This window comes from Lates calcarifer, linkage group LG17 (genome assembly GCF_001640805.2).
Source record: "Lates calcarifer isolate ASB-BC8 linkage group LG17, TLL_Latcal_v3, whole genome shotgun sequence".
Taxonomy (NCBI): domain Eukaryota; kingdom Metazoa; phylum Chordata; class Actinopteri; family Centropomidae; genus Lates; species Lates calcarifer.
In genome coordinates, this window is record NC_066849.1 from 15,106,047 (window position 1) to 15,166,388 (window position 60,342).

Genomic DNA, 60,342 nt, shown 5'->3' on the forward strand with positions numbered 1-60,342 from the left:
CCGAGGCTGCAGCATCCCATGATACAAAAGAAATGTTTTATAGTGAGGGCCAGGAAAATTTGCCTTCAGCACACATTTTTAAAAAGTGCCAATGGGATGTAACAAACTTTTTGGCATGCATAGATACAGTGTGCTAGGTGTGAAGAAAACATTCCTCATCATTCCTTTCCAACACAGTCTTGCAGGAACAATGTTGGACCCTGATTAATCATACTATCTACTATCTTTATTAAATGTACTAATATCCTGTGTTTGTTGAATTGCTTTCACAACATTATCCATTAACAGCCTTTCGTTTTTTTCTTGCTGTGGAGAAATCATTATCCCCCTCAGTGTGAGACTAAGAAAGCATGAAAGGGTGGGAAAGTGCAAAGTGTGTTTTACATATTGGCCTCTAATCCCAACACTCCAATAATTGGACTCCATCACATGCATCCTTTGAAGTATTTCTGTCTCGGTAACCACAAAGCTGTGTCTACTGCGTGGACCGTGCAGAGACGACAAGCTTTCAGATGGAAACACGACTCGGGTTTTTTGTTACCTCCCTCCAAACCCAGCGTGTACCACTCTCACAACAATGATCCCCTCACGTCACACTCCCAGGTAAGCCTTGAGTATGGGGAGTGCATTTGCTAAGGGGGTAAATATCATCTATACTTGTGATCCTATCACTTTCTGATTAAAAATGTCAGTGAGGCCCCGGAGGTGACAGATTGCAGGGTTGCTGGCATCCCTGGGTATTTTTGGTGCAGGGACAGGTGCAGCATGCCTAGGAGACTTGGAGGGAGGAGTGAGCAGGAGAGAGGGAGGGAAGGGAAAAAATGGAAAGCACAGAAGGAGACGAACCGGGAGCGACGAGCTGCTCATCGATGGCCTGTGGCTAGCCTACATCATGCACTACCTGGGCTGGGCTCCAGAGCTCATCTGTGTCAGGCAGCGAGGCCTGATTCCTCTCTGCGTGACTGTAAAAGGTCCATCGCAAATGGGTTCATGGCAGACAGCAGACAACACCAATCACTCTGACAGAACCAATACAGGTCAGACATTTAGTATTGTAGGAAATCGGGTGGACTTGGATCCACACTGACACCCCCCTTCCACCCACGTGGAAAAGATGACGCACATTGATCGAACGCCACAGGACCGCCAGGACAATATAACACGGCGAGGGACAGAAACACTGTTAGAGTTCATCAGGGCCCCCTCTAAACCCGATCCATCTGTTCCCACTGGTCACTTGACTCTGACTTGTCATTCAATGGGCAGTACAAACAGTCAGCCCGTCTGTTTGTTCTTATCATGCCACATGAAAAGGCTGAGGCTTTCTGTTTTGGTATTTAAAGACACAATTGCATAGATAGATAGATAGATAGATAGATAGATAGACAATGGTTTTATTCCTCTTTTAAGAATTTACTCATAGAAAATTGCAAACATTTCCAAGGCGTATTCAAACCATGGAGTGTAACTATATATATACACTGGACTGAATGTGATTTTCACACAGCTCAGAGTCATAACAATTTTTCTTTTCTTGTAAATGGCAGACTGTGTGAGGTACAGGAATCCCTCAAGCAGCAGTAGCTTCACACTTAACACCCCACTGCACTGTGCTTGATAAAATTTGCAGATTCTTTTATTCTGTAGGTATTCATCTCTAACTACTCAACTTTGATTCAATGTTATTGCTCCTCTGTAATTCTCTGCTGATACATACCGTCATGCACACAAACGTGTACTGTGTTACACAGACATACACAATCAGGTGTATTGGAGAAGTTCAGTAAATCAAAAAACAAACTTGACACTGTTTTATCACCATGATGCTGCTATGATTGATGACACTGCTCCTCCCAGATCCACATGGCTGTATTTGGATTTCTGTTATTGTGTTTTTTGAACTGTTTGTTCATAAGAGAAGTTGAAGAAGGAGTGTTTGGGTTCTTACTGACTACAAACATGAGTAACATAGGACAACATACCATGCATTGCTTTGTTTCTGAATGACATTTGGAAGATAGTCATGCATTGCCCCTACTTTATGAATGAACTGTAAACCTCTGGAACCTTAAGATTAATTGACTCTTGAATAGTAAACTCTTGGTCGATATGAAATGTAAACCTTTTGCATTTAGAGATGTACAATTTTTAGCTTATCCTTTACATTTATAGTATTTTGCCCACATGTTCTGATGGTTCTGTTGTGTTGAACGTCGTCCTGTGTGTCTTGTTGCACTAGGGAACTAGGCAAGTCAAATACCTACCAACGTTTGAACTAACCGCAATACTTAGACAACATAAAATATTTCCCCCTTTGGTGTAAATGCTTTTTGCTCATTCATGCATTTTGTTAACTTCACCGGATGTGTAAGCCCAGTTTATGGCGAAGCAGAAGGTTTAAACTCCAGCACTTTTAAATATACTGTGTTTTAATATGACTAAAAAGAAAGAAATAAATTGGTGGATTTTACAAATATGATTATATTTTACACATACACCAGTAGGGTCTGTGGAGCCTCAAACAATGAAGAAGTAAAGTCAATGCCAACAGAACACAAGGGTGTTGCACACCCCTCTGAGCTCTGCCTAGCAACAGAGGTACTGACTGGCAACGTCTGGCATGGTCCAGTGTCTGAGGGAGGCTGGCAGAAGTTGGATTTGTGCTTAGGCTTTGTGATTAAGATACCCACTGCCCACAGTGTGTGCCCTTTGGCAGACAACCCTCTGAGGTCTCACACATGGACATAATGATATGCCATGGTGACTGGCGCAGCGCCACTGCCCATTGCCTCTGGTCATGAAAGACAGGGAAAATCATCAGGGGCCGCACTGGCATACACCAGTCCTCTGAGATCTCACTCTCACATATGGACAAAAATGGCATCACAGATGAAAGACACTGCAGTCTATGCAGTCTGTGGCCATGTGTTTGTTGATGTCTTGGGGAAATCCATTTCAGAGATGTGGGGGATAAGCATTGCAACAGGATAATCCTAGATTATTTCCATGGGGATTGCTTGGTATAGTGCAATCAAGTGCCCCAGATTGAAATGTGTCAAAGTGAGCCTAACTGACTCTCTAGACTTGGACTGACCTCCCTGTCAAGACTGACGTCATTAACATATTTCAGATTGACAAGTATGTCAGACTCAACTCTGGTAGATAGAAAATGTGGTCAGGTAAATTGCAATACATGGCAAGTTTGATGGATAATATTTAATCACCAATAAACTTGAACGTGGAGGAAATTTTGTATGTAAAATCATCTCATCATGGGAAGCAACAACAAGCAGAAATATATTACAAAAGACAGACAAAGCGAGATACAAAGAGCAAGGGGCGGTCGCATAGTCACATACATAAATGTTGTACCCCAAAACACACACGCAGGACAAAAAGATAGAGTAAAAGAGAGCCATCAGACCAACTGAAATGACTGAAGCTAAATTATTGATCAGTTTCAGATTGATTAGTTCATAACAAAGAGTGCAGTCAGCGTGGCTTTTCTATCGTGCAGAGCTGTCAGCCCCTGACAAGGCCACTCCACATCTAAGGCATCACTGCAGAGAGCTCACAGGCTTTTATTGCTGTCAGCAAGCCCTGAGCAAAGCAGACACTCGCCTTTCAAACTCATTAGCCAACCCTGACGTGATGAACTCATCAAAGGCATTGTAATGAAGCGGAGATGTGAGGAGCCAATACTCTCTAACATTCAGTGTTTCCTGCTCTTCCCCCGTATAACCAACATGATATGGAGTTAGCTCATAATGGAATCTGAATTAATTGTGAGTAGGTATTTCAGAGGGAAAGTGTGTCAGGATTGCCACAGAGGACAGTCGCAACAGCTGTGAATGTTTGGATGTGGCTTCCTGGGCCTGGGCCAAGTTGACAGCCACGTCAGTTGCTCTGCGAAATAACACACACACACACACACACACAAGCTCATCACATGCAGGCACACAAACACAGGACAATACGATATGATGGGTTCAACCAGTTCACTATACAGAAAATTTATTAGCTCACAGAGAAATCAGAAAATAGCTTGTCTTTCCCACTGTTGATGTGGCTGAGATGAGGGTGTGAGTTCGTCAGCTTCAGGGGTTGCAGTCTGTAAAACCTACAATGAAAGCTGCAAAAAAGTCATATTCAGTGAATTGTTACCAGCTGCGACAGCACACCTGGTATTTGTCTGTCTGTGATTTTATCACCACAATAACATCACAACCGTGCAAGATACAATCACTAAATTTTATAGATTTGTAGTTGGGATCAAGTTTGACAATGGGTGTGGCCCAAGCAAGTGTGCCAAAAAACAGGGGGTTGGAATTAGGGAAGGACTTTACCCACATTAGTCCACTTTCGATTTAAGTCATAGATCACTGCATCTTGGTTTCAATCACTCCTGTCCACTCTTAAGACATGAAAAGACTACAGATGTGGCTGGGATCACACCAGCCACATTGCCTGTCAATAATGTGGTAATGATTACTGAATACTCATGGGTCAGAGTGTTAACATGTTGATGGGCATTGTGGCTGGTGTGATCTCATCACAAGATAGTCTCTACCTCTATCTGCCTCTGCTGTGTCTAAAATCACTCTCTGTGAACTTAGATGCAAACATTAAGTATTTCTATGACAAATATGAACAGTTGTGACTAAAGCTGAGAAAAAAAACATTGGTAGTGATCTTTTATCAAGAATTCAACACACAAACTCAGCTAATTGCTTCATACATTTCTGGAGGAAGCAGTGACAAACTTTAATGTTCAATTGTTGTAATTGTTATGGCCTCATAGATTTCTATGCAGTCTATGAGATTAACAAGGGACAGGAATTACGGTCTTTCAGCAAATAACATCAGTGCTTCAGTCTGTTTGTAACCAATTCAAGTGACTGTCTTCTTGCAAATGGACTAATAAAAGAAAACAAACACCGAAATGTCAAATTTAGATGTGTAGAACACAAATGCAAAATCAGCCATCAGCAGCTCCAACTTAAAAATATCACTGTCATGAATCAACCATCAGAAAGTTTTCAACGAAGCCAACACCCATGTAGATATATAACACATTCTCTGCCTCGCCACCCAAACTGCTGACTCTCTCTCTCTCTCACACACACACTCACTCACACAACCACACACACACATCTCCTGCATACTGAGGAGGCACTCAGGGTCAGCATGCATTCATGGGAACCTGCTCCGTGATGAAGAGAAAAGAAGCCGAGTAGCTCCAGTCGAAAGTGGATTGGAGGCATTATACAGAGGTTAGAGAGCAGCAGTGCAACACATTCCACTATTTTACCTCAGTGGAGACAGCGATAGATATCTGTTCCATCCTGACATTTAATTTCGGGATCGGCATTCATGTGAGCGGAAGCTGATGGAAATGCAAGGAGAAAGCTGCTGTGGCTTGATTGGGTTGGTTGGTAACCACAGTGGTAGTCATAGTATAGCTGTAGAAGTTGCTAAAGTAAAACTAGTATGACTCCATAGTTTATCATTTGTTCGTTTTATGCTTGTGTTCTGAGAAGAGCAGCTGAAGGGGTGTTGAGTGAAACCAGATGTTCTGTGTTATCTCTAAGAGGAGGCCTCTTGTCCCTGTAATACATCTTTGTGCATGTGCTCATCTCGTGCTAGCGTGTGAACAGCTTGTGGCAGTTTGCCAGCTGGTTATTATCTGGTTGTTTTTGGGCTAACGGCCAATCACGTTCTAGTGCTTTGAAAGGTACAGTATATAAGGGACATTTTATTTTTCTCTATTGAGACTTTTCCATCTGACTTTGTATCATGAGGTTTGTATCCATATTTTTCAATATTTTTACTGTTTGGAGAACTTGCCACAGTTCTTCTGTGGATTTAGTGTGCCTCAGTGTCTTCTGTCTCTTCATGTAATCCCAGGTTGACCTGCTGATATTGAGATCAGGGCTCTGTGGAGGCCAGACCATCTGTTGTTCTTCGTGTCCTCCTTGTTTTTTTTGTTTTTTTTTTGCTCCTCTTGGCTGTATGTTTGGGGTCATGATCGTTGTCATGCTGCAGAGTGAATTTGGGGCCAATTAGATGCCTCCTCTATTGTATTGTGTGATGGATAGGAATCTAAACATCATAAGTGCCTAAACCTTTTTACACAGTAGTGCAGATAATTAATGTGTTGCATGGAAGTGGGACACAGCTGTTTTCTTATTATACATTTCCATGCTGATAATTCCCCACACTCAAAAACCAACACACAAACTTGTTTCTGTATCAATATAACTGATGTTTTAGAGAGATATAGGGAGAAAGAACTGTCTTCAAATGTCTTTATTGATAAATAGAAATATCCAATAAACATGTGTTTGCATCAGCATAAATGGAAGAAGAAGACACTGAATTTGAGTATCCACCCCAATAATTCACCACAATCACAGACATCCGCTAAACATTATTTTTATCAATATGATAGGATATCTGTGGGAATACAGGGAATAAAGTGCCGTTGCTCATTATTTTCATGATATACACCAAACTGACATTTTTTCGTACATTTGACTGGCAGACAGCGAGACAAGGTGGCTTCGTGGATTAACCAAAAAAAGAAAACTTCAACTGAGAAAGCTCTGTCTGTAATTTTCTTCTCAGTGACTAGGTATTCACATTGATAATTATACACCCTCATGGACATTCATGCAGCAGGACTGAGCCCGAAAATGAGTGGATGTTTATGGGAATGAGAGGAATAGTGTTTCCTGAGTGATTAGGCATCCATATTTATAATTCACCACACCCATGGACTTCAACTAAACCGGTATCTGTATCAGCATGACAGGAAGTCATTTGGGAATCAGCAGAGGATATCTATTGTGTCAGGCTGTTACAGTCTGAAAAGAATAAGGCTTGACGCAATGAATAGGTTTTCATATTCATAATTGACTATGCCCTGTGTCTCTGTGTAGTTTTCTTTGCATGCTTATCACAATAACACAGAGTGATAATCGGCTGTTATCTCAATCCCCAAAACTCTCATTTCAACAGAGGTTATTAGAGAGTGAAATAGCTAGCCATATAGCCCCTCACTATATTCCACGCACACACCTGCTCTCAGATAGAGTATGAAATAAGAGGCCTCTCAACTATTTAATAACCCAATTTACCAATGATGATGAAAACATATTCCCACTTACCTTTTCATCTAAAACGTGTTATGTTAAACTCAAGTAGTTTGAAATTATAAAAAAGGTGGGGACATCAATATTAATAAACAAGGGGCCTCTCTGGGCTGATACATCAACAGTGTCCTCTTGTGGTGGCATGGGTTTAGAAGATGTCCCGTCTGTTTGTTGCCTCAGTCCAACTGTCCCAGATTTGTGTTGCTTTGCCAGGATGCCTTGACATCTGCCAGACACAATTGTGCCCAGCTGTCTCAAAAGGTGGCAGCAATGTGGCGTGATTTGCAAAGAATTTTTGGGGTTTTGGAGATGCACTAGAAGAAAATTCAGTTCCCAACAATTGGCTGGTGCACCATTAGGCCATATTTATTTTAATGTCCATCAAGAAAACAAGCATGCCACCTTCATTTTGCACAGCCTCCACCAGCTGGGTTATACAAGAATAAAATACTGTATAACTTACAACGACTCCCTTGTAGAGAATGTATGTTTTTTTAACTCTCTACACACTCTATGATATCCATACAGCTACTCTGCAACCCAGTTCATTCCTATAGATTCAACTTCTCATCCAAGAGTCAAACAGTTGCTACGGTGCTAGGTTTTCATCTGTTTCAAGTATTTGGCCTGCAAGTGTGACTTTGTCAAATACCAGTCATAATATAGCACATTTCATTTGACTCTTCCTGCTCTCTGCATCCATCTGTGTCTGATATCCAACTTTATTTTTCTCTGCCTCCACAACGCACATACATACACTTCTGCGATTTCCTCAGGCTTTCTTCTCCTCCTTCCTCCTCTGACCATTTCTCTCAATCTTCTGATTTCAGAGGTGTTTCTGCCTGTGCCTATGTGTGTGTGTGTGTGTGTGTGTGTGTGTGTGTGTGTGGGCTGGTGCCCAAGTCATCCCAAATGACCTTGCATCCTCATTATTCTTTGCAGCCAGGCACTTCAAAGCAAGCTGTGGGACGGCAGAGTCGAAATGACGAAGTGGTGTCTGATCTCACACTGATTCCTCCTCTGACTGATACGAACACGCAGTCTGCTTGCTTGCGCTAATATGGTCAACATTATTACGAGGGTAGGAAGAGGAGAGCCTTTAAAGTCGTCTTCGGAAGAGGATGCTGCATTTCGAGAGCGATATAAATAATTCACAACATCTTGCAACACATTTGCTAATATAACCAAGTCGTAATTCGGTGGGCTATCCAGCGGTTTTCCCACTATGAATCCAGCAGGCTGTGGGTCTCCTTAAGTCAAATTAAAAAGTACAATTCTGTTTGAAATTCTTGGTGGTCTGTTAGAAATCACTGGCTCATAAATGGGTGATGGGGTTGGGGGCTGATTTCAGTGAAAGGGTAAAAGGCTTAGAGGGTCCTGATCAGAATAAAAGATGTGGGCACAATTCCCATTTAGCAAACAGTCATTTGTGGCCCCTAATATTACCTCAGTGACATTTCCTCTGGCATCCAGCAGAGATGATTTTATGAGCTGGGGTTTTTTATTCAGCAGCTACACTGGAGATAAACCTCATAGCTGGTCCCCACCAACCCTCTTCTTCCAAACACCCTCCTCCATCCTCCTCTTTCACACATATCTCCCTCGCTCGCTCTATCTGCTTCCCCGTTACCCCCTCTCTCATTCTGACAGGCATGACATGGAAGTGGTAAGCCCCACTTCTGTGCAGTAGCTGGTTGTGGGCTGTGCTGCAGAGTGGCTGGCACATCACACAGCACCTCTGCCTCAGGAGATAGAGCCATTTGAATTGTATTCCTCAGCCCAACCGAGCGCCACACTGGATATTATCATCAAATGGGCAGTAGCACGAAGAGTCTGACACGCCGGTTCAATTTGACATTTAATGTGAAATGAAGAGTCAACACTTTTTTGCTGTGTGTGCATCTGATGAGTGTGTCTTGTTTGTGTGTCAGGAGAGGGGATGTGAAGTGGGTATATGGGCACAGTTGTGGCAGTTGCAGAGTTTGTCCGTGTTTCAGTGCATGTGTGCTGCATTCAAAGAGATGGGTCAATCTGCTTCCCCCACTTTTCCAGCAGTTCTTGGCAGGTAATTACTGGCTCACCCATGAAATACCAACATGGTGATGGGACACTGGTGATGCTGGAAAGGCGACATAGGTCATCTTGTAATTATGACTCCTTCCTTCTGCCTTTATTGTCTCTGCATAATCAGCTCCATCAGGGCTGAAATAATTGATTCTCCATTTATGCTAATGGTATGGATCTGGAGCGTAGAGGAGCAAATACTCAGTCATGTTGTCTTTCGGCCGTGACATTTAAAATGGAATGAAGAAAGTGTTAGATTCCAGTCAGATAGCAGGATGTTTTTGCTCTGGCCTCAGTGACAGCCTTGAGTAGAGGCGCCAGGTTGCACTTGTACTAACCAGACCAGACACCGAACGGGAATGAGACCTTCAGATGTATTTCATCACTGCCTGTTTAGGGACCTTTACTATTGTGTATCAACTGATGGAGGTAAATTAGATCGCACTCATGCATGCAGAGCCTTACCAATTAATCCCCCCACCAACCAGGCTGCTGCAAAGCTCTAAACACAGACCCATGTAGACAAGACAGATCCAAACAGGCTTGCCTGCTCACCCACAGAGATGCATATGGGCAGATTTGAAGAGAGGACACCTACAGTCCAAACAAACACATGCAAAAATATGCATGTGTACAAATTCTTGTTATCAGTGAACAAGATGATTTTATATCTAGATATCCAGCTTTGCACTACCAGAAAGTACATTTCACTCAATCATATAGGAATTTTTTCACATGTTTTATTTAAAGTTTAAAATGCAGTACTGCATATACAATCAAATAAATGCGTAACACTTTTGTCAATTACTACCCTCTAAATTGGAACATATTTTGTTTTCATTTTGCCCCTTCAATCATTGTGTCAATCAGAGGTCAGCGTAACTATTTCCAGAAACTCAATAACCCACATTGGAGAGCAATTTATTTGTAAATATTTTTAATGAAGCTGCCCTTGGTCTGGCTCCTATGAGACTACAAACATCCTCATCAAACTGTCAAATTACACTCCACAAACTTCTTTCATCCAACAGCAATGTCACAGAAATATCTGACAAAAGCGTCATAAAAACGCATCAGACCATTGCCTCACAACTACCTCCAAATCCCTTAGTTCTTTAATGTCAATCACCTGTCAGGCCGCGGCTGATAGGCTGCCAGCAGCCCAGCGGGCTGCCTGTGGCAGGAAAAGGTAGCACTCTCTCATGGGAATTGAAGTTTTTCAGTTACTATTCATGACATGAGCAAATCACTTGTGGGCCCGGTGCCCTCTCCACAGAGAGTGATTGTAGTGAAGAATGCAGCAAATGCAGCAAAAAGATCTTTTCATATCAAATCAGTGTAGAAATTATCTGAAGTGTGTATGAGGCTGTGTAAACATCTGAGTCCATCTTAGGGCTGCACTCAATTTCATGAAATTTGCTTTAGCTGCCTGCCACCAAATCTCACCATGCCAAATGGGCATTTACAACTGGCCAGTTAACAAAACCTGCACACCAAGGAGCTTCTGCCATATTGTCCTCTGGACAGCACTCTCCCTGGAGGAAACCCCTCAAACAAAGGCAACACAGAGGAGAGGAAGGCCACGACGGCTCTATCTCATTCCCCCCTGCCACTCAGACAGCACGCACATCAATCACAGCCTGCCGGCCTCTGATCCGAGCGGCCCCTTGGATGCAATTTGTCACAGGTCCTTAGGCGCTGACATACTTCTAAAAAGCTCAACTAATCTGCCTAAGATAACGTTCCTAGATTTCCTTGGTGCGTGTTAATCAAAATGATCTGCTCTGTGTCCAAGAAATGACCACTGGTCACTGTAAGGATGGACATTGCGATTAAGCGCATCGTTAAGATAATGGTAATGGATGAGGACGGAGGATGGAATTATTTTTGACACTTTGAAGAAAATGCTCCCTTTAAAGGAAAAAGAAAGAGTTGCGTGTTTCTCAGAGGAATAATTCATGAGATTTCTTTTTCTGATTTCTTTTTCTTCTCTGGGAAGGCAGGTCGGGAAAAGCAGAAGTAGTAGTGAGTGAAAAATCTCAATCCGAGCTTTAGCTCTGCCTTCACATTTTCCCCTCAAAAACTCTCATTCTTTAACTTGGGTCTTCTTCTAGCATGAACTTCATCTCCATCCAGCAACAGATTACTCATGAATACGAGCTTACATTATTCAGTGACTGGTGCTACATTAACCAGCCAAATGCTTCAGCCTGTATGGTGAAAGGATACTCCAGCAAGAAGGATACATGTCACCCCTTCAAGAGCAATTGCCATTCTCAGCAAGCCCTCCATGGGAGCAAGCTGCTGAGAGGTGGGTGTGATGGGCCCAATTTAATGCTCCATTATGCAAATTGATCATCTCAATTGACCATCACTCTGGTAATAGGACAGACTGACTGGGCACAGGGAGGCAGGTGGGTGTGGGGGGGTTGTCTTTTGAGATCTTTAGAAAGACATCCGACCAAAGTCTCAGCTGCTTAAAAAAAAACAAAAAAACCCCGAGGTTTTTTATAAAAACTGAAAGAAATGCACCACAACTTTCACCGATGAGGCATGACGGAGATGAGTGACAGGAAGTTAATGGCTGTCCCGGTGACCTCTCTAACGACCTGTCACATTTAAAAGTCACCTGTCTTGTCTTTCCTCTGAGAGATACCGGGATGTAAGAATGAAATACAGCATTTGCATGATGAGTTTCAGCTTGATAATATTTTCACTCTTACATTCACTCGGGGTACAGTTTTCACCTTCGAAATTTTTTTCCCTCCCAGAGCCGAATCCCTTATTGATAATTCCATGATTCGGAATAGATTAGAGGAGTAAAGCAGGGTTATTTGGAGTTGATATTCTGCAAATTATGTATTGTAGTGAACCCAAATTGAGTTAGATATTCTTTATTTAATGAGGAGATTTTCAGCACACTTATCCCCCCGCGACCCTGTGAAGAATCACACAACACACTTGAGTTTCCCTCAGAATGGACAGGGCGCAGGAAAGTCAGAGTATGGGCCAATTAATTTTGTCAGTGCCTAATTGCATTTATTGGCCATGCCTGGCACCTCCTAATCCTGGATTATGATGATGCATTAACAGCTGTGACTGGCTGTTTACAAGGCATTTATTACCCAGTGTCAACATAACGAGACAAATTCCACCTATCACATTAATCACCCCACTGCCAGGACTATGTCATTGCCAATAGTGGGGCCAAGATGACGCATAGGCCAACGCTGAAGCTGAAGCTGAAGCTGCTTCCCATTTTCCCACATTAGCCATTTTTACATGGCGATGAGATTACCTCCTTAGTAACTGTCAGCCCGGCAGTTAGGTGGCGACGTGAAACCTGAAGTGAATGAAGAACTCATTGGGTGAGGAGGGGGGTGGTGGGGTTAAAGATAACGGGAGCAGAACTGTGGGATCAAATACACGGTTGAGTGCATCAAATCACAAAAACAATTTTCCCCACTTAATGCTTCTGATTGAAGTCAGGTCACTTAATTATGATCAGAGTATTGTTTATTGTGAACCCATCTCCTCTTCCTTTTTTCACCATCCATCTGGCAATCCCCCCCCCACTTGACCTATCTCATTTTCATTCTGTCTCCTCTGCCGCAAGGATATACAACACCCCAAAATCAGAGCACCATGTGGTGTGTGAAATGTTATCAAACACATCAAGCAATATACAATCTTAAAGATAGTTTCATGAGTTACGTTTCATAATTGATTAAAGGCTGATCCATCTTCACTGTTCCAGTAAACAGCTTCGGCACAAAAGGAGTCTACATGTTACAATATTTCTAATCACACTCTATTGAGCTTTAATCCAAGGATTGAAAGATATTGAACTAGTATTCTGTTGAATTCGCATCTTTTTTTTCTTTTTCAATTCATGTTTTTGGTACTTAGAGACTCAAAGGGGTGCAGGGTGAGTAAATCTCACTTTATTCTGCCTAGGTTTGAGAACGAAGGACATTGATTTCTTTCCTTTTCAGGTGGTCCCCAAAAGTGTTGCGTGGCAATTAAACAAGAGTCTGCTCAACAAGACCTGACAAAACCATCTGAGAAATGACATTGGAGAACGTCCCGCTGGCCTCGCCTTAATGGAGGCAGGGGTTTAGATATTACATTTTGTACTGACACACGGGCATCATCAAGCGAGATCGCCTCTCGCCCCTGTAAACACTTTATCTGTGGAATTCTCTGATTCCATTTTAGGAACAATGTCTGGTCTCAGGCTCGGCGCTAACATCACTCCTCCAATTCTCTGGCCTGTCGAGATCGGCCAGACTTGACACATTGATATTGTCAGCGAAGAATGCTCAAGATCACCTGCAAGCTCAAGGTATTATGGTTTTCTCTGCTTAAAAGCATATGCCTGTTAAAAGGACATGATTTCAGAATAGTTCTTTTTCTTCATAGGAGATCTTTACCAAACCTCAGACCATAAAATGAATTAGAATGAGGTTGGAAACAGTTTTTAAAAGTATATTAGTATGAATGGCATCAAACAATAAACACCAGGAGATGGATGGTTAGCATAGTGCTTTAGTGCTTTAATGTACTTACACAATCAAAACTGATGATGCAGTGGAACTCGTTCCATCTTGCATTTTATTACTGCTAAACAGCACATTTATTACTTCCAAATTTTACACATCATATCATGCTTTGTAGATTGCTTTTACAAGAAGTAGTGGAGACTGGATTGTAAAATGCATGCTCTCTGGTTCCCAAAATGAATGTGCTTTGGTGATAAGGACCGGATGAGAGGATGGGAGATACAGCACAATGTGACGGCACATCTTCCAGCTCAAGCTGTTTCACTGTGCAGTCGTCTGCGTTATATAATTCTGATGGGGTGGGGGGGTTTGCTGGCACCTCACAGTTCACCTATCACCTCTAAAGTGTGAACACAGGACCAGCCTCTCTGGTTGTGTTAGACCGTCCTCTGACAAACTTGTAGTAACTAATAGACATACAGACCAGCCCCACAAGGGCAGAGTATCTAATTACATCCAGTTAACAAACAGCCCCACTGTTGACTTGTGTTTGGCGCATGGGAAATACGTGTTACTCCCCTTATTAATGCTGAATCATGATATTAAGAGCAGTGGGAGGAGTGCACTGGCATACTCCAGCCTCCAATGCTTCACCCTCACCCTACCCCCTTTTTTCACGGGAACAACTCCCTGCCATCTGTCAGTATTGGAAAGCCCTAGTGACTTGCAGCAGGTTTTTCCAAACCTACATACATGGCTGCCTTTCCCTGTCAGAGACTCTGCTGTGCATGAACCCTCATCCGTAACCAGCCACTGGGCTAGAAAACAGTGTTGGCCTGGCCAAAAGCCTCATTGACACCCATGAAAAATCTCCCTTAGTACTGTTATTGACCCAGGACATAATCAGATGGCAGTCTGTACATTGGCCAGAAAAGGACACAATAAAGTTAAGAAAGCATTACCGCCAGTGAAGCCACTTTAATGTAATTGGACGTTGTTTACCTAAGTGCTATTTAATTGCCTGACTCCTCTCTGAATCTTTCATGCAACTCTGTGCTGCAAACAAACTTACCATGGTGCTGGCAATGTCTCCTTATTAGTTATTCATGGTTTCATTTCCTTCATATCTCTCCTCATTCTTTTCTGTGCGACGCTGAAAGCAAGCAGAAATGTACGTCCTCAGCTGAAACCTGCGAGTGGAGATGGCTCCTGTGCTGTCTACGAGAAGAAAAGAGGTTTCCCCCATGAAAAATGACTTTGAGGAAGTAAACAGAACTCAAGCAGAACAGAGAGGATGCCTTATCATGAACAAATAACAAACTGAGTGCGTGTGGAGACTGTTGTTCTCAAGTAATATCAAACTTCTGGCCTCTGTATATAATATTCTGAATTATACCCAATGAAGGTCCAAGAGTCATTTCCTTTAAGAGAAAGAGGCTGAATCATAAAAATATGCCCCTCTCGCCTCTGATGCCTTATCTTTGCTGGTCCCTAGTCCTAATAAAGCCTGTGTGGGGCTCATAAATCAAGTACATGTCTCCCTAACAGATACATGATGATTAAAACAATGTATGATTAAAAAATCTTGTTCAGTTCATCTCCAGTGTACTCAATTAAATAAACCCATCTTGTCCGAGACAGAAGGGGACAAGCCTGAGCAATGTCATTTCACCTCTGTCAAAAATAGGCAAAAAGAACAGAGAGCACAAAAAAGAAAGTAAATGACTCCAGTTGAAGTGCCGAAATGGCTACTGGTGTGGCCTCGGGGTCACGGACCAGCTGTGACAGCGACCTCCAAGGGTCTTTGACTTTGACCGACAGCAGATTGGGTGGACAAGGGCAATTCTAGGGCAGAGCAGTTGCTAAGCATTATCACATGAGAAATAACTTGCAACTTAAAGGCTTTCCTTCCCCCTCATTAACAGCATTTACATCGTAGGAACATATGGCAGGCTACATCCTGCACGTTAGCTACACTGATATTTAGAGCTGTAACATTTTCTTATCTGGGATTATGAAATGTTTCTCATCAGTGTCATTTCACCGGCTCTGTTCTTGCAAGGTCAAATTTGATTGATGGTTTTTATGCAAAAAAAAAAAAAAAAAGGTTAGAATTTATCATTTGCAATAATATTTACCAATTGGATCTTGTGAAATGTCAAGCATCTGAGTAAAGAACCAGACCTGAACTTCAGATAATTAGAGCTATTTCCCCCTGTAATGCATAAGCAGTCGTCATATTGTGTCAACATTTCTTACCTACCCTGTGTGATTTAAGCACAGGCCACTGGAGAACACTGAGAAGACTTTCTTCTTTTTTTTTTTTCTTTTTTTTTTGAGCTGTTCTGTGAGAGGTTGGTGCTTCATTGAACTCCTGCTAATATGAATGTTACTGGCAGACACTTCCAACTAGAGGATATTTCACCAGCACCTCAGTATAACAGGAACATTTTGTGACATGTTAGTCAAGCATTTCAGGGCTTTCCTCAAGATAAAGAAATACTGCGAGAAACTCCCTTAAGTCAAACACATATGATTTTACCATCACCTGCCACCTCAAGGATCTTTTGTATGCAGGTTTGGATTTGTGCAACATCCTGACACTTACAAGGCAACAGCATAACTCACCTGTATTATACTGAAATAAGTGTCCTAAAAGCTTGATGGTATAGGTTCAGCGAATTTGATTAATCCATGAATATTACAACAAATTACAAGTATACAGTAACAATATATTAAATCTTTGTTTGAGACAGTGACAATAAAGGAAGAGCAGAATCTGCAAAACTCACATAATAAATGTGAATCTAAATGTAATCATATTTACTCCTGTTGTAGGTAGGCTACATAAGGACTACTGTGGCACATATTACATCAGATACTTTTGTATGTTAAATTCAGAGAAACACATGTGAGCACACATGCTCTGAGCCCTCTTGAGGTGACTTTTTTTATACCATAACCTTACACAGCCCTGATCTGGATGAACAAGCAAAATCACTGGAAGCCTGCAATGACAGATGACACAGACCAAAATAAAACAGGAGGGTCTGTGAATGTGTGCAGTGTTAAAGGTTGGTGTTAACTGCCATCTAGTGGCTAGTACTGACATTGTTAGAACACAGAGCTGGCAAGATCTGTTTAGGATTTTAAGGTGCTAAATTTTGATTCTAAATTTCTAAAGAGGGGACATCGTGGGTAGCTGATCATTTAAAATGGATCTTTAGTCAGACATGGGCTCACACACTGTTGACACCCACTCTCTCCATCTCAACATCTTTCATCCTTTATTATGTAAAGGTATAGGCTGAACGGTGAAAATCAACTGAAGACAGACATCAGTTTTCATACCCCAGTTAATAAAGTATATATATATGAGATACATAAAAACTCTCCTGTGAAAAAGGGTTTTCCCAAACAAAATATAATAAGCTTTATTTATATGGTTACGTTCAAAGAAAGTCTGTAGCCACATTGTACTGAAGCCTGTATTACCTTGTATGATAACTGTGACATTTACATGTGACTCATTAGTGTTATCTTTAACAAAATTTGAAAACGGGCAGAGCCCCGTAAATATAATACTATTATATTTGTAAAAAGCTTTTATCCTTTGATTATATTACTTTATTTGCATTATGTAACATTTTCTCAAGAAAACAGGTTAGTCCTTTGTCAGTGTTGCATCCAAATGCTTACAGGAAAATACAACTATACACTGTACATCACCGTAATTGTGTAGGCTACAAAATAACAAATGTGTTCTTTACACGGCCGCACAAAGTGGTTTTGGTGTCCAAAAAGCTATCTGACACAACGGTGAACTATTTTCACCTTCTACAGAATATGCCACGATCTATCTTTTACAGGTGACGACTGGAGAAGGATGCGTTTATATAAAGCTACCAAGAGCACCTGAAGGCAGCAGCGGAGGGAGGCGGTGTTGCTGAGCTGACTGCTTGAACACATTGAGCACACCCTGCCAGCGAGCCACACGCTCAGTGTTAACAGGCGCTAAAATGTCGGGGAAGAGTTTTCGAGTGAGCGACGGGGACTGGATTTGTCCCGATAAAAAGTAAGCGCTCCACACGCCTAGGATAAATCCTAATTTTACGCAGCATATGGTTAAATTTAGCCGCAGACGTGTGTTTAATTTGCTCTTCGTGCTAACGGGCAAACGTTAGTTAGCTTTGGCCTTCTAGCTTTTGGCTAACGCTAATGTGTACTAGCTAAGTAAACTAGCTAACGTTCACCTCATTTTCTATCTCTTTACCTTCATTGTGTATATAATAAACACGCAATTTCAACTGTGCAGGTGAGAGTTGGGACCTGTGCTAGTTATTCGTGTTGAAGAGTCTTAATCCAAGTTGTAGGTATGCGCAGACTTTCAAGATAGTAAGCTAGCTTGCGTTAGCTTGTGTGGGCTGGGGTGAGAGTCTCCACTCACTGTTGTGGGTGGTGTTTACAATGTTGCATGAGCCAAGTTGTCATGAGTGTAACTTTAAATTAGAGTCAGCAATATCATGTTGCGAATGAACTGCTTTAAAGCCGTTTAAAGTGACAGACAAGCCAACTGCAGCTGTCAGTGTGCGGGCCTTTGACACAGGGTATCCAACGATAAGCTAGTGGTGTGGCACATGAAAAATGAATAAACACAACAATGCTTATATGGCGATCGTTGCCCGTAGCACACTCAGCTCATGCCTGAATGATCAATTAACAAGCTCAAGCCTTAAATGTGTTTACAATATATTTACTTTACATGTTTTTGCAGGTGTGGAAATGTGAACTTTGCTAGAAGAACTAGTTGTAACAGATGTGGCAGGGGTGAGTTCTTCCCTATGCAAATTACTATGACATGCAGAATACCATCTTTCAGAAAGCTGGTCTGCTAAACTAAACCATTGTTTTTCTTCCACAGAGAAAACCACAGAAGCAAAGATGATGAAAGCAGGAGGAACAGAGATTGGAAAAACCCTGGCTGAGAAGAGCAGAGGCCTCTTCAGTGCAAATGATTGGCAATGCAAAACGTATGTGTTTCAGTGCACGTTTTGTGGGTTGTCATCATCAAACAAACACTTACCATATTTGTCAATGAGATGAGTGAAGACATTTTCACTTGCACCTGTCATGATATGAAGTCTGAGAGATTAGATCTATTTAAACACTCAGTAGCTTAAAATCATTAGTTTTGCTTAGATATGATAAATGAGTGTTTTGTATTTTCCTTCCTCTCTTGTTTTCATAAAGATGTGGCAATGTGAACTGGGCTAGACGGTCAGAGTGCAACATGTGTAACACACCTAAATATGCCAAGCTTGAAGAGAGAACAGGTGACGACAACAAATATATAACTAGTACCTTCTCTTTGTGATTCTGAATAGCAGTTCTTGATTCATTTTTATTCTGTCTGATCTGCTCTAAGGTTACGGTGGAGGTTTCAATGAAAGGGAAAATGTAGAATACATTGAACGGGAGGAGTCTGATGGCGAATATGATGAGGTAATGAATCACTAATCAAGCGTAATGTTTGATAATTAAAGTCTTTATGTCTCATCTGAGATGTTATTTTTGCTGATGTGTTACTATGTTTTCTCTTTAATACTGCAGTTTGGTAGAAAAAAGAAAAAATATCGTGGGAAGACCAACAGCACATCTTCCTCGAAAGAAAGTGAAAAGAAAGAAGTAGCAAAAGATGAAGATGACGAGGAGGAAGAAGAGGAGGAGGATGATGAAGATGGTGACCTCTCCAAGTACAAACTAGATGTAAGTATGGTGGCTGGAGCTGGAAATTCAAAAGAACAAATATTATACGTAAATTGCTTTAATGCTGTCACTTTCTCTTTAGGATGATGACGACGACGACGAAGATGGAGACCTGTCAAAGTATGACCTGAACGCCAGCGACGAAGACGACAAGCCAGCCAAGAAAAAGGGCAGCCGCTCGGGATCCTCACGTTCCCGCTCGTCCTCGCGCTCCTCCAGCTCCAGTTCACGGTCGAGGTCCAGGTAAAAGGGTACAGGTCAAGGGTAACTCCGGGCAAAATGTCAGTATCAGCTCAATCTTCCTTCTGATTTACTGATCATCAACATCAATTTAATGTCCTGTTCTGATCTGATTTTGTTGTTTTCCCCTCTTCTTAACCCCTCCCCCTTCTGTGCTGTAAGACAAGTGATGTGCAGTTGGAGTGATCTTTCTCGATAATATCTTTTGTGTTGGGTTTTGAAATGCGAAAGATGGAAGGAATGCATTATTTATATCGTAGTCTTGATCTTAAAAGGTGCACCACGTTTTCCTTTTGCATTTATCATCTATTGATTCACCTGCCTCAGTCTAATGGAGTTGTTTACTACAGGTTTTAGTTGTCCTCTGTCTTTTATCGAGGTCCAGACAGTGCAGTTAAATACTTTGCTTGTGCTTTGCCACGTAAACCATCTAGCTATGTTTCTGTATGGAGAATATTGGAAAGGCTCTGTTTTCTTGTCTTTCAGGTCCCGATCTAGAAGCTCATCCAGTTCCAGATCTGGATCTCGCTCGAGGTCCCACTCCAGGTGAATGAGGTGACATGCACTCTCTCCCTTTAGAGAGTGTATGTATGGGGCTGTAAGCTCCACAACAGTCCTATTCACTAGTTTAAGTTTACACAGAGACTGCATTGTGTTTACTCCGAGTCCTTTTTCTAAATCTGCTGATAGTAGTTTTGGTCATGAGGCAAGCTCATAAACTGCTATGACGGTTTTCAGTCACTTGATGTAGGTTGCAGGTTTCAATTAGGCAGACTAAGAATACTTCAGTCTTAATTGAACTTCAGTGTACCAAGGCTCAGGAGTCTCAATAGACATCTGGGGTCTTCATCAAGCATCTCTCAGGAGTGGTGTTGTCCGCTCAGTTAATGTCAGCATATTCACGAGAAGCTAGAAGTTTCCCTTGTTCAGTGAGCCTCACAGCATCTTGGATAAAATTTTACCATACCATAAAGCCAGTGCTCTTACTCAGAGAAGCTTGATAAATACCCATCCTGGTGAAGTTCTTGCCTGGACCTTACTGACCTCAGTGCTTGGTTTATTCCCCCAAAAGATCCAGCTCCAGGTCTGGAAAGGGCTCCTCTCCCCGGAAGAGGTCCCGCTCGCCCTCCTCCTCACCCGAGAGGAGACAGAAGCGCAGTCGCTCCAGGTCCTCATCTGGAGGGAGAAAACGGAGGCGCTCTAGATCACATTCGTCCGAAAGGTTTGGGTTTCTGTGGAATACCACAATGGCACTGTTTATTATTTATTATGCCATCTGTCGCCTCGCTTATGGGAATTCAGACTTACAGAAATATGGTCACTTTTTTCCTTGATATGCTGTTTTGTTTGTTTTGTTTTTTAAATATATTTTATGACCTCAGAATTTATGTATACTGTATACTACTGAACGTGAATAGTCGAGCCTGCTGACCTTGTTCTTCTTCCCATGGTGTTTGTTTGATTTCAGGCGCCGTGGCCACTCCTCTGGATCTTCCCATTCTGGCTCCAGTTCAAAAAAGAAATAACTTTATAACAGCCTTTCAAACAAGAAAAGGAACCTTAGTACAAGTGCATGTTGTGTTGCAAGGAAAACAACCACATCCATTGAGTATGCTGTTCATTTTCACAGAACCTCCAAAGTCTTATTTCCCTTAAAAGAAAACAGCGGCAAGGTGACTTCTCTCTGTTGTTACCTATCATTACCTTTTTAAACCACATACACCCTGAATCTGTGAGAAGTGTGTAACTATAGGTGTCCAATAAACATCAATGTTTGGTCCTATAAGAAAATCAGATATACTGTGAAAAGGCTGTATCCCATTTAAAACCCATTCTGCTTAATATCTTCACTGCAGCACACATTATTATACTCAACTGTAAGGGAAAGGAAATATTTTTGATGACTTTTTGGCCCTAGGAAACATCTGAGATTGTGCTTTAAAAAGTCTGTCCTTCAGTCTTTTCTTCTTAAAAAACAATCTCATCATTCTTCATTTTTAAAAATAAAAGATAAAGTACTTAAGCACCAATTTAGAATTCCAGAGATGTAGCAATGAATTCTGGCCCATTTGTTTTTATTTTCTTTATAAATATATATTTTTTCTTTTGTGTTTTCAAGGTAAGTATTTTACTTTTGATATTGCTTGTTTTAAGTAAATGGCAGTTGGTTCAACATTGGTTATGGTCTAAGTGTTTTTTTTTTCTTTACACAATTGTGGCCTAATTTACCAGTCAAAGTTATTCCTTTTCATTTTTCACTTGAGAAACTAATCAGTCCAGTAAATAGACAGTTTTGTGCTCCAGATTAGTGCAACAACATTAACAGTAACAAACATGTCCCTGTCATTACAGATATACAAACATGTCAATACAGTCTTTTTATCGGTGAAACAACTCAAATGTACACGTGTAAATAAAATCCTGTTGACATTGTTTCTTGCTAATGATGTGTGTGTTTGATTTGTCCAAGCTAAGGACGGTCCTGGTGTATCGAGCAGTGTTTTAATATTTGTAAAATCTGACTGATTCCGGGATTCTTACATCTAAAATAAATTCTTTGAGGTCGTTGCAGAAAAAAATTCAAAAACTACGCAAAAACAGGAAGATGGCAGCAAAGTTAAACCTACCTACCTAAAGTTTATGTTGTCAGCGAAGAGGCGATGTCACATAACTGCAGTGGAGTTTTTAACGGTCAACCATTAACGACTACAACTTGGTTAACGGCCAGTATTTGACCAGGACATACGTGGACGTGGGTATACACTATCTATGACTAGTATTTGGTTAATGTCACAGTTTTCGTTGTAAAGAAGTTTTTTTTCGCCGCTAACAAAAGTGACGCTCACGTGAGGACATGTAACATTAGCATATTTAATGTTAACGTTACTAGGTAACGGCAGCTGTCACTGCAGTTCGGTAAGCTAGCCGTTTACCCAGGGAGTGGACCAGTTACAGTTTTAAATATTGTCTTTACTACTTGCAGTGAAATGTGGTGGTTCATCGCTTTGTTTTTTAGACTCAGTAATACCAATAACACTGAAATCCCGATTTACAAGTTTAGGGAAACGTAAATGATGGTATTGAGTGACCGGTTCTTTGTTAATGCAACATGTATTGTTGTGTATCCTATTTAATGATTTAATCATGTTTAAAACCCACTTTGAGGATGGTGAGACCTTAATCATACTGGAAAGCAAAACATTTGACTTTGCTGTCTTTTTCCCCACCTGGATCATATCAGACCAGTCTTAATTAAAACCATTATACAGTCAATATTAATCCAGAGAACTTAAAGAAGAAAATAGATTGACCATTACAGTGCAGTCTTGTGAAGCTTATTGTATGTGCAATCACACCGAGGCACCCTTCCCCTGCTTCCCATTTCTAGACCACATCAGACCAGTCTAGATGTGATTTAGACTTGCAGAGTTGATTAGATTAACCAGAAAAAGCATTTAGGACTTTAAAACACAGATTCAGATTTGTGAAAATTATTGGTCTTTGGGTTAACAAATAGAGCATGGGTTCCGCAAATTTGTAAAGTTAGTATCCATAGGCTACATCTTGGTCAGGTTTGTTTAGGATTTTTAGACCTAGTCTGTGTCTGAATAGTAAGAACTAAGGAAACCAATCACTGTCTAACATGTCTCTTTCATTACAGAGCGGAGCTCAGTTTTGCAACTTAAGTTTAACTTTACCCTTAACTACTGAATCGGTCTATCTTTAATACTATCTTTAATATATAGCTATTGTCTGTATTCGGGCTTAGGCTAAAGATTTGGCAGCCATTTCTATAATGTATCATGGAACTGAAACTTTATATTCTAATTATTAATCCAACTAACGATGATGTGTTCGGCTATTTTCGGCTGATATTGAAATATATAACTGGCTATTGAATAGTGCCTCACATTTAATGTTGTCGTTCTTAGTATGGTCAACAGGTGGCACTTGTTGCCACACTTACAGGTAAGCTGAGCTGCACAGAGGGAAGGCAGAATCACGTTGGCACGCTTAAGTTAATGGAGAATGTAAATACATGAGTTAATTGTTTTACTGCTGGTAGAAGTAAAAGTCTATTGTATGTGTGTTGGTAGTTAAAATAATAGGCTATCTCTATAATCTGATCATTTCTCATAATATGAACCTAATTAATAGAGTTTATTGAATGCACAAAGGATGAGGATAAACTTGCAAACCTAATCATTATTGACCGTATGCCTCATATTAATTAACTAAGATGTTTGTGTGAGAACCCCTGGCCAGGAAACCCCACATTTCCAGCCTTAGTGACTACCTGAGGTGCTTTGAAAAACTGGTCAGGGGTCACATCACTCCTCCCTCAAAGTTTTGACCCCCACCAGTTTGCTTATAGAGCAAATAGATCTACAGAGGACACCGTAGCCACAGCCCTTCATGCTGCACTGTCCCACCTGGAGCAGCAGGGGGCTGCTATTCATAGACTACAGCTCTGCGTTCAACACCATCCTCCCCCACAAACTGATGGATGGACTTGCATGTGAATCAACAGTTTCCTGTCTGGTCACAGCCAGAGGGTTAGAGTGGGCCATCATACATCTTCGGCCCTCAGCCTTAGTACTGGCTCCCCACATGGCTGTGCGCTGAGCCCCCTGCTTTACACCTTTTACACATACGACTGGACCCCCACAGCAACACCATCGTCAAGCACCTGACAGCGTGGTGCAGAGAGAGCAACCTCCTTTAAAGACCAAGGAGCTTATAATAGACTGCAGGAGGACCTGACCTGGGGGACACCTCTGAGCTGCTGAAAAAGGCCCAACAGAGACTACACTTCCTGAGGGTGCTCAGGAGAAATAACATCACCCAGAGACTGCTGGTGTCCTTTTATCAGCGCTCCATAGAGAGCATCCTAACATACTGTGTATGTGTGTGGTACATCAGCTGTACAGTGGCTCAGAGGAAAGCGCTCCAGAGGGTCATTAACATGGCCCAGAAGATCGTCTGCTGCCCTCTCCCCTCATTGGAAGATCTACACAATTCCTGCTGTCTCAAAAAAAGCATCATAACATCGTAAAGGACACTTCTCTCCCTGGACACACTCTGTTTGAACTGATGTCGTCAGGCAGACGGTACAGATCAATTAAAACAAGAACAAACAGACTCAAGAACAGTTTTTACCCAACAGCAATAACCAAAAACATAACCTGAGGTGCAATAAGAACAGAATGGATGGTGTGTGTGTGTGTGTGTGGTGTGTGTGTGTTTGTGCTTGTTTTTATTTTACTTATTTATATTCTATTTTAGGGATGATGCATCGATGGGATGGCACTTTTATTTTCATTGTACATGGGACAATGACAATAGAGATATTCCGATTCTGATTCTGAGAAATGATACATAACTTAATCTCCTTAGATGTGAATTTTCCCCTAACGGAAGCCAAATTATTTAATAAATCCCACTTTTACATCTATGTTTAGTATAAACTTTCAAACGCCTAAGGACAATACTGTCCCCCGTAAAAAGAGCAGACCAAGTTTGTTTATTCCCCTATCTCATCAGGTGAGTCCGCCTCTGTCCTCACTTCAAGATATCTTGATCTCCAGCAGTTTAACCAGCGTTGGCCCGAAGCAGGTGCGTCTGGAATATTTTTTATTTGAAGTGCGCTAGCCTCTATTTGTCGATAGGAAGTTGGTTGACTAAGATCATTGTAAGGCAGACATCCTTCAAGATTTCATGTGATTTGTTATAAATATTTAAACCACGTGCGCGCCTCAGCTGTTTGCTTCCTCTGAGTAGTCCCGCCTCCAGCGCGTAAAGGTCCTGACGCGCCTTTACGCACAAGCATTCAGTTGGAGCGGTAAGACGCGTAAGAGGATGCTGGATACACACATGGGTTTTTCGCTGTATATAAGTTTCACCTGTCCGAGAGGATGACTGCGGACGGTTGTGATTCTCTAGAGGTCATACAAACCACCGCTGCAGAGATGCTGGACTCCAACGTTTCCACAAAGATGTTGCGCGAGGACAATGTCACCAAAAATTCCAGCTGTAGCTCTGTATCAGTTGGTTATCCTATAACCATGATGATCACTGGCATGGTGGGCAACTCGCTAGCCCTCATTCTGGTGTGCATCTCGTACAGAAAGAAGGAAAACAAAAGGAAAAAGTCGTTCCTGCTTTGCATCGGATCGCTGGCGCTGACCGACCTGTTTGGACAGCTTGTGACGAGTCCGATAGTGATATCAGTTTACAGAGCGGGTATGAACTGGGACCGCATTGACCAGTCGGGCGCACTGTGCCATTTCTTCGGCGTGTGCATGACAACTTTTGGCCTGTGCCCGCTCTTCTTGGCCAGTGCCATGGCGATCGAAAGGGCTATAGCGATAACAAACCCGCACTGGTACTCCAATCACATGAAGACCAGTGTCACAAAGAAGACTTTGGCCTTCATATGGCTTCTTGTGCTACTCTTTGCGTTGCTGCCCATCGCAGGAGTCGGGAAATACACACGGCAGTGGCCGGGCACCTGGTGCTTTATCAGCACAGGGGACAGAGAAGTAAAGGGAAATATGTTTTTCGCTGTCACTTTCGCCGTTCTTGGGATTTTGTCTCTGCTTTTAACTCTTTCCTGCAACGTATTGACGATCCGGGGCTTGATTATCCGGTGTAAAACAAAGTCTGGCACGTCTCAGACTTCAAGGCAATGGGAGAGACTCACCACGGAGACCGTCATTCAACTGTTAGGGATTATGTGCGTCCTGCTCATATGCTGGTCTCCTCTGCTGGTACGTTTTTGCTGCCAATACTTTTTCGTACAGTACACAACCAGTAGTTCTTCTACTAATTTATAACTGAGTATTTCATACAAAACAAACTATTTTGTAGTCATGTAAATTATTTACTTTCACCATGTAATGTAGCAAAAGCCCCTGTATTAATATGGTAAAGTAGCCACTGACATAATTCACAATTGAATATGGAGTCTTAAATTGGTTTTATTGTCAGCTGTCTGTCACAAACAGCTGCAGATCTTTGTATCTCTGGAGATGCCTCATCTCCTGTTGGCAGGGCAGTGAAAGGAAGCAACCATGACCACACTTTTCCTGTTTTCCCAATCACACATTCAATCACAAACACTCTTCTTTAAAAAAAAAAAAATCTATTTCTCCTTTCCCTGGCATGAGCCACAATTTCTACTAGTCAGATAAATGCTGTTGTGTGTTTCCTTTGAAAGGCTGCTGCTGCCATTTGCCATTAAGGAGCAATCCACTTAGCTGGGTCCTGTTTGGGGGGTCTGCTCAGTGTGCTATGAAGTCATGCATTGTCAGTTGCATGGACCTATTTAATAGTTTCACCAAGGATATTAATAGAAGCCACAGCAGTGTGGTAGCAGTGATGGCAGGGTGTGAGCACTTAAGAGTGTGAACAGTAGGTTTTCCTCCTAGTCGTTTGATACAGTAGCTGCTTAGGATTGTCTTGGGATTAGTCTTATTAAATATTTAATGATAATTCCTCAGCCAATATGAGTGTAGGTAACAGAATCCAAATGTTGGACATTTCACTAAATAGCACATTTTCTCCCAATTCTTTCAGTGTGTGTAATATTTAAGATACTTCAGGTCTTGTTTCAGAATCATGACATGTCTCTCTTGGTGCGAAACTCGCACCTGCCTCTCTCTTCAGATGCTGATGCTGAGGATGATCTCCACTCAGGTGTCCTCCAGTGCGTGCAGTTCCACCCACACCCCTGGCCATTTAGACTGTGACTTCTTTCTGATGGCGATCCGCTTGGCCTCCCTCAACCAGATCCTGGACCCGTGGGTCTATCTGCTACTCAGGGAGATCCTCCTCCGCAAGTTCTGCCTCATGGCCAACGCCGTGTCCAACTGCTCCACAGATGATCACAAGGAGATTCAGACGGCACTGGCACAAGAAGTGCCAGGAGAGAAACAACCTTCATAAACCACAAAGTAGCTAAATCGACCTTTGACACGAGGATTGTCATCTTGCAACTTTGAAGCCGGGACAGATTGGATGGATGTGAAAATGGATGCAGTATTGTCTGGGATGTGCAATGAAAAAAAATGAATGGATTCCTTTACGCAGAAGGATATTGTGCGCTGAGGGATGAGATTGCTCCCTGTCACAGTTTTAATGAGAACCAGCCAGCTCTGGTGCTCTGGGTGCATTTGTTTTGTTTTAAACACATTCCATTCAAAGTCACCCAACCAGCATGTGGATGCATGACCGTGTCACCTCTTAGATTTGGCTACGGAGTGGCTGCCAGGAACTCTCTCATTGCTATTTTTCTGTTTTAATAACAACATCTCCCAGGCCCCCAAGCATTGACTATGGCTCACTCTAAACTGACTTATATGGAAGTGCTGCATCTCATGCTTTCTTTTTTTAGTTTCTGATATAAGTCATTGTTTTCAACACCTTGAAGCCATAAGCTAATTAAAGGACAAATACTGTTTGTGAATGTGCATAAATTAAAAAAAAAAAAGCATGGATGGGGGTGGGGGGGCTGTAAATAGCTTACATGAGGTTGTAAATAGCTCCACCCATTTCTTACATGAAATGTAGAAATGGATCGGTGGTCATTCAGAAGAAAAATGAAAATCTTAAACTGGAGCCAATTGTTGATTGTAAGAGTATTTATTAATGTGTGTTTATTAGTGTGTGGTGATAGTGAAGTCATTTCTGTGCTGAATGCTGGTACCTGTTGGGTATCAGTTGTTGTAAATTCAATAATACACTGTACATGGTGTTCCTCGGCCAGCGGCCAGGAGTATGAAATGTGAAGCTTTTTGCCCCCCTCGCTTTCCCTCCTGAATATGAATGTACTGGTAAATTGTTGTGAAATTGTTTTCTCAGTAATTTCCTTTTCAGAAAAATTTCATGGCCACTGTAATGGACACCAAGGCACGTGAGGGAAAGGAGTGTGGATTTGTGATGTGTAACATTTTGCGGCTGCACGTGACAGGCTGGTACTGTAGTTACAGGGCTGTAGCTGCAAAGTGCCATTGAGCAATCCCTGCCAATTTAATTGGATTAAAAGCATTAATTATCAGTTAGTACACAGTGTGTACCGACACAGGGACCTAATCTCAACTAGCCAAATCTTTTGGGATATAGAAATGAGAATTGGTGCAATGTTATATAACCAGATACACTGGTATAAGTAGAGAGAGTTGTTTTTTGGATATGAGGCTGATTAGCAAAAAAAAAAAAAAAAAAAAGATAGAAAAGAAATGGAATACTGGCAGCTATGTCCAGACTGCCTGAAAAGCTTTTTTGGCACATTTGAAGCTGCTTGCTGCTACACAAAATCTGCTGTGGCTTCACAACCTCAGGCTTTCATCAATGTAAAGTGGTCACATTAAAATACCTGCCAGTACACAGGGTTGTAGCTGCAGGTGCAGCATGTTTTAAAATATCCTTATTAATTCATTTCATGCTCTTAATAAGATGGTGATCACCTTGGACATTTTGCAAGTGTCCTTAGATATCAGTTTTCTTCTTATCTGCCAAACTGTGTAGTCATAGCCCCGATGCTACCTCTAAATAGAAGTAAATGTTAATGTCCTTGAATGCCCACAGTGCAATTTCTCAGAGGTCTCAGATGAACTCAAGGTACTTTTTAATGAGGTGGTTTGCTCCCAGTGGACTAAATGCAATTGGTGGAGAGTGCTGTTGGAAGGAAATGGTAATCCATTCCTTTTACAGTGGTATAAATATGAACTTTGTCTTGTACAGCACCATCTCTGTAAATACTGTAAGTGTGTTCATAAAGACACACTTACAGTGTGTCCTGTATGGACACATTTGCTGTCATGGTAACCTTCAAGCTGTGAGACAAATTTCTCTTTTCACCACCAACCAACAGTTCTGCCTTCTCAGCACAGCAGCCAACAAGATCAGACTAACGCACACGCTGCCTCGCCTGCTGCCTGTTCCTGCCTTTACCTTTCAGATGTGAGAATACACACAGGCTCGGTGATAATGACCCTATACGAAGTTGTTATCTGCGAGAACTGTGTGAAAGATGAGCATTTTCTATTTCCATGTATCTGTTTATCTGCCTACAGAAAGTAGAGTTTATCCTGTATTGATTGTGAAGCTGGTCCTCCTTAGTAGTCCACTCAAAGGATTAACCTTGGTTGGTGAGTGAAAACAAACACACAAGGAAACAAAATATTTGTGTTGCAGGGCAACAAATTATTTGGCATTATTCATGATTTTTCTAGAGTTCATTGCCAGCCACGAATGCAGCGATGTCTAGACGAAGTACCTTTCTCGTTGACGTGAAAGTACTAATGTATTTCTCAACAAGTAATCAGTGTCATTAACATCTAAGCACCGTCACACAGACATGAGCAGTGTTCATTTTAATGAATGCTCCACTAATTGAGTTTGTGCCACTGCATTAGGAGCATTTATTCCCAGGCATATGCTCTTGCTGTGCAGTAGTTAATATACAATTCAACAGCAACATCTGGGCTTTAATTCTTGCATTTAAAACAATGACTACATTTATGCACAAGTTGCTGTAGGGTGTGTCGGGTTTTACGATCGACTCAATCAGCTTCCACTTGAATCTGCGTCATGTAATTATCTCAGCTCTCTCTCCTGGAGAGTCTGAGGCTTCCTGCTCTTCTGTAGAGGAAAAATAATTACACAAGGGAATAACCCCTTAAAGCTGGTTTGGCACTATATGTGGTTGTGAATTTTCCAGGGTCATTATATACTGCCCCAGCCCCAAAGTGGAAAGGAAATGGAAAAGGAAGAATAATAATTCATTTATTTTAAGTAGATAACATGTTACACTTCCACTCTCCATAATGGACCCAGTCAAAGCATACACCGAGCAGTAGTTTCTGTGATTCTCTGAACAGTTTACTCTTATGAAATATGAATGTTCATTACACTTAGGGGTGTGACACCGTTATATGAGATGAAAATATCCTCAAACTCCAGTTTACTGGCTTCATTAAGTCTTTCAGAGGTGAATTTTGCCTTCTGCTACAAACATGTTGCATATTGATGTCCAAATTACATATGAGCTCCTTTTAATTCAAGCCTTGACTGTAAGGACTGTCAAGTTTGGTTTGCTCTCATACCTAAACGCTCTTCGTTTGTGTAAGGAACAGGCCATTTCAACAGGCAATTACACACAAGAGCCCTGCAGCAGTGCCGAGGGGAGGGTCCAATTACATAATGATTTGAAAAAGGCTTTATGAGGCCCGGAGAATCTGGTGTTGCCAGCTGGCTCCATCTCACTCACTCAAGTCACTAATGCATGGAAGTGATTTACTGATTGTCTCATGAGCCAGGGAGTCACTTGATGTCTTGAGATTTTGAAACAAGAGGAGATGTGATCATTCCTGAAAAGATGTTTGATCGTTTGGTGTTTTGCATTTGTGCTCACTTTTTTTAACACATATTTTCCAATTGCTGAAAAAATTGGTTACTCAAATGTTTATTTGAATTTGAAATTCTACAGTCTGACATTTGATACTCCTGTGATAATTTAATTTATGACCCCTTCAAAGATATATTGTGCCATAATAATAATTACAATCATCTTTTGTTCCATCATCCTAAAGTGGGGTAGAAATACAAAAAAGTATTTAATTTCACCTGACCCTTTAAACTTTCACTGGTTTTTGTTTTGTAATGAAAATATGGTGACAGATACAGTCACATTCTTCAAATGAAAGATTGTCACACTTTTGCCACAGCAATGATCAGGTGTCCTTTCTAGAAAGAACAGGATGACTGGATGAAATCTTTTTAGTTTCTTAAATCTCTATGGTATCATGAAATCACAGACTGGACAAGCGAGTAGTTCACTGATAAGGTACACAATGATCGTTTGCTGCCAGTTTGGAGCTGCCACTCAGCAGAGTTTGCTTGCACAACTTCAGTGTTGGGAAACTCGTCATGAGCTTTGTTTCAAAAGTTGTTTCTAGATTTACACTTAATAAAGGGACAAATAAAAAGTTAGACATTAAGTGTGATCATTGTGAAAAAGGGAGGTAGCAACAGGTAGGTACAGTCAGGTGCAACAAGCAAAGTCTTTCTCAAGTATGTTTAAAGGGCATGTGACGATGTCACATGTACATTCAGTACAATGGAAACAGGTTTGGCCCAACAGCCACAGCTCAGCTGAAGAATGTAAATAAATACTGGATGTCTATCAGATGTCCATCTTCTTATCTTTTCTTCACATTATGCCTCTGCTTCTGAATGTTAAACAAGAACTGTGTGCATTCTGACTGAAGTCTCTCCAAAACTCTGAACTCTGAGACACGATTCTCAGATGAGGGCTATCTACACGCTTTCACTCAGTTACTGTTTCTCTCTTCGTCTGTTCTTCTGTATTCAGGTGAGGAATGCTGTAAAAAATTTGCAACCCTTTTGTATTGTTTTCCTTCAGATATTTTGATATATCTGTCATAGATAGAATTACGTAACATGTCGCTGTGATGAAAAAAAGAAATAGCTACCTACTGTTCAAAGTGTCCTTTTGGTATTTAATGTCTTTGTCCTCTACTTGACTTGTGTCAGTTCAACATGCAATGCACTTTTGATTCATTTTGTTGCAGTGTTCTCGGCTTATGTGATGGTGTAATATTGCTATTCTATTAAAGGATATGAACATATTTTTTTGCGTTGGGCTTTTGTGGATGCTGAAGCATGTTTTTAATGAAATCTTCACTGTCATTCTAATTAATGACTGATGTAAGTGGGGTGTACAATGGATTTATGAATAGTGTGTTTCTGAGTGGACTCTGGTGAGGCTAAATCAAGCAATATATTTATAAAATACTGAGAAATGGGGATGTGTGGGTGCACAGAGGTCTAAAACTCATACCACTAAACCACAGTTTCCAGTTTGTTGAGTATGATGAGGGACATTTCTTGCATGCTTCCCTCCATTTTCTCACACTCCTCTCTGAACTGTGAAAATAAAGGCAAATAAAAGTATTAAAATAATAATAATAATGGCTTTAATTTTTGTTTTCAAAATTCCCTTATGTGTAAAAAAAATTTGAAAACTGAAAAAGAATCAGAAACATCTTCAAAAACAAACATTTATTATGCTGAGTGTGGCATGTACATGACATGACAGTACATCATGATTTAATGCCTTGTTTCCTGTACTGACATATGACATTCTTGACATAAGAGAACAATAATTTAACTGAGAATGATGGGATTGTTGTTCACTGGTGAATGGTTTCAACACTGTGAATGTTGTTAAATGCTGCTAGCCACTGCAAAGCATGTGTACACTCCTATTGTTTGTTGACCTTGTGCAATATCTTTCCCATGGGCAAATAAATGGAACAATGTGATACCATATACACTGTTGAGATAAATCATTTCACACACTGAGTGATGCATACGCTTAAAGCCAAATGATTTCATTGTTACTTTCCTCAAAAAACAACAAAATGATCATTCATGGTTTTGTGGGGAGTAAGATAAACTGTAGGTAATTTCAAAGACTGGAATACTGAAAAATGCATCTAATACTAGTATCTGCTGCACTCTTAACCCTTTTTGCATTATTGGATTTATCTAAATATGTTCTTGATCATTGAGTTCTTTGAGGACTTTATCATTAAAGATAATGCCAGTATTTTTGAACCTGGGATTTATTTCCCCATGTTTCTGGGTGTAAATCATTGATGGGGACAAAAATCTTAGGAATGGAGTTGTACTGAGAAAAAACGCTGAACAGCTGCTATAGTGTAATCCAGTGGGCTCTTGTCCACATCAAAGTAAGTCCATTGAAGTGCTTTTTTCTGCTACAAGTTCAGATTTTTATTATAAATGTCTGACAACATTATGGAGAGGATTCCTGCAGAGACAGACCATTTTATTAAAGAGTAAGTTTCACCAGTGTCTCCAGGTTTTCCTTGTGTGTGTGTGTTTGTCTCTTGGAGGTGTGGCTCTGCACTCTGCTCTCCTGACTGATGAGTACACCTGTTCACCATCACTAATCAACCCCTGCAATATAAGAACCCCAGCTCTCCAGTCGCTTGTCACTTATTTCTTGTGTCTCACCTGTGCCCCAACCTAACCTGGTGTCTCTTGTGCTGCTATGTGTGTCTTCCATGCCAGTGTTGCCAGCTGTCCTATCATACTCCCACTCTCCAGTCTCACCTGCTTTTGCTTTTGGGTCCAGAATCAAACAAACCCCTAACAGATAATAAAGTAAGATCCTTTTTGTTTAAGTTCCTTTTTGCTCAGTCAGAAACATTGCTATGTATCACTACCAGATTCCACTGACAAAAAGAAAATTACAGAAGACAAGAGTTACTGGAATACCATTTGCATAGTTAGTTTTAGTTATTGTGTGGTACCTTTTATTTATGTAAAGGATCTGAATGCTTCCTCCACCACTGAAAGTCACTAACCAATCAAGGCAGTGGTATTCCAGCAATTCCCATGTTCTGCTTGGAAAAATTATTGTTTTTGTCAGTGGAGTCTGGTGCAAATATATAACAAAGTTTCTGCTTACTCTATGATTAAAATGTCTATCTCTGTAGGAATGCTATCCTTAATATTGTCAGGCACAGTCAGAGCCAGTTAGTGTCAAAAACAAGCACTTTAGTGGACATGCTTTGATGCTGTATACTCTTCAATACTGCACTAATTCCAAAGATTTTTGTCCCTGTCAATCATTACCCCTCCAAAACTTGAGAAAACAAGCCAAGTTTAAAAAAAAAAAAAAAAACACAGTTATCCTTTAAACACTCACATTGGACTGAAGTGTACAATACCTTCTTGCCTAACGTTGGATTTTTTGGCCTTTTACACCTTAGCATTTTGTCAGTGGTATGGTGATCTTTAAAAGTGAAAAGTGATGTATGTGTAACTGGTACCAATTTATAAAGTATATGATAGTATTCAGATAATGCAGCCTCTTAAATGTCAAAAGCACTAATTAGGATGAAAAGAAGCTCTAACTGTATTTTACTCTCAGTAACCTTGACTCCCCTCCAGTTGTAGGAGGAGAGAGTCTGGTGACCCTTGAGTGTTCAGATGTTTCATTTGCTCAGTAGCAAACAGTACTAAACTGTGTCTCAGTGTGAACTTACCTGACAAAGATTTAAAGATGGAGAAAAAAATCCCTGGAGCGCTTGTTCAATATATCCTCCATAAATAAAACAGTATAAGAGCTTTCCATTGCTTTATAGATGACATCTGTGACTGATTTTGGGGCTTTAATTCAATTAGTCATGAATTGTGCAAATCACCTCGCTCAGTCTCTGGGCTCTGCACACCATGGAGTCAATTTATTGCTGAGTAAGGGCACTGTCTGCCTCTGATAAATTCAAGTGGGCCCATTAAAAGCTTTATCGTCCCATTATTCATCACTGTTAAGCTCAATAGACTGAGGATGTATATTTTTATGAGGAAAGCAAAGAGAAAACCACTTCTGCATCACAATACACAGTACTGTCCCACAGTGGTCTTAAGATGAATTATAGATATAAAACTTAGTAGGTTGGAAATAAGAACAAAAAATGCATATTGCAACATGAAAACCACGATTGTGGTCTACTCTTGTTTTTGGTGAAGCAAGTGTCTTGCAGTAATGATAATGAGAAATGTCCAGGACATAATCATTTACCCAAATCTAATTTCTCCAAATTTAGAGGCAAAACATCTGAATGGCAAGGTAGCGTTGTTCCAATGACTGAATGATTATTAAGTCTCATGTTTTGTTGGTTCAGTTGATTTCAGTCTAACACAACTGAATCATGTTTACCATTTTTATCTTCACCAAGAGGGCAGTTGGTTGAATGGAAATATATGCGGAAGCATCAGATTTCTCACTTACTGTTTTCATTGTCTGGGCTGTGATCTTGAAGGATTTTGGTAAACTACTACTGCTATTGTTTCTTAATGCTCTCCTCCCACAGACCATTATACTGAGGGAGATAAATGTCTGTTTACTCTAAATGACATAATTGCTCTTCCGAGGCCTCTCACGGAGGAGCAGAGGCATGACTTTAACCAGATTAATCAGGCTGATGATGAATTCTCCTACTTAACCTTGCTTATGCTTTTAATGTATGCTCTGAATGCATTGACGAGGTCTTTGTTCGCAGACTGTGTGCTGAGGGAATAAGGCAAGACAATGCCGCTGTGCTCTGTAGGAGGACTAAGCAACTTCAGGTCAGGTAAACAACCAGGATGAGTCAAGAGGTCGCCTGCTGGCTGCAGAGAGGGTACGGCAGCGTCCTTGTCTCACAATCACTCAGACTGCAGTGGAAAAGGTTCGGCTGTGTGTCCTCAGGCGATGAATCTATTATGGCCTCAGTCATAGCAGTTGGTATATGATGTTGGTGCGTACACAGATGTTTGTTGTAGCCACTGTGATGCTCTTACTGAATAACAATCAGGATGAAATGGGAAATAATGTAAAGCCTGTTTACCCCTCATCAAGAGAACAGAGATGTGATTTCCAGTGATATTGAACATATGCACAACAGTATCCACAGGTTGCTATAGATCATTTCAGCAAATTTAAATGACCTCAACACTGTTGCGCTTTGATGTATAGACCACCTCATTAATATTCACTGCTTCATTGCCACATTGTGTTTCCTCTCATTTGTTCACATGATTTATGTTTTTTATTAACACAGGGAGAATTGTGGTCAGTCTTCTCGAGACCCCTATCAGTTTAAAGTCTGCAGTCTGTCACTGTTGCTCCCTGCTGTCCAAACACAAACTAATGAAGCCGTAAATCCATCCCCATACCTTCTTAGTGATTCCTGCAAATACACTCATCTATGATCAATAGTTCTTTCATTTATCAGTCAGCCTGTATCTCCATACTTCTTGATGAATATACAGTTTATACAATAATATGCAGTTCATTCTGACCATGTAAATACACTCACTTCTTCTCAGAAAGCAGACTGATTCTGTGAATCAATTTCTCAACCATTTCACCAACAAGACCCCATCATTTCTACAATATAAAAGTAATTTTATTTGGAACATCCAGAGGTTTCGGGAAGGATTGGTGGGGTTCAAGAGGAGGTATGAATGGAGGCTGGTCAGAGTTATGGCGTAGCTGGAGCACTCCAGGGGTTGAGACTCATGGTGGGGGCATGTCTCAATGAGCTTGCAGTTGTCTCATCCCCCTTGTGTTTTGTGGGATGGCAAGGGTTTAGACCAGGACCTCCTTGCTGTGAGGCAACCCTAATGAGAAAGGAAAGGAGAAGAACAAGGTTTTTTTTTTTCGTGAGGACAGAGACAACTAAGAGAGAAACATTTTAGACACAACGATACAGGATTGCACATGTGATTGAATTAATGAGGTACAGGTGGTTAGATTAGTGAGGTGCAGGTGATTGAATTAGTGAGAGAGGTGATCTTAGTTATAACAAACTTCATTAGAAAGCTTTTATTAAATGTGTACCACCTACAAACAACATGTCAATATTTCTAATATCTTATACAATCCACGTATGTAGAAATAAAATCCCCAATGATGAGCTTCAATATCTGTGGTTTCAGCCTCAGGAAGACATTGATTCCATAGTAGCAGACTTTAGTCCTCTTTCGTACACTCCAGCAGCAAATTGAGAAAGAATAATTAAAAATCCAGTACGCTGCAGAAAGAGCAGATTGTTTTTGCCAGGTGGCTAGACACCCTGATATGCTCTAAAGATTTGTGTGGAAAAACAAACGGCATGATACACTGATTGCATGATGCAATGGAGAAACTTCATCAAAGCCATAACCACTAATAATTTGGCACACCGATGCTTTGACTGATTAAACAGAGTATTGTGTACCTTTTTGTGCCCATTCTCACGGCTGCAATAAAATCCCTGTACTGTATAAATAAACAACATAAAATGTCAGTGTCTGTAAATTAGAGAATCGATAATGAAAAAGAAGTTATTGTTGTTAAGGCAGTTTATTTTGAATGAAAAAGCCACTAAAACTGTAATAATAAATTTATTATTCATTCATTTTGTTCAGTGCTTAGGAGGGCAACATTAACAGTACCCTCTGCACGTGTGTGTGTTCATTGGGAGTCATAAGAGGGCACCCTGCAAGGTTATGCTTAAAAGGCTCTGTTTGTCTTTTTTATTAGCTTGTCTATAAAGCATTTTATGACCTTGTGTCATTTAACATCGAGATAACAGCGACAACAAACAAACCTGGAACGAAGACATGACTCAGATGGGATTTTGTTCACCTTCTCAGTATTATTTGTCAGCGCTGTATCTAATAGAATTAGTGCAAAGTAAACACTCTCACTCTGCTGCTTTCAGGAAACAGAACAGGTAGACACTGAATCCAAACGCGCTGATCTGTTGCTATGGTGACGTTGTTTCTTGTTGATGTTGGTTACTCCTCCTGGCAAAGTAAAATTGCCATTGTTGTTAGATCATGGAACTTTTAATCTGACATTTAACATCAAATAAAGAATCTACTGCGTCAGCTGATATGAGAGTTTATGTAATTTGGCACAAAATTGATGTTTTAAACATTTATTTCTTAACATTTATCAAAGCACATGTTTATTTTAGCATCTCCTGCTGCACATTTATACACTTCCATGTGCCAAGTACAAACAGGCTTTACTACTGACAACTGAGCTACTGTATAATGGAACAGCTAGGATTTATCCAATAGTTGTTGAGACATTTTACTTAGAACCAGACATGCCAACCTTGTGGTGGTCAGGGGATTACTTAAACTATTAGGATTAATCCTCTGAGAGACATGTGTGTCTGCACCTAATTTGTACAATTCTGCTGATCAAAGTTGTAATATTTAACAGGATAAGAGGATTTTCGGCCCATTGGCGGTGCTACTGGTGCATGAAAAGTCACCAAAGTTAGTAGAGTTCATCCCCTGGGCACCATGAACGTCTGCACAGAACTTCAAAGCAATCCAACTCATATTTCAGTTTAGACCAAAGTGGTCAACTGACACATTAGGTACTATCTAAGCATGAGTGTGGTTCACTGTCTCGTGTGGCTGACTACACACCTACTGTATATTAATGACCAAACCCTTAATAATCAGTCACTACTCCTTGACTGATGCATGGATTAAACACTGTTTTTGGTCAATAGCCCTTGTTGAACTACATTTGCATTTTCATGATGGAGCAGTTCTTGAACGAATATCAGATGAAATGAGTGCAACGTGTTCAAGGGCCTGTAAAAGTTCAGCCCAGAAAACACACAGTGCTGTTTGCACATGAGGGAAACCTTATTAAAATTCAGTAACAAAAAGAATGGAAACATTGTAAAACATTTTGGAAATAGCTCCCTGGTGACTATTATACACAAATGCAATAAAAGAAAGAAACACAATGGACTAATCATGAGTGAATTGCACCATAGCCACATGCTCCAGGGCAACACTCTAATAAAGACAGTAATACAATGGTAAGACAAATATCACTCAGTGGTACATCTCAGCTTCAACTATTTGTTTTGCCGTCTTGGGCCCAACAGCTCTGCTCCCACAACAAAAGCATTCAACACGTCCTCTCTTTTTCATCCTGCTGGATGTTTAAATTGGCTCCCCCCAAAAAGTCATAAGATTCTGTTGTTTTTCCATGTGGCTGGATGCTGTGATGTGCCTTGTAGAATGGTTGTAGAAACGACGTGATGAACGCCTGTATCCTTCAGTCTGCTTGGCGCTGCCTGAGCACTAACGGGCTGGACCCATGCACATATATCTTGATAATGGCACTCTGCCCTGCGTCCTCACTGTTTGCTGCCCTGCTGCCAAGTTTCCACATTTTCTTACCACAGAACAAGGATAAAAATGAAATGATGCAAAAAATTACAAACATATTGGTTCTTTAAAATGGCAATTCCCACAGAAACTGGGTGGAATTAGTTCTGGGTTTTTCCTAGGGTACTCATTTTGAGAAATACCAAATTATAGTGAAATGAGTTTGTTGGTCAGACTAATACAGTGCCTTGGTTCTTTAATATATACCAATACAAAAGTGTTTTCTCAGTGCTTATGTTGACAGCAGTGGCAGTGGAAGTACCCAGATCTCTTACATAAGTGAAAGTAGCAATGTTAGTTATTTGATTACTGTGATGTGAAAGTATTAGTAGTGTCTAACTCATGTTAAATACTTCAATATTGCTGGGTAGTGTCATCATTAACAAGGCATCAGATTTCATAAACCAATTTTATAATTTACTATATAAAATATTAATCTACAAAGTAATGTGCTGAAATTACCCTCTGAAATGAAGTTAAACCATGAAGTTACACAGAATGAAAGAAATCAAATTCATTCATTTAAATGTGATTTTTTTTTTTTTTTTTTTTTTTTTATGAAAAGAAAAAGATGAGGGCGTAAAAGGAGGGGAAATACGAAGGAGAGAAGAGAAAAACACAGTAGCACTGAGATAAAACAATACCTGCAGTTACTGTCTGTCTGTGAGAGGAGGCCAGTGCGGGACAGTGACAGTATGAAAGCTGCGTACCACATAACAGAAACTGAAGAAAAAGGCGATGAATAAATAAAATAAAACAAAATCTAACTATACCATCTCTACTATTTTTCTTAATAACGATATAACTGGCAGGGAGTGAACTACTACTGGCAGAAATTCATTCGTATCACTGGGAGTGAAACAGCGCCCCTCTGGTTATCAGTGTGAAGTTGCCTAAATGCTTCTTTGTAGTGGAGGACAGGTGAGGTTTAGTACACCTTGATTGGTTTCATGAAAAACTGTGAGTGGCCACGACTCAGGGAAAACAGTGAGGAAAAGCCACTGCACCGTGACACCAATACAATGTTAACAGCAGCGTTATTTAAATGAAACGAGAGACATGTAGCAAGATGTTTCCAGTGTTTTAATGAAAACAGATTCCATGGTTGTGTTTACCTGTTAGCTAGTTAGTCGTTAACTAGCGACAGATGGAGGATTTAACTGAACTCTGGGTGAAAAACCTACAACTGCACAAAATGGCTGCGCGAGAATTAAAAGTGCCTGGACTTGAGCCTGGTTACAGGAACAGGAGGAGAAGAGGACGTGGACAGAGGAGATTTGGACACAACCAAAATATCTTCGGCGTGGTTTGAGGTGAGTGAACACCAGGCGACGTCTTCAAATATGGCAGGTGAGTTTAACATCCACCACTTCCTCTGCTCTCTCCGTGGCTTCCCTCGCGATATAACGACTCTATGCCTTTTTCTGTCATGTATATGCTCTGCAGTTGTGGTTACATTGTTGTGGTGCTGACGTTCATTATATTGCTTGGGGTGTATCAGTTTGACCCGGTTTCGCTTCGTAAGTTGTTGGTGTCCTGCTTGGCTGTGTGTGTGCCCTGTACGGAGGCCTGGTGGTTGTTTCAACTTGTGCTGTAAAATGGGCTATTGCTTTTAAACATATCTTAACAGTGAATTCATGGGTATGGGATATATGGGATTTTGATATCCCATATATTAGTGATGAGTGTCAGATAAATTATGTATTGTGTTTATTGTAAACTTTTAGATGTGGGCCTTATGAGTTAGTGAGTGTTGTGTGGTTCCTTATAGTGCTCTACTGATCCGTGCTAATTTTATGTTAAAAAGGTAGAGATGAGTGTAAGATGAAGAGTAAGTCATGTATCTTAATGCTATGTGCATTGTTTCTATATAATCTAAACATAAATTAAGTGTCTAAATGTCATTCTGTTGCAGTGGACAATCATATATAAACGTGAAATCTTAAAGTGTGGACACTTTGCACCCTCATAGATGAGCTTTCTGCCTTTGCATCCTCTCTTCTTTTTTTTTTTTTACTACACCAAACTAACCACACTGCCTCTGTAATAATTATCATGCACAAGCATGACCGAATGACATGAAATTACAATCCACAATACAAATGTAGTAGATAATACACACAATGTTGTGGCAGTTTTACATTTCTAAGAACTTAACAGATAGTGGGGCTAAAATGTGGTGAGTGGTTAAAAAAAATCAGTTCATTAAAATCAAGACTTTATGTCCCTTGAAAGTGTGATTAATTATTATTAATCACAGCGATCTCTATATCAAATTTATGAGATTTCTTCAGCGCAGTTAATGATCATCTAAAAAAATTACATGTCTGTCTGTTATATATATTTTTTTTATTTCATTGTGTGCTAATGGACATTGTAAACTGACGGCAGCTGTAGAGAAAAATTCAGTTGTTCTTTAGTATATTTAATTTGAGACCATGTCAGATTTAATGTAAATCTGGCCATCAGCTGTTGCGTGTGACCAAAACGAGTTACCACAGATCAATACATTACTTAGGCTGTGGTTAAATATTCTTTGAAAAAACATCAGTCTTGATGGACGGGATTCTGATGACGTGTTAATACACCAGAAACCTGCTGTATGTTTAGATTGAGGCAAAATTAAGTAGTCCGATCACAGAGCAGCTGATTGATGGTTTGTGGTTTGTTCATTTTTGAGATGGCGTATTGACTTGGGGTTTTTTTTCTCCTCAGTAACAACAGTTCTGTTTGCTTTACATAATATATCGACCACCCTGCATCTACAGTATAATTGAGTTTTCTTCCAGATGTAATGGGTTTTCCAATGTTACTAATACAGTCTCACCAGAAGAAAAATCTCTCTGCTGAGCCTGAATAGAAGCAACACTGCTCTTTGTTTTCCCATGGGAGCTTCAAGTTAACGAATTTAGCAGTAAATGACATTTTCTCAGCAGTAAATGCAATTCTGTTCATTTCATATATGTTTGAAGTTGGAAGCGTGACAGCTGGAGGTTCAGTGTTTGTGCTTAAGAAAAACAAACAACAGCTGCAAAAATACAGCCAATATTCTTGAAAACCCTAGAGCAGCAGTTTCGGTTCAGGCAATAAAGTGGAAAGCACAAGGAGGAACTAAACAGAGGAGTTACATCAGGTTGAGACAGAAGATAGATTGATTCAATTCTTCCACAATGATTATCCTGTCTAATACTATACGGTAATTATTTGAAATTATATGGGAGATTGCACAGTGATTATCGCTATAGGCAGGCTGCTGATGTAAAAAGAGTCGCTTTAAGTTGTGGTGTCAAGACACTTAACAGCCGCTCTCATTCGGTCACAGGAAAGGTTGAGACAAACAAAGAAAAATTCTACAGTGAGCATCCTGCCTATTTTTGTGCAGCAGTTATTTGAATTTGTGTGGTATATTACACGGCTGATTGTCATTATCAACAGGCTGCTGATGTAAAAGGCCCTCGCTTTACGAGGGAGGATTGTTGTGACAAAACAGCAAGCAGCCACTCTGTCAGTCATAAGATTCATCAACCTAAAAAAACTCCTCTGCGAACACTTATAGTGTCTTCTACATTTTGCCTCTCTTCAGTTATCCCCCCAAACAAAGGGAGGGCAAGGAGCAGGGTCATGCCCTCTGCAGCTCTCATGTAGGTGTTGTTGGAGGTTAATGCTTCTCATCCACATCCAGTAATCTGACTGGTCAGGTTTCTCTGGACACGGTGTGTTTACGTATCAGGAGGGGGGAGGTCCACATGTGAGTAGATGTGTGCCTGTTTGTCTGGTTGGTCTGGTTTGTGTCACGTGTGCCATAAGGTTTGACTTATGGGCGTCTGAAGGACATCCCATGATATTGAATGTTTTTCTTATTGTCAATAAGTCCCATTAAAAGATTAAAACCAACAATGAATTGATCCCACTAACAAGTTTTGTCTGTTAGTAGGAGCCTGATTCATGTTATCCCTCTGTGCCACAGAGCTCTGTTGTTTTCCAGAAGTATTAAGAACACATCAGTGAACCAGGCTGTTGCAAAAGCTGACAAACTTGTAAGCAAGCAGTTGCTTATTTACAAATCCAGCAGATACGGAGGAACATTATCGTTCATTTGTGCCCACCTGATGAATATAAATCCAATATTCACTCTCTTTTAGCTCTGTTTTTGGTCTTCGCTGCTCTCCACCAGCTCCTGAGGGACATATCTGGTTCTTGAGCTGCTACGTGCTCCACTATGTTCATCAGCAAGTCACTTACTGTTTGTCTGCTGTTTGTTGCAGAGTGGGTAGAGTAGAGTAGGGGTTTCTCAAACAGTAAAGTTTTGGGCCCAACCTCAAACAATGAGCTAAAACTCGCCATGAACGCTGGGGCTTGTTTCACCTGCACCAAACGTCACCTGAACTCACACCGAGGTCTGTTAGTCCTAATGTACAGAGAACGAGTCTGTCATTTTATTTAGTTGTCATCACATACGCTTCTGGTGATCAAATTACCAAGCTTGTTAGTGACTGAGAAACTGAGAAATCGCAAATTACTATTCTACAATCTCATGAGAGGCGGCAGTCCAATAATGGGCAAGTCCAGGAAATTGAAAATACAGTCATTTGTATCACAAAGCAAATGAAAGAATGTAAACAGAGTTACTGTGGGGATAATTAAAGTACAATATGGCCTCATCGTGTACAATGAATTTGTTGTTGCAGTGGTGCCATAAACAGGAGAAATCCGACTCAGAACAATAAATCAAAACTTACACCATAAGTATCTAACCTTTTTTTTTTAACCATAACTCCAGCTTTAAAACCACAGACGGGCTGGGACAGTCAGACAGCTGTTGTAACAGCAACAAAAGAATTTGTATTGTGACATACGCACATCATACACCAAAAATTTAGCTTTTTCCTCCAGAATTTTCTTGTTTATGTGAATACTGGAACAGTTCGTGAAATCCATAACCATTCATTTGATTTACAGTCTGTAGTTACTTGAGACTGAATGACCTGCTGTGTGTGTTTAATAGTGGGTGAAATTCTTTAACTTTTTAATTAAAATAACCATTTACTGCAATTGGATGAATTAAGCTCAAAATCCAAAAAATAGTCTGTGTAGCTTCATGTAGAGAGAAACCTCATTAAGGCCATTATCGGCAAATAAAGTTAGAAACTCACTATGAGTTTATGACCAAAGTACAAGCTGTGCTGAACACACATACCTAGATGTGACTGTATTTTCCTGTGTATGTATGACATAGATACAAGTATTGTTTTTTCTTTTTGCCACCTTGCTTTATTTGTATTGTTAACCAAGATACTCCACAAGAAAGTGTAATTTAGCTAAAGCCTGTAATTTCCCACTCTAATTCACTCCTAACTGAGAGGCACTGTTAATGAGAACTGAGAGTGTATGGCTGGAAACAGGAAATTAATAGCTGGCAGCATGAGGTGAGTCGTCAGTATGGTTTTGTCAGTTTGCCAGTTCAGTCACGGAATGGGGACCATGTATCACATCTACATTATTTTACATTTCTAACCTTTATATATCTAAAGTGTGTCTGCTATTTTGCTATTCCCGACTGCTCGGTATACATTAACGCTTCCATCCACTGAGAAACTCGTTATGGAGGCTGTAAATTAAGCAGCAGCTGTAAATTAAACAGTTGATGCTAATGTAATTCTCTTGAGATACTCGGCATAAAATGAGCCATCTCGCAGCAAAACACATAGTTTGTGTCACGAGATCAGGAATATAGGAAGAGCCTTTAATTTCGCTATAGCTGTGATGGTTTGTGGTTTATGGATTAATGGTTTTGGCTTTGTGTATTTTTAGACATTTAATCAATACATTTCCTTCTATTATAAAGCACTAAAATCATATTAAAAACTTGGCGGTTACATGGTAAATTGAGCCAAAAGCTCAGGTGCAGAATAGGGCTGGGTGTCATCTGAAATATTTCTATCCAATTTCAACACAATATAGAACCTTTAATGCAGGTAACTGTGAAAACGCTTTTATCATATTGGATCTACAATCAAAAGCAGTATAATCAGTAATTAGACATTTTTGATTGGAAAATAATCCCAGCCCTTATCTAATTGAAGAATTAAGTGAGTAAGTGAGGCGAAGATTCTGACCAAACCTTTGATACTGAATTTCAGTACTTGATAGTTTTTATACTTGTGCAATTTCAGACTAAAGTATAGATAATATAGTACAAAAATAAATGTTGATATTACAAATAGAATATTACAGTAATGATTTGTAAGGTGTTTGATGACAGAGGCCAAAGACGCTCTTCTGGTGATTCTGGAGGCATCAAACAATCTTCCTCTGCTTCATCCAGCACACGAGTGATGTCTCTCTGTATAAGCAAAGATCTTTGTGCTCGACTCTAAAAAAGACACAGCTCAGAAGTCAGTGTGATGGCCACAAAGGCGTTGTTTGGAACCATCAGTAAGCAGGGCAAAGCTTCTGTTGTATGACTAGGGCCACGATTAAGGATTATTGTTGATTATTTGGTTCATAAAATGACAGGAATCTGTGAAAAATGCCCATTGGAATTTCCTGAAGTCAGAAGTGATGAAATCAAATTGCTCCAGCCAGTGATGTATATATATTTTGTGCCTGAAAAGTGAGCTTAATGAGTAATTAATTATCAGATTGGTTGCTGGTTATTTAATCGGCAAATAATCATGTAATTAATTATGTTGAGCTATGCCCAAAATATAATCCTACACCCAGGACATGATTAAATGAAAATGCTAGAGAAAGAACTATGACAATATCACCAATAAATCCAGCACCCTGGGGAATTCTGGGAAGGGTAAGTGAATGTGTGGGAAGACCGGAACAGTGTCTGCTTGGCTGGCTGCTCTGTCTGATCGCCAACAACAACATCCTGACACTTAAAATGAATGAATGAGTGAGAAAATGAGCAAGAGGAAATAAGTGAGGGAGACTAGGAGGTGGCGCAAGCTCGCCCACACTCGCTCACATAGACACAAGTAACCCCACACAGCAGTTAAAAAGCACACACACCTACACACTTCTTGTCACAGAGATCGAAAGCAATATCTCACTCACAGTTTATCTGGTGTCATCTTTTTGGATTATATAGGAGAAGACAACATCCTAGAATAACTTAAGCTTTGTCTTTAGAGCATCTTTCTGGGCTCAGCACTGCTTATCAGATGATTCATTATACATTTTTCCATTTCACCCTTTTACCCTGTAGGAACTCATTTCAGATTTATGTCTTGTCAACCTATGACACGGAGCGCTAAAGTCTTTTTCATCACCACCTCCTAATGACACTCAGTCATTTTTCATCTTCCCCACAGTGAATGTGATGTGAAGCCTGATGTCTCGAGTCTGCCCGCTGTGACTTACTGGCAGGATGCTCTCTCTTTGTTCTGATGAAATAATGCAGCCAATTAAGCCAATATCAAGAATCACATGATTATCAGTGTGAGCTTATTTTGGGTGGCAGTCTGTTTCGTGTGGCACAGCAAAGGACAAGGCTTCACAGTAAAATATAGCAGCTTTATTACAAAGCAGGAGCACTTAGAGAAGACATTACTCTGTTAAAGCAGTTTCAACAACAACAATCTTCTTCTTTGTGTCTAAGAGCTTTTAATTTTCCAACAACAGTAGCGCATTAAACTCAGCTGTGCTCAGTACATGACTTGTATTAGAGCCTGAATCAGTACATGAATGTATCACAAAAATCAAATTACATTTTCAACTCCCTGACATAAGTTTGGCAAATCTCAGACTCGACATGATTTGTTTGATGAGTTTGTTTCATCCACTCAATTGCACTTTTTTACAGTGAAAGAATGTTCGAGTTAAATAGTGCGGGCGCAGCCTCTTCTAAAAGCATGAATGGATACTTAACATCAATCCTTGTATATACAGTACATATATGCAGTTTGTACTTTAAAAACATTTATTACCAGTTCAACATTAATACCACCCAGTGTCAATCCTTAGTCTTTCTCTGTGCATTTATGTCTATGATGCTGCTCAGTGTGAGACTGTAAACCAATAAAGTTACTTATTTTTTCAGGTCAAGACTCAGGAGAGAGAGAACACCTCAACTTTGTTCTATTTTTGGTGACACGTTTTTGTGGAAGCAGCCTAAATACCTAACCTAAGTTGGACAGCTAAATCTATGCCTGTCATTGATCCACCTGACCTACTTAAAGGTCTTGGTGTACTTCAAAAGAAGTTACAAAAAGTTAAAAAGTTACAAAAACTATGGAACACAGCCCCTGTGATCATGTTGTCAGAAATGGGATTTCAGACACTGTTATGATCTGTAATCCAGTAAGCACTTTGTTTTAGGCATAATGAGGCTTTTAAATTAGGCAAAAAGCAATAAGGCACAGCACTATTGTTTAAAGAAAACATTCCCAGCAGTAGGCATGGGCCAGTATGAGATTCTGAATGTATGATACAAATACCGAGCTTATACCGTAGGAACACTATGATTGCTTTGAAACCTTGAATCTTTCAAACCATGGTATACCTTGAACCCGGTAACTGGCCCATGCCTACCCAGAAGAAAAAAAATGAATGCAAATAAGGTAAAATTTAATGCAGGTTTGCTTTGACCTCAAGCATAAGGACTGTTTACTGGAATAAAGAGACATATCAAGCATCCCCTTGCATGGACATCATGCTTTTAAATGGGAGGATGTACAAGGCTGTAGCAGAGTCTCATCAGCATTTTTAGCTGCATGTGGATTCCAAGCGGTCAAGGTTTTTGGGCACTCAAAGCCTTGAGCTTGTCCAATTCCCATGTAGTTCTGGTCAGCCAACATTTTCCTGTTGACATTCCACACTCACTGAACCAGTCGCATGTTTTAAGGAGGATTTCTTGAGAAGGCGAGGTTGTGACTTGAATGAATGTAACTGAGTGTGGGTTGGTGGACATTGCAAATACTTTAGAGAAGAGGTGTTTTAATCTGATAAATTATAAAGTTGATGTCATGCTTTAAAGCAGATATTGTAGATATTGCTCTTCCTACTGCCTAGGGGTCTGAATGTGTACAGGTTCATGTTGTCGGGCCCATCTCCAGGTCTTAATTAGTTTTATGACTTGGTTTTATCTCAAACCATTCACTTGTTATTTCTTTAAGTCTGGCCCTCTGATAACATGTTGTTGGCAGCTGTGCAATTAAAATTTTGAAATTATTAAATTATTTCATGCCCCTTAATTTGACTACAGACACGTCTCCTTGTTTGCCGGATTTAAAGATGAAAGCATCAAGTGAAATTCCTCTTTTCTGTCTTGGATAACATTTTTGTAAATGAAACTTCACCCACATACAGAACAGTAACCTTATACTGCAGTTCAGGGGTAGTGATTATGCTAATGGTCTCAAGCGTGTACCTCTTCATGAACAGGTGGCATTCATCAGGTTGAAACTAGCGAGCTAAGAGAGTTTGGACCTGGAACATTTTAGAGAGGTTTAGAATAAGTACATAGAAATGTTCTTGCATGTGGCCCGTTGGCTCTAAATTATGGTCTGTGACGTTACACTAGTCAGTTAAGGACTTGAAGTGATACTCCGCCCAATAAAAGTTTGTGGTTGTGTCCTTTACAAAGAATTGGCTGTTCTGAGAATAAATTGTGTTGGTTAAAGTGGATACCAATGGTACAAAACTATCTGAAGTAGCAAAATGTCCACAGAGACTTTTTAAACCACTTTTCACTTTCTTGTCTCTTTGGCGTACTGTCCGTCCATCCATTTTGGGGACTGATTATACTGTTTTTGTGTCACGTTGTCATTACTGATCAGCATTTGATGGGTACAACTGAAGTAACACAACTCTAATTTCAAAAAAAACCTCTTTGTTTAACTGCAACTGTTTATGTGCTTGTATTATCAAGAGATCGAAAAATGCAGGGATTGATAATAACTCTCCAAGACTCTCAAACCAAGTTCTGAACAAGTAAAGTCAAGGTCACGTGTTTCCAAAAAACCACTGAGGTCACGACGTGGGAAGTGTTCAAGCAAACTGAGGCCTCACTCTTTAGGAATATAAATACTTAAGAGTGGGAGGATAACAAATAACAAAACTGTTCTTGAGAAATTACTGTTTCTATTTGCAGTAATTTGACTTTGCAATCTGTCTTCCCAAATGGCTTTAATAACGTTACCCTGTTGTTTTCTCAGACGTCATTAACCCCGCACATCGTGTCAGAGAATTTACTGTTGTTCATTGTTCTTCAGTGGAAAGATGTGTATCACAGAAACATTAACTCAGGCTGCGTTGGAGGTTTTGGTGATGAGAACTTTGCATGCGTCATGCACAATTCATAGAATAAAAAGAAAAAATGAATGATCGGTCATTGCACCAACCTACGTCCATTTAATAATGGCCACTTTACACCTTCGAGCTGAAGAATCTAATATAATCTCCCAGTGACAAGGTATGAATAGAAATAAGCCATTCACCAATCTGCTCAAAAACATCATTTCCATTTGGCTCTATGTGTCATTGCCAGGAAATGGAAGTAGTGAGAAGGTTCTGAGTAGCACGCGTGCTGCTGTGTCAACATGTGTCAGCTAATCCTGTCTATCTCTTGATCGTCCTAGATTTTAATGTACGTGAGGAACATATGCTTGGCCTTTTCCACTTTTCACTAAAACCCTGTTCCTCAACAGTAGCTGTGTGTGTGTGTGTTTGTGTTTGTGTTTAATCATTAATTTCAGTCCCTTGTTTCAGTCAGTCTGTTAATTTATCTGTCAGGTTATACGACTAATAGAGGAAAAGTGCGGCTTCATTCTTGTTCCACAAGCTCAGCAAAAACAGCGAAAACAAGTCTGCATCATTAGGTCCTCTTAACAGTGAAGCACTGGGCTTTGTTAAGCTCTGGGAGGAAGGGCAAAATTGTTTACATGTGTGCCCTGAGATAAACTTTGATGTCAGCAGTGATCACGAGATATTAGATTAGTGCTTTGTTAATTATTTTGTTCTGAGTGTTGTTGTTATGACTTGTCTGAGTGTCTTGTCTGACTACCTATTTAGCTCATCCTGTGCTTACCTGAGCAGGTGGTAGGTAAATGTCCTGGGTGCCTTCCAAGTGTGTTACTTTCAAAAGCAGAAGTGCAAGTAGACACAAGTGTTTTTTTTGTTTTGTTTTTTTTCATCAGAGGTGCACTGATGTGTAATTAAACAGATGGTGAGTGGACTGTGCTTTCATTCCACCTTGGACCTGGGAGCAGTGCAGCGTTTTTAAGGCCTCACATTCACCCACAGATACAAACCCAAGGCTCCTCCCTGCATGCCTAAATATATGACCAACAATGGCTGAAACAAATCATATAACATGTAATTTGAAGCAGAGTATCATGGTGTATTTTAAGATGTTCTCTTAGATTCAGAATTGTATTGTATCTGTGTGTGTCATCTGCATGAATACACCATCTGCACTGTAAAGGTGTCATTGTCTATGCAGTTTTGCATAAAGGTTTGATGTGCTCTTCAGGTGGGAAACAGCTGTTACTGTATGTTTTGTTTTTTGAGGCCAACACAAAACCAACAGATATAACATAGCAAGACACTGAGTTTCTGTCAGGTTTGCTCAGTCTCAGCAATGCATTTTGTTGTTTATTGTGTCCCAAGTTTTCAGCTGCTGCTGCAATTGAATTTTCCTCCTGGCTAAATGAATTACCCAACTATTATTTCAGAGCAGGGAAAAGGAAAACGGATCACCTTGATGAATTAAGCTGAATGTTTTCGTCTTATATGCGTATCAAAATGAAGGCACTGGATCAAAAACAGCAGCTGTTCTCTGACAACAAACCAACCTATTCCTCATTTCTCCTTAGATTCCACTTTCTGGAGCATTATCAGAAGACTTTAAACACCATTGTGCTCATTAACAAGTAACATTCATCTCTGTGGAATCATTGATCCAGTGATATTTTGACACAAAAGGTTTTCAAATTGATTTATGCAATTCTGAGGAAAAACTGAATCACATCAGGGAGTCAGGGAGGTTGAGGATGGAGCTCATCCTGCGTCTCCAGAAATGGAAAAGATGTTTTTTCTTTCCCTGAGTTTCTGTGTCGACTCCTGTCTGACAAAGTCTGTTCTAAGACTGAATATTTTCCCCTTGAAACGTGCCGACCACGCCCCATCAGTGCCAACCCTCCATTATCGTACGAGATATAACAATCTAATCTCAAACTTCAGAGTTATCTCTCCTCCTGGCAGCCTGTAGCAAAGTTTGAAGTCCACTTGTATTATTACTTTTTACCCCTGCCAAGAGGGTATAATGGCTCCCAGGAGCATGTATTCCTGAAATTACCTCTGCTGTTATTAAACCACTGGAAGCAGAGCATACTGATTCATTTTCAGTGCAGACTGTGTGATTGAATTTTAAATGTGAGTTTAGTTCATTGAGCTGCAATGACTGCGCAGGTCACAGGTGTCAGTTCAGAAATGCTGATATGTCAAGGAAAGTATTTGGTCAGTAGATTTTTAGATAGATGATTAACAGTAGAAGTGGATGTTGACATTTGAAGGCTAAACCCAAGTATAATGACTCACTTTCCACTTCCTGGCACTTTCAATTATTTAAAAAAAGTGTAATACCTAATGTTATCAGAGCAGAAGGCTGTAAGAAGCAAAAGACAGTGTCCAGCTAAAGATGAATGCATTAAGCAAGGCGCCATTTGACGATTGAGACAATAAAGAACACTTTTATTGCCATGTAGCAAGAAAGACATAATATATCTGTCGAGCGTTGACAGGATTATTGATCAAAACCAGTGACTCAGCAGTTATTTCACAATATGGTGAGGTTCCTGGTCTGCAGAACATATGGCGTATGGTCTCTGGTTTGAAACTGCAGAACTGCTCAACCAGGAAGAGTTGACTTTTTGGATTTCACAAGGAAACTTTTTCTTCACCGGTTTCCTGAAGCTTTGATGCGTTTATGTTCGGCTTTACTCTGCAGTTACATTATAATATCTTGTTTGTGTCCTGATGATTGTATCCAAGTTATTTACAAAGCAAGTGGTTTACAGTAACTGTCATTCATGCATGAATCTAAATTATACTGTCAGATTCAGCCAGCAATCAAACCAGATTCCAGATTGTGCCTGAAGAGTTTCATTATGTGAAGATTACTCTTTTTTTTTATAACGGTGCCATCAAGCAACACAGATATACCAAATCACACTGTCATAGGCTGTCAGTACCAGAAGCAGAAAAATAAAATTTAAAGGAGTGTGTGACAGAGGTGATGCACCTTATCGTCTGTAGCACTGGACTGTAGCTGATGCAGATGGAAAGGTGGAAAGAGGTCCATATATGTTTTTCTCTCTTTCTTTGCTCAGCTAAAATAATTACTTTGCAATCTACACACATATGTTTTTCCCCTATACTCAGTTGTAGTTTGTCACTTGTTGATATATCACAAAATTATTGTATTGTTAAAACTCATGCCACATGGGTCTTTGCAGGGAAATTCCTCTGCCATGTTGCGTTTCGTATCTCAGCTAGCAGCCATAGAGGATTGTTTGTTAGCATTACTTTAATGCACATTTAATTTTATTGTCAATGCACAACACAAGTGCCAAAAGAAGGCAATACTGCTGCCATGGCTCAACAGACGGCGCACAACTGCTGTGTGATTGACAGGTAAAAAGCCCAGAGCAGGAACACGGTCATTATGGTGTAATCAGTGAGTGACTCTTTGCTATTACGGACAAATTGTCTGCAGGAGACAAAGTCTTATTCTGTTCTTCTCTATGTACTTTTTCTCTCATACATCCTTGCCCTCTTTTTCGTGGAAACAGTGGAGTCGGCCATTTATCATTGTAGCACAGGTTTTATTCATATGCAAGAATAATATCTCTAACTTTTTAGTTTAAAGAGACGCTGGAGTGACCTGATAACAAAAAAGTATTCCGAGAGTTTTTCAAAGCTGAACAAAAAGAATTGTGCACCACATTGTTTTCAGTAGTGGAACATTTTGTGTGCCTCTCAGAAGAGCATTACTGCTGGGGAAAAGTAATTAATCAAAGGGAGAACGGAATAAAACTTCACTGGCTCACCTCTTACATTGTGTTGTTGCAGACCAAAGACAATCCTCTGGTGGAGGGGTATTACTTTATTGTATTCACCTCATTACAAAAACCTATTTCCCTTCAGTGCATCACCAATGTATCTGCTTTCCTACAACTTGTGGGGGAGTAAGTGAAGCATATATCAGGATACAGTGAGATACTTTTACCACTGTCCTGTGCCGCGGGGACATTACGGTTTAAAGGAATATAAATGCACCGTAGATTTCTGGCCATTATCCAGTTTACAGTGATAGATATAGTCAGGCCGTATGGACAGATTATAGCAGTCAGACCATCCGACTCAAGGTTATATACTGTAGGGCAAGTCTCTTAAAGGATGCAGCTGCTGCTTAGTATGGCACCATAAAATAAAGGGAGAACCCTGGCTCAGCTAATGAATGGAATTTTAAACAGTGAGTTGTTCTGTGTTGTCTCTTAGGAAATATTTTGTTTGTTAAAATGTTGCTGCAAGCAACAAGTAAATTTATCTCAATTTCACAGCAGCGCAGGATAAAGTACTAAAATGCTTTACTTTAATCACAACACTTTCTCAGCTGGTCTACAACATGACTCTGTGAAAGAGCCCCTCATATAAATGCTCCAAAACACATATTGAATAATGTCTGGATGTCTCTGTGGGGCCCTGTGGTACATTTCTGGATGATCAGAAGGCTTGGAATCCATTAGCTAGATGTTATAGTGAAGTAGATGAGAATGCATTTTCAGTCTGCAATAACTCCACGAGGATGATGGGCCCAAATGGCACGGAGCCATTTCAGCTGCCACAGTCTCCTTGGAGTCTCCCCTTCCTCAAAAACCATCTGGATATGCCATAATTATTTCTGTAGAAAGTACGGGTTTGCCCTGAGTGGGATGGAGATGATAGACTGATGTATGATTCAGGAGAATAACACAGATTCTTTTCTTTTAACCCTTATGATCTCATGTTGGTGTCATTTAAAGTATTTTTCTTATGTAGTTCTCCTTTAAAAGTAATTTAAGCCATGTCAGTGGGGTTGCTCTTGGTTTGTTAGTTTGTTGGTCAATCAGTTGGTCCACCATTTTGGTCTGACTGAAATATTTTAACAACTATGAGATGGATTGCCATGACATTTTGTGCAGGCATGGTTTCCAGAGGATTAATCCCACTAACTTTTGTGAACCTTGACCTTTCCACCACAAGGTTGATTTGTGTGATTTATAGTGGAGTGCAACGTTTCTGTTTAGTTGATTTTGTCATTTTTTTCACTCTGGGTTCTGGGAAGCAGTAACGGATATTTTTCACTATTTCACTATGGATATTTAATTGAGAGAGATTTAGCGATCAGTTGTGAAAAATTTGCAGTAATGAAAGTAATCATTACTTGTAGCCCTATGTCATGGTGAAATGTCTCAACAACTGAATGGATTGCTGTGAAACTTGCCACAGATATTCATGGTCACTTGAGGATAAATTCTAAAGATTTTGCTGATCTCCTTATTTCCTCTAGCGTCACCATGAGGTTGACATGTGGGGCTTGTAATATCTTTAAAAAACTGCTGGATGGTACACACTCATGGTCCCCAGAGGATAAAATCTAAAAATATTCATCCCTTGATTTTTTTTTTAGTTCCATCATCAAACTAATGTCATTCCCACCAGCCCCAGCTGTGCTTCATGTTAAGCGCTGAATATCAAATATCTGCATGCTAATACGTCACATCAACATGGAAGCATTACCACTTGGATCGAAGCATCGTTGTGTCTAAGTACAGCCTCTCAGAGTTGTCTGAATCTTGTTTTTAGTAGTTCCATTATGATTATATTTGCTATTTCTGTCTGCTGATGTCTTTGGCCTTTTAATTACTGACCATAACCAAAAGATCAGCAGAGTTTGGTTTTGATATGGAACTTGGATTTCTGCAGCTGAACTGAATAGTTTTGATTTCTCAGCTATAATTATCAAAATGATAAATGTTGCAGCTGTTTTAGAGGTTGTTTTCAAAGTTTAAGAATTGTTGAGGGTTGGCAGAGATTTGAACTCAAGCAAGAGGTTTTTTATTTTTAAATTACTACTTTTTTATGGCTGAAATGGAAAGGAAAATTCCTCTCCTTCACTCATCAGTGTGGACGACTGCCTGCCTAAGTTCCTTTAATCCTCTTGTGAATGTATCACCTCAGAGCAGGTGAGATATTCAGAGAGAAATGGAGTAGAAAAGCCTCTGTCACAGTCCACCATGTTGTTAGGTCAATGGCCGTTTGAGAGGTACAGGCTGCTGAAGTGCCCTCAAGCTTGTTATCTCTTCATGCTCCATGTGTGCTGGTGGTCAATGAGTGAAGCCAAAGGGCCAAGAAGCTGTCAGCGAGGGTCAGCAGTGACACAAACCAGACTCATAAGTCATCCCTGTGGCTCAGCTGTGAGGCAGCTATTTAAGCCATCAGGAAATGGTGTGTCACACAATGGACACAGCATTCACTGTAGATTTGTACTGCAGCATTACAGCAAATATCAGTACACTGTAAGTGTTTTTGGCAGAAGCAAAAGGCTTACTAGAAAATGGTGAAGCAAAAGTACAGTCACTTCTTTAAATCACCACTGCTTGAGTAACCCTGAGCAGGACTTATGACTCCAACCTATGACAGGACATGGACTGCCTACAAGGTCCTCAGCTAGAATTGACTTTGTGTTTATATTGTATACATCAAAACGAGGCCAGCAGATACCATAATAATTTTTTATAAAATAATTGTTGGGATAAACATTACCTGTAATCCTATTTTGAGTACTAAAGTACAAAAATAAATGTATAACATAATTAATGCACAATAAACACTGAAGATGCTCTCAAAAGAGACTTTTATTAACTCAGCTAAAAAGAAACAGCCAAGAGACTAGGCTAGTATTTGGGCAATGGTTGTACCAACAGTGCAGAAATCAACAAGCAGAAGCAAACCTTTTTTAGTTTCTACTAGACTGAGCCTTCACACAACCTTGACAAGTTCTACTTTGTCCGCCGTCTGCTGATGCAGAATTGGTTCAGACTCCAAAGTGAATTTCACACAAAAAGTCTTACCACTGGCCTTATGTTCCCTTTTTTTGGCAGGCGCAGCAAAAAAAGGCACATTTCTACCATGTTTGTACCTCTTTAACTTTAATTCATTATCTTTTATACTTACTGTCACTTTTGGGTCATAAGATTTAAACAGTTGCCTTTCAGAGGAGACTAGGGTTACCGACTGTAATCAAAACGGCTGAAGAACAGCAATCTTTTTATGTTGGGTACATGATTTTCAGGCTTGTGCACAACAACGGGGGTGTTTGTCAAGGGGTTAAATAGACTCTACCAGTGCCCAGGAAGAGCTCTCGATTTAAAATGTGGAGAGAGTACAGGGTATATGTAGTATAACCATACAAACCTGTTATTTCAAAGAATAGACATCCTTTGTTATCAGCCTAAAATTTCCCAGTAGCTGCTACTGCTTGAGTGAACCAGGGTCAGTACCTTGGACAGCTCCCTCTCTACTGACAGCAGCAAGGTCAGGTCCATGGAGAGCACCTGACACAAAAACAGCTAAATTAAGGGCTTCAACACTGTACTCATAACAAAGACATCCATATAACGTTTCTGCATAGGATAGAGACATCCTCCTTGTCGTAACATCGGCACAATAGATGACATAGCTGGGTAAACAAGATTATAATTTCACAGAACCCGATCTCATTTTCCGTCTGTGTTGCTCAGCAGCTGGGATTGTTCAGCTCGGATGCTTAACTTGGCCTTCACTAATTAATTATCAATGCTTCCCACAGACTTGCACAAAGATGTATTATTTCCCCATCTCAACATGAAAATGCCAGGCACTGTCTTTTACAGGTGAAATAGAAATAATTATGCTTCTTATACATTTTTCTGGAATTATGAGCTATATAATCAAGTCTTTCATAATTTGATCACATTGTTCCCTCTGTTCCACCTCCACAGGTCACACATAATTAACTACACAGATTGATTACACATACTCATTAAGATTTATCAAGAGACCTGTTTATTACTATTACTTTATTATTATAATTGATGCTTGCATTGACTTTTGACAAACTGTCAAGCAGAATATTTATTATTCTGTAGTTTGAAAAGTATAGATCAGACGTCTTAATTCAGTATTGAGAGAACCTGTAGAGGACTAGGCAGCAAGAAACAACAGACAAAATATATTAAGAAATTACTATGATAATTTTCTACACTCCTTGAGCTAGTAGGAGTTTGGAGTCTTGCTCAGGGTGCTCACTTCAAGAGGGCGGATGTTTGCCAACCCAGGGGCTTGAACCTGCTCATATTGGTGAAGGATTGTTGAACCACTTTCCTCCCTTTCCTGCTGTCGTGCAAGAATGTTGGCAATTGTTCAAACAATGAATTACTACTGTGTAGAACTTGTCCTCTCCTGACAGCACAGCACACTGAAGCCAGGATGAAAACTGGAGAGAAAAATCAGAAATCTAATGTTCCCTGAACCTGCACGTTAGAGCAACAACCCCTAAGGAAGAATAACATGAAGAAACAGGCCGTCTGAATTGAAATGTAACAAGATAGTCTGATGTTTGTGACAGTGCAGATGGACAGTGACAGGTCAGAGAAAACAGCTGTAGAAACATGATAACTTGTCACTCATGCAACAAATCAGCTTTCACAGGAGCAATGCCTTGTCATCTTTTTGAAAAAAATATCTCATGTCTAACATCAAGAACGATTGCTATTGCTAATCTCCATTTTTGGTTTTAACCTTTGAGCAGCAGGATGAGCCGAGAAATGACCAATTATTTAAATCATCCAAGTTTAACTCCAAGTGACATCCACTTCCCTCCTGAACTAAGTGCCATCTATTTGTAAATCCATTACTAAGTTCTAAATAAGTACAAGATTGCTGATGATTCATTAAAATATAAGATGAAGCTTGAAGCCTAGCGCTGGTTCAGTGAGAGCACTGAATTCACACTGTATTGGCTGATTGACATCAGGTGTTTCATACATGCTTCACAACTATTGTTAGGTGACCTCTAGCATCCATAATAATTAGAGTGGCAATGAGGAGACTGGGGTGGATGAATGGGTTTGCGAAACATAGGACCTTGACACAGGAGACCGTTTCTTCCCTGTTTGAAACCAATAGTGAGCCTTGTTTCTTTTATTCATGGCAGTCTTAGCTGCATGTTTCATATTGACTGTAGCAGTTGTCTAACTTTAAGGAAATGCTTATTTTAATCCAAATCACTATGTTTACCTAAACCTAACCAAAGCTTAATTGTGTGTTTATCATTTCAGCTATGATGACGAAGGTTTGGTTCGCCTGCTGTAGTAGGTGCACTGTTTCAGGAGATGCTTCTATGTGTTGTTTCAGAGGGTAGGGAAAAACACCCTATATGGTTATTGAGGGTTGGGGATTTGTTGTAGTCTAAGTAGTAAAGTACTCTGAACTTAAGGACAGCTGGTGCATCTGGCTCTTGGTTCAGTCGCCCTCGATAGAAACACTGAATCCCTGAAACCAGAGAGAGGTAGCTGATATCTGAGGGGAGGAATAAAGAGAATATCTGTTCCCCTGGGAACAACAAAGGATCATATAATCATTATTTTTCCATGAGACACAGCTGTGCAGGCCTTGTGTGTTCTTTCTGAGTAAAGCAGTGCTCCATATTTAAACAGCTACACACCAGTCAGAGCTGCCCAGAACAAGCCTGCCTCAGTCCGACATAAATTCCTGGCTGAGTGGAAAACTCATCAGTTGTTCAGGAGCTGGCACACTTCTCTAACCTGTGAGCTTTGTATGTGGCACTGGTAAAAAATGAAAACAAAAGTCAAATCAGTCTGTCACAGAAGAACTTTGATCACTCTGGGCAGATGGTTCAATAAAGCAATCAAACAGTTTTACTGCCCTGCATCAGTTTTTATGAGTCCAAACCTTTCACTGGGCACGAAAATACCTGAATTCCACTAATGCCCTGATGTCCTAAAGTGACGGGCTGCTGTCTAATTGCCTCACAGGGGGAGAAGGCATGGTCCACAGTTGGCAAGGCCCTGGCCGAGGTTCAGCTCTTGTTAACTAATGGGTTTGTGTAAATTACTGAACGTGCTTTGTCATGCTGCGGTTTGTGGAAATCCTCCCAGAGAATTATCTTCTCGGCACAGCCAGGGTGCCTCTGACAAAGCAGCTGCAACCCCGAGTTAATGTTCTTTTCCCTCATTTGCAGCATGTTCTTTTCAGGATTGCACTGAATGGATCATTGTTTGTGAAAAGGGATTCCTTATCTCCAGATTAAGCGACAGGCCCTGCGATTCTTTTCAGCAGGCTGGAAATAGGGAACATTTGACAGTCACTGAGATTCCCCAGAAAAGGAAGATGTGACTGCGAAAGTTCCCATTTGTGACAGTAAGATAAGCAGTATCACTGCAGCACCATTTACTGACACTCATCTGCACAGTCAATAGATACCATCCTAGCTTTAACCTGACTGCCTTAACGGAGGATGTTTGTACTTTGCTGGACTTGAGCTCTACGTAGCAACTCTGTTTGCCCTGGCAACAAATGTTATGAGGACAAGGTTCAGCCTTGGAGACGTTAAACACTTTGCAGCTTGTCCAAGCACATGGGGATGTGTGCTGGCTTTTCAGTTGGAACTGAGATTTAATGGAACGGCTACATTAATAAATCAATAAAGTTTGGTATAGAAACTATGCACCCAACTTGAAATAAAATGGTTTTCGCACATCAAAGTTGACCGC

The 60,342-nt window shown here is 40.3% G+C and overlaps 2 protein-coding genes across 2 annotated transcripts; both read left to right on the top strand.

Moving 5' to 3' along the window:
• The first annotated feature begins 17,634 nt into the window (after nt 1-17,634).
• zranb2 (zinc finger, RAN-binding domain containing 2) lies at nt 17,635-22,159 on the top strand. Its single transcript, XM_018673134.2, has 10 exons — nt 17,635-17,795; nt 18,495-18,547; nt 18,642-18,750; nt 18,971-19,053; nt 19,146-19,222; nt 19,331-19,486; nt 19,569-19,729; nt 20,213-20,272; nt 20,799-20,948; nt 21,195-22,159. Exons 1-10 carry the CDS (start codon nt 17,740-17,742, stop codon nt 21,250-21,252), a joined length of 963 nt encoding a protein of 320 aa, XP_018528650.1. The 5' UTR covers nt 17,635-17,739; the 3' UTR covers nt 21,253-22,159.
• Nucleotides 22,160-25,563: 3,404 nt separating this feature from the next.
• ptger3 (prostaglandin E receptor 3 (subtype EP3)) lies at nt 25,564-33,082 on the top strand. Its single transcript, XM_018673133.2, has 2 exons — nt 25,564-26,496; nt 27,395-33,082. The coding sequence occupies exons 1-2, from the start codon at nt 25,642-25,644 to the stop codon at nt 27,671-27,673; spliced, it is 1,134 nt and encodes a 377-aa protein (XP_018528649.1). The 5' UTR covers nt 25,564-25,641; the 3' UTR covers nt 27,674-33,082.
• Nucleotides 33,083-60,342: the final 27,260 nt, after the last annotated feature.

Excerpts from the sequence above, each read along its gene's own strand:
- zranb2 (XM_018673134.2), top strand. The coding sequence starts at position 17,740 with ATGTCGGGGAAGAGTTTTCGAGTGAGCGACGGGGACTGGATTTGTCCC. Across the intron at positions 19,223-19,330 it reads CTGATGGCGAATATGATGAG|TTTGGTAGAAAAAAGAAAAA; the intron begins GTAATGAATCAC and ends TTAATACTGCAG. Across the intron at positions 19,487-19,568 it reads TCTCCAAGTACAAACTAGAT|GATGATGACGACGACGACGA; the intron begins GTAAGTATGGTG and ends CTTTCTCTTTAG.
- ptger3 (XM_018673133.2), top strand. The coding sequence starts at position 25,642 with ATGACTGCGGACGGTTGTGATTCTCTAGAGGTCATACAAACCACCGCT. Across the intron at positions 26,497-27,394 it reads TATGCTGGTCTCCTCTGCTG|ATGCTGATGCTGAGGATGAT; the intron begins GTACGTTTTTGC and ends CTCTCTCTTCAG.